The 61,618-nt window shown below is 44.4% G+C and overlaps 1 protein-coding gene across 1 annotated transcript; it reads left to right on the forward strand.

Moving 5' to 3' along the window:
* The first annotated feature begins 3,608 nt into the window (after positions 1-3,608).
* On the forward strand, positions 3,609-40,608 carry tcp1 (t-complex 1). Its single transcript, XM_063056589.1, has 12 exons — positions 3,609-3,757; positions 5,515-5,600; positions 8,016-8,144; positions 13,880-13,977; positions 28,196-28,306; positions 29,093-29,274; positions 30,181-30,307; positions 31,362-31,537; positions 32,510-32,633; positions 36,835-37,027; positions 37,244-37,407; positions 40,112-40,608. The coding sequence occupies exons 1-12, from the start codon at positions 3,685-3,687 to the stop codon at positions 40,326-40,328; spliced, it is 1,680 nt and encodes a 559-aa protein (XP_062912659.1). The 5' UTR covers positions 3,609-3,684; the 3' UTR covers positions 40,329-40,608.
* Positions 40,609-61,618: the final 21,010 nt, after the last annotated feature.

Raw genomic sequence — 61,618 nt, forward strand, 5'->3', positions numbered from 1 at the left:
TCATCATCCAAATTGCACTCGACTTTCCCAGTGTAGAATGGGTCTTCTTCCTCTTCTCTCTCCAATAACCAGGATCCAAACACTCCTTCCAGGTGAAGAGTAATTCAATTGTACAATTTTTCAATTTAGTACACTATGTTCATTGCACACAAAGTAGTCTCTCTACAGTTTCACAACCCTGAATGTTACAGTTCTTAAAATACACATCCAGGTACTACATGAATGTCATAGTCATAGGCAATAAAGCATGGATACCGGCCCTTTGGCCCACCGAGTCCATGCCAACCATGGTGTCCACCCATGAAGTCAATCTATGCCTCTTATCATCTTGTACATATCTATCAAGTCTCCTCTCATCCTCTGCTTCAAAGAGAAAGCCTAACTCATTCAACCTATCTTAGTAAGACATGCTGTCTAATCCAGACAGCATCATGGTAGGTCTCCCCTATAATGAGGCAACCAGAACTGAACGCAATATACCAAATGTGGTTTAACCAAGGTTTTAATAGAGTTGCAACATTACCTCATGGTACTTGTACTCAATCCCCTGACAAATGAAGGTCAACACACCATATGCCTTCTTAATCACCCAAACACTTGCACAGCAATTTTGACGGATCTATGGACGTGGAACCCAAGTTCCTGCTCTTCCTCCACACTGCAAAGAATTTTACCGTTAACCCCGCATTCTGACTTCAAATTCAACCTTCCAAAGTGAATCACTTAACACTTCTCCGAGTTGAACTCTATATGCCGCTTCCCAGCCCAGCTCTGCATCCCGTTAAAGTCCCAGTGTGATGTATGAGAACCTTCTACACTATCCACAACTCCACCAACCTTTGTGTTATCTGCAGATGTATGAACTCGCCCTTCCAGTTCCTCCACTTTCGGAGGTTATCTCTGATGGCAATCTGAGCAGTTGAGGATGTTTTGTCCTCAGTTTTCTTTTGCATTGATAATGTAAGCAAGATCTGATCTCTTCACATTCCTTCAGCAAATCCAAAGTTTACTGTAGTGTGCAGAATATAGCAAACTGTAACAATTCCGGTGTCAGTCTGGAGGATACTGAGGGTAGCTTCAGAACAATCAAGCAATCAATGAGCTTCAGGAGGGGATGACCTTTGTGGGTTTATAAAATTATTAGATGCATTGATAGGGTAATAGTCTTTTTTTTCCCAGGGTAGGAGAGTCCATGATCAGGTTTAAGATGAAAAGAGAAAGGATTCAGAGACGATTGAAAAAACAGAGTTTGACAGGTATGTGAACAGGAAAGGTTCAGAGAGATATGGGTCAAATAAAGCCAAATGGGACTAGCCTTGGTAGGCATGGACGAGTTGGGTTGAAGGGCCTGCTTTCGTGTTGTAGTACTCTGCGACATCAGACCTACTCTCTCAAGAATCAATCTTGTAGAACTTTGTAACACTCCCTCCATGGCAAAAACATTCTTCCTCGGAGAAGGGGACCATAACTGCCCACGTATCTGAGCAGGTCTCAAATCCTTTTGCAATGAAAACAATACAATCTTTGCATCCCTAAACATGGCTTTCTGCTTTATTTAGAGATAAAGCATGGAATAGGCCCTTCAGGCTGTGCTGCTGGCAAACCCCAAGTTAACCCTGGCCTAATCATGGGACATTTTACAATAACCAATTAACTGACTAATCTGTACACCTTTGGACTGTGGAGGGGAAACCAGAGCATCCAAGGAAGCCCACACATTCCACGGGGAATACATACAAACCCCTTACAGAGAACATCAGGATTGATCTCTGAACTCCAACACTCCAAACTGTAATAGCATCAGGGTGTTTATTGTCAATCAACACAATCAATGTCATGTGGTAATTTTGTTTAATAATCCCTTACACTGCACCTTAATAAAGGCCTTTCCTGATGTTCAAATCCATCACATCCACTTAGCTCACTGGATTCATTATAAAAATTATAAATTATAAAGAATTATTTATCTTTCATAAATCTACATTGTATCTAATTCTAGTCATTTGCTATATTAAACCTAACATCATTAATCTATGCAAATAAAGCTTTTTGTTTTAAGAAATTGCTTGGACCAGAATCTGAACTAAGATATTGGCTCCAGACAAGCAAACTTATGTTTGAAATATTACTAAGGGAGTATTACAAACATTCAACTAATAGAGTCATAGAAAAGTACAGCACAGAAACAGACTTTTCAGCCCATCTAGTCTGTACCAAACCATTTAAACTGCCTACTCACATTGACCTGCACTGGGACGACCCTCCATACCCCTACCCTGCACTGGGACTATACCCTCCATACCCCTACCATCTATATACCTATCCAAATCTCTCTCAAACAAACATTGAAATCGAGCTCACATGCACCGTTTGTGCAGGCAGCTCATTCCACACTCTCACAACCCTCATGTTCACCTTAAAATTTTCACCCTGAACCTGTGACCTCCAGTTGCAATCCCACTCAATCTCAGTGGGAAAAAGCCTGCTTGCATTTACCCTATCTATACTGCTCATAATTTTGTATACCTCTATCAAATCTCCTCTTAATCTTCTATGCTCCAAGGAATAAAGCCCTAATCCATTCATTTTTCCCCCATATAACTCAGGTCCTCCAGATCCAGCAACATTCTTGTAAATTTTCTCTGTACTCTTTCAACCTTGACATCTTTCCTGTAGGTGCTGGACCAAAGCTGCACACAATACTCTAAATTAGGCCTCACCAATGTGACATCCCATCTCCTGTACTCAATACAATACATTGATCTATGAAGGCCAATGTACTAAAAGCTTTCTTTACTACCCTGTCAACCTGTGACGCCACTTTCAATTCATCATGGATCTTTGTTCTACCACACTCGTTAGTGCCCTACCGCTTAGTATAAGACCGACTTCATTTTTCATAATTGATTTACAAATAAGGAATTTATTTCACACATTTTGTTAACATATATTCTAAACGAACTACATTGTTGGTTCTGATCATTTTTTTATTCCTTGAATCAACTTGTACAGCTGAGAAACAGACCTTCCACCCACGTGTAAACATCAGCTACCTAACCCGCTAACATTTACCGGGAAATTCTATAACCAAGTCACATCAGATTCAGGTTTATTATCACTGATATCCGTCGTGGTATTTATTTTGCGCAGCAGTAGAATACAATACTGTTAAGAAATAATTGACTTGTGCAGAATAGTGAGGCAGCGTTCGTGGACCGTTCAGAAATCTGATGGCGGTGAAGGAGAAGCTGTTCCTAATATGTTGGATGGGTGTCTTCTGTGCATCCTCCTGATGGTAATGAGGAGAGGAAATGTCCTGAGTAGCGCAGATCCCTCATGAAGGATGCCGCCTCTTTGAGGCATCTCCTGTGAAAGATGTCGTGGGGAGTAGTGGCGCAGTGCTGCTGTTTTGAGGAAGTATTCAGCTGATTTTTTTTATATATATATATATATATATATATAGAGGTCTGGCGTGCTGCCTAGACCCCCCGTCCCGGATTCTGATCGCCGGATGAGCGATCCCTGCGGCGACACGGACCGGACCGGACCGGACCGGACTGGACTCAGGGCCCAGGGGAGCGAGGGAGGCCGGCCGATCGATCGCGCCTGAATTGACGAGCAGAGGCGACGCAGCGGTTACCCAGAGTGCCCCACGCGCTGCCCGCCCTTCCGCCGCGCTCGAAGATGGCTGCCATGGAGGGTGCGCTGAATGTGTTGGGCCAGCGGTCGTCGGGAGACTCGGTCCGGACACAGAACGGTGAGAAGGAGTGGGTCTCCTCGTTGGGGTGGGTGGGCATGATGGCGAGAACGCGGTGGGGAAGGGGCGCGGAGGGGTGAGGGGGAAGCGCGGCCCTACGGCACACACGTGGTTGGGAATGTTCCAGAACCTTCTGTAGACCGGGAGAGGGGAGAGCTGGAGGGGGGAAGGTGGTCGGTGCACCCTGCGCGGCCCCGCTCCCCGTCACGCCCGGTGCTGGGTCTGCTGCAGTCGCTCCCTGCACCTCCCCAGGGCTCAGTGATGTCTGAAAGAACTGCGAGGATATCTAGGCATAGAAACAGCGTTCCTCCTGCACCACCACTTCTGCCTACTGTAGTCAAGGTATCACGCCTTGGATTTGACTGAACCCATATGTACTGTACTTACCGTTTCAAAAAAAACCTCTTAAGTTCTAAGAGAATTTAACCAGCTCAGCTGAAATCTCCCAACTATGTATTTTGGGTGAATATATAATAAAAAAGCCGTCATTTAAGATCTTGCCGATGTATTGTAGATCCAACCCTTTGGTTCCCTTTGAGCCCCACTACTTGTATTTTTAGAATGTCTTGAGACTTCGCTTAACCTGATCTGTCAGTAATATTTGTCCTAGTGTCCCTCTACACTCTCTGTACTACTGCTGTAAGTGTTCTACACCTACCACATAATTTTCTTAACATCTAGGGTCACTTGGACTAGTCCTTACCTTGAACATAGGCTATTCCTTAATCGTGTCATCAAAGCCTGTCACTTCTATGTGCTTTACGTATCTGATGCATCATATTATTCACCTGGTGTGTTAAATTGGCCTTGTTGAGGAGGTTTACTAATAAATTGTACTGATTTTGTCTTATTATTCACAGCATGGAGGGGTGCTGCGTTTGTACAGCCTCAACTGCATTTCACTACCTGGGCTGTGGTTTCCATGTGGGTCCAAGAAAACCAGTCAAATTAAACAGGGATTGTGGAGCAATATTTTTTAAGTTCAAAAATTTATGGACAATTGCACCCTTCATGCAATCACAGAAATTAATGGCACGTTTTCAGAAGACCTATTCTGTCACTTTCCATGTATTATGGCACGTTTAAGTGCACAATGGGGTTTGATTGGGCAACTTACTTTTGAGAGTGGGGGGCCAGAGGTGGGGAGGAACTCAGCAAGTTTAGTAGCATCGATGGGAGGAAAGGAATTGCCATGGTTTTGGGTTCAAGCACTGTATCGGGACTCTCCATAGTGCATTAATCTCTTCAATTTATCCCACTCTTTTTTATTGTGATACTTGGAAATTTTGTGTGCTTGCTTTTAGTGCCATCAGGTTGGAGGCTACTGTCCTCTTCCATCAGACTTCTCGGCTCTTTACCTCATCCCTCCCCCTCCAGGTTTCACCTATCACCTTGTTTTTCTCTCTCCCCTCACCCCAGCTTTTAAATTTACTCATCTTCTTTTTCCTCCTGGCCTGCTGAGTTCCTCCGGCATTTTGTGTGTGCTGAAAGGATACAAGTTAATACTTTGCCATAAATGAGGTGAAAATGAAGCCTGGAAAAACTCAAAAATGACCTTTCAGTACCTGAGAAGTTGTTTCCAACAGATTTTGGCTGATTTTTCAATTTTTAACTTCAGGTTTCCAGCATCTTAGTTTCCTCTTAGTTGTATTGATATAGAACAATTACTGAAGGGTTGGATATTATATTTCAGTAGTTTATCCTAGTTTGCCATCTTGTACTGAAAGTTTTTTCTTGTTTTTTTTTTAAATGTACAGTGATGGCAGCAGCCTCCATTGCCAATATTGTGAAAAGCTCCTTGGGACCAGTTGGTCTGGATAAAATGTTGGTGGATGATATTGGCGTAAGTAGAGTTCATTACATTGTTGATGTACTGTTATCAGAAAAGGGGTGAAACAGGAAAGGGGAGAAGCTAGCAGGTTGGGAGGGATGAATTCAGGCAGGCCAAGTTGTGGTGGTGGTGTGTCGATGTGGTTGGGCCAGATGAGAGAGGATGGGGCAGGATGCAACACCTTTGGCAGCCAGAATTGAGTGTTGAGGGGAATTGTGTTTGGTCCACTTGTTAAACACTGGTTTCCTATTGATGCAGTCTTGTCGTGTTGTTTACTCAAGTTGTTTGAAATATTAAAATATTTAGAAAGTAATCATTTGACTGTGGTTTGTCAGACACAATAAGGATTAGGTTTGGGATTACACGTAGTACAGTGTTTGGGAAAAGGAAGTATGATAGAACAGTAAAGCACAGTGCAGACCCTTCGGCCCGGATATTGTGCCAAGATCTATTTAATCCTTCCCTCCCATGTGCCCCTCCATTTTTCTTTCATACTTGTCTCTAAAATGACTGCAATGTATCTGTCTCTACCACCACTTATGACAGTGCATTTAATGCACCCACCACACCCTGTGTGTTTTTTAAAAAAAAGCTTGGGCATTCTCTTGGTATTTTCTTCCAATCACCTTAAAATTGTGCCTTTTAGCTATTTCCACCTTGGGGAAAGGCACGCTTATGAATGCCTGCCTTGTGGAATTCTGAAAGCAAAAATATCTAGATATTGGCTCTGTGCAGCAAAATGAATCAGCGCGGATGTTTTGGGTGGATGTGCTTTCAACAATTCACACACTTTCTGTTCTCGTTATGGATTAACAATTGAAATGTAAACTGCTTCTCTCTCTACATATGCTGCCTGTGCTAATGAGCATATGAGATTCTTTTTAAATGTTTCTACTGATGTCATGAAGCAGTACAAGGCTGAATTAAACATTCTCTTTTGACTGTGCATTATACATGTCCCTCCATATCCTGCATATCCATGTGTCTGTCTAAACCATCTAATGCCAATGTTGTAGCTGCTTCCACCGCTCCCTCTGGTAGCTTATTCCAGGCACCCACCACTCTCTGTGTAAAAAGAAACTTGGTCTACAGGCCTCCTTTAAGCTCTTTTAAAAACATACTGACTGCGCACCCAATCTATGCCTCTCATAATCCGAAAAAAAACTTTCACTAGGTTTCCTCTCAGTCTGACCCTCCAGAGAAAACAGTCCAAGGTTGTCCAAATTCTCATTACTCTCTAATCCAGACAGCATTCTGGTAAATCTCCTGTGCTCCCCTTCTAAAGCCTCAATGACCTTCCTGTAATGAGGTGACCAGAATACTCCCAACTTTGAGGTAACTAAGATTTTATGTGGCTGCAACATGGCTTTCTGATTCTTATACTTAATGACCTGACCAATGAAGGCAAGCATTTCTTTACATGTGTGACTACTTTCAGAGGGCTATGGACTTGGACCTCAATATCCCTCTAGAGCAGGGGTTCCCAACCTTCTTTATGCCAGTGAGCCCCTTCATTAACCAAGGGATTCGTAGACCCCAGGTTTGGAACCCCTGCCCTAGATCACTTCTGTTAGGGGAACTGCCATTTGGCTCCCTTACATTAAACCTCTCAAAGTGCAGCACCATACACTTGATCAGATAATATTCCAGCTATCATTTCTCCCACCCATATTTGTTTTTTATTCAGAGCTTTGGCATGGTAACAGGCCCTTCCAGCCCATTGTACCCATGGAGCAAATTAACCCACTAACCCATCCATCTGACTAATTGTTGTCTTTTGACAGCCCTCCACACTGTCCACAACTCCACCAATCTCTGTGTCGTTGGCAAATTTGCTAACTCATCCATCTACGTTTTCATCCAAATCACTTATATAACAACTAACCATCTGTAATTACTGTGGAATGCCACTGATCATGGACCTTCAGCGAGAATGACACCTTTCCATCACGATTCTTGTGTTCTTTGGGCAAGCCAGTCCTGTGGGTAAATCCAAACTGCCAGTTTATCATTGTTGAAGACCTGAGACAGAAGAGGCTACAGATACTTGAAATTATCAAAGACTTTCTATCATTACATGATGATGTAGTCACTGAAGCATTAAGTATAGGGGTGGTTGGCACTGATGGACATAATCCAAAGGGGAGAAAATTGTACTTGGTGGAAATGTGTGTTTTATGAATTGTAGGCCAAAATGTGTTCAATGCTACTTTCAGTAGCACATAAAAATTGAGATTTTGCCAGTGGGCATTTAATATTTAATTGTTTTCAGTAGCAGCACTGTATGGAAGTGGTGATTTGGGGCTAAGAGAAAAATATTGTGTTAAGGTTTCAATGAAAGTGTTGATTTTAAACGATCTGGGAGAATAAAATAAATCCCAGTGTTCAGAATACTTCCAAATGGTACATTCTTCTGATCTTGTACAGGATGTCACCATCACTAATGATGGGGCTACAATTCTCAAGATGCTTGAAGTAGAGCATCCAGCTGCCAAGGTATTATGTGAATTAGCAGATCTTCAAGACAACGAAGTAGGAGATGGTACAACATCGGTGGTGAGTACATTTTTATCAGAATTCCCGTTAATAATTCAATAATGGTGTAGTAAATGTTTATTGATTTTCTGCAATATTTTTGATTGGTTTATTTATTTTACCACAAATTGAAGGGTGGTTTGCATGTACAGTAAGCTCCAGGATTCAGGATTCAACTAATCTAAGCCAAACTGATCTGTTGTCTATATGCAGTCCTGTATGTTGATAGCAACGAAATATTTACTGAATAAGTTTACATGTAAACTTGATTAGTTTTAATCTAAAATGGAGTTTAAGCAACAAATATGGTGCCTATTACTCCAGAGGATCAAGGGTGATAAGCTTGGTGACTACGGGTCTGTGTGCCTAAAATCAGCGGTGGGAAAGTTGTCGGGGAATCGGATTGAACTAGAGATGGAAGGATGGGGATTAATTGAAGGCAGCATGGTTTTGTTTTGGGGAAATCATGTCTGATCATTTTGATTATTTGAGAAAGGCGGCAAAATGTGTTCCTATGTAGTTGATATGGTGTACATGAACTTCAGTAAGGTTTTGACAAGGTATCACATGGGAGATTGGTCCAAATGGCCTGTGGTATCCAATGCAAATCTTAGATTGGATTCAAAATTAGTTTGGGAATGAGAGAAAGTGATGGAGGGTTGTTTATCTGATCAGAGAGTCTAACCAGTGGAGTACCACAGGGATGTATGTGGGACCCTTGGTCTTGTCAAATATAGTTAGTTTAATTTCAAGATACACGTGGAGAAGGATAAAACTGGCCCTTGGGTTGAGATTCCAAACTGGGGAAAGGCCAATTCTGATGGCACCAGAAAGTATCTGGCAGGTGTGGGTTGCGATAGATTGTTTTGTAGCAAAGGAATGCTTGTAAGTGGGAGATCTTCAGAAGTGAAATATTGAGAGTACAGAGTTTGCATGATCCTGTTAGAATAAAAGGCAGGGCTATCTGGTTTCAGGAACGTTGGTTTTCGAGCAGCAGCAAGGAACGAGTGGAGTGCGGGAGGACTATGAGATATTCAGAACACTTCCCCACCATGTCTACTTGTGACACCACTTTCAGGAAATGGTGTACTTGTTGAACAGAGGGACCTAGGAGTACAATGCAGCTCATGGCCTGTGAAACTCCTCCCCTCATTTGTCTTGCCAAAATGCAGAACCTTACACTTTTCCAAATTCAACTTCATTTGCCATTCCTCGGCCTTCTTACCCAGCTGATAAAGATCATAGAAACATAGAAGATAGGTGCAGGAGTAGGCCATTCGGCCCTTCGAGCCTGCACCGCCATTTATTATGATCATGGCTGATCATCCAACTCAGAACCCCGCCCCAGCCTTCCCTCCATACCCCCTGACCCCTGTAGCCACAAGGGCCATATCTAACTCCCTCTTAAATATAGCCAATGAACTGGCCTCAACAGTTTCCTGTGGCAGAGAATTCCACAGATTCACCACTCTCTGTGTGAAGAAGGTTTTCCCTAATCTCGGTCCTAAAAGGCTCTATCCTCAAACTGTGGCCCCTCGTTCTGGACTTCCCCAACATCGGGAACAATCTTCCTGCATCTAGCCTGTCCAATCCCTTTAGGATCTTGTACGTTTCAATCAGATCCCCCTTCAATCTTCTAAATTCCAACGAGTACAAGCCAGTTCATCCAGTCTTTCTTCATATGAAAGTCCTGCCATCCCAGGAATCAATCTGGTGAACCTTCTTTGTACTCCCTCTATGGCAAAGATGTCTTTCCTCAGATTAGGGGACCAAAACTGCACACAATACTCCAGGTGTGGTCTCACCAAGGCCTTGTACAACTGCAGTAGTACCTCCCTGCTCCTGTACTCGAATCCTCTCGCTATAAATGCCAGCATACCATTTGCCTTTTTCACCGCCTGCTGTACCTGCATGCCCACTTTCAATGACTGGTGTATAATGACACCCAGGTCTCGTTACACCTCCCCTTTTCCTAATTGGCCACCATTCAGATAATAATCTGTTTTCCTATTTTTGCCACCAAAGTGGATAACTTCACATTTATCCACATTAAATTGCATCTGCCATGAATTTACTCACTCACCCAACCTATCCAAGTCACCCTGCATCCTCTTAGCATCCTCCTCACTGCTAACACTGCCACCCAGCTTTGTGTCATCCGCAAACTTGGAGATGCTGCATTTAATTCCCTCATCCAAGTCATTAATATATATTGTAAACAACTGGGGTCCAGGCACTGAGCCTTGCGGTACCCCACTAGTCACCGCCTGCCATTCTGAAAAGGTCCCGTTTATTCCCACTCTTTGCTTCCTGTCTGCTAACCAATTCTCCACCCACACCAATACCTTACCCCCAATACCGTGTGCTTTTAAGTTTGCACACTAATCTCCTGTGTGGGACCTTGTCAAAAGCCTTTTGAAAATCCAAATATACCACATCCACTGGTTCTCCCCTATCCATTCTACTAGTTACATCCTCAAAAAATTCTATGAGATTCGTCAGACATGATTTTCCTTTCACAAATCCATGCTGACTTTGTCCGATCATTTTACCGCTTTCCAAATGTGCTGTTATCACATCCTTGATAACTGACTCCAGCAGTTTCCCCACCACCGACGTTAGGCTAACCGGTCTATAATTCCCTGGTTTCTCTCTCCCTCCTTTTTTAAAAAGTGGGGTTACATTAGCCACCCTCCAATCCTCAGGAACTAGTCCAGAATCTAACGAGTTTTGAAAAATTATCACTAATGCATCCATTATTTCTTGGGCTACTTCCTTAAGCACTCTAGGATGCAGACCATCTGGCCCTGGGGATTTATCTGCCTTCAATCCCTTCAATTTACCTAACACCACTTCCCTACTAACATGTATTTCGCTCAGTTCCTCCATCTCACTGGACCCTCTGTCCCTTACTATTTCTGGAAGATTATTTATGTCCTCCTTAGTGAAGACAGAACCAAAGTAATTATTCAATTGGTCTGCCATGTCCTTGCTCCCCATAATCAATTCACCTGTTTCTGTCTGCAGGGGACCTACATTTGTCTTTACCAGTCTTTTCCTTTTTACATATCTATAAAAGCTTTTACAGTCCGTTTTTATGTTCCCTGCCAGTTTTCTCTCATAATCTTTTTTCCCCTTCCTAATTAAGCCCTTTGTCCTCCTCTGCTGAGCTCTGAATTTCTCCCAGTCCTCAGGTGAGCCACTTTCTCTGGCTAATTTGTATGCTTCTTCTTTGGAATTGATACTATCCCTAATTTCTCGTCAGCCACGGGTGCACTACCTTCCTTGATTTATTCTTTGCCAAACTGGGATGAACAATTGTTGTAGTTCATCCATGCAACCTTTAAATGCTTGCCATTGCATATCCACCGTCAATCCTTTAAGTGTCATTTGCCAGTCTATCTTAGCTCATTCACGTCTCATACCTTCAAAGTTACCCCTCTTTAAGTTCAGAACCTTTGTTTCTGAATTAACTATGTCACTGTCCATCTTAATGAAGAATTCCACCATATTATGGTCACTCTTACCCAAGGGGCCTCTCACGACAAGATCGCTAATTAACCCTTCCTCATTGCTCAAAACCCAGTCCAGAATAGCCTGCTCTCTAGTTGGTTCCTCGACATGTTCGTTCAAAAAACCAACCCGCATACATTCCAAGAAATCCTCTTCCTCAGCACCTTTACCAACTTGGTTCACCCAATCTACATGTAGATTGAAGTCACCCATTATAACTGCTGTTCCTTTATTGCACACATTTCTAATTTCCTGTTTAGTACCATCTCCGACCTCACTACTACTGTTAGGTGGCCTGTACACAACTCCCACCAGCGTCTTCTGCCCCTTAGTGTTACGCAGCTCTACCCATATCGATTCCACATCTTCCCAGCTTATGTCCTTCCTTTCTATTGCGTTACTCTCTTCTTTAACCAGCAACGCCACCCCACCTCCCCTTCCTTCATGTCTATCCCTCCTGAATATTGAATATCCCTGAACGTAGAGCTCCCATCCCTGGTCACCCTGGAGCCATGTCTCTGTGATCCCAACTATATCATAATCATTAATAACAATCTGCACTTCCAATTCATCCACCTTATTACGAATGCTCCTTGCATTGACACATAAAGCCTTCAGGCGCTCTTTTACAACTCTCTTAGCCCTTATACAATTATGTTGAAAAGTGGCCCTTTTTATTGCTTGCCCTGGATTTGTCGGCCTTCCACTTTTACTTTTCTCCTTTGTACTTTTTGCTTCTACCCTCACTTTACACCCCTCTGTCTCTCTGCACTGGTTCCCATCCCTCTGTTGTGAACTAACCTCCTCTTGCCTAGCCTCTTTAATTTGATTCCCACCCCCCAACCATTCTAGTTTAAAGTCACCTCAGTAGCCCCCGCTAATCTCCCTGCCAGGATATTGGTCCCCCTAGGATTCAAGTGTAACCCGTCCTTTTTGTACAGGTCACGCCTGCGCCAAAAGAGGTCCCAATGATCCAAAAACTTGAATCCCTGCCCCCTGCTCCAATCCCTCAGCCACGCATTTATCCTCCACCTCATCGCATTCCTACTCTCACTGTCGCGTGGCACAGGCAGTAATCCCGAGATTACTACCTTTGCGGTCCTTTTTCTCAACTCCCTTCCTAGCTCCCTATATTCTCCTTTCAGGACCTCATCCCTTTTCCTACCTATGTCATTGGTACCTATATGTACCACGACCTCTGGCTCCTCACCCTCCTTCTGTAAATCCTGATAGCCATCTTCATGGTCAACAGCACCATTTTTTCACTGTCACCGCCTAATTTAGTGTCAGCTACAAGCTTATTAAGCACACCCTATATTCTCATCCAAATTGTTGATATAGATAATAAATACCAGTGGACTAGCGCTGAGTACTGGTAAGCACCATATGTCATCAACCTCCAGTCCAAAAGGCAATCTTCAACCATCATCCTCTGCTTCCTACCATCAGGCTGATTTTGTACCCTGTTAGCAATGGGTCCACTCAGCAGGCTACAATGGAAAGTGGATCCCATTCCAGAACCTTATCAAAGGCCTTACTGAAGTCCATGTAGACCATCTCTCCTGTCCTTCCTTCAGCAACCTTCTTGGTTACTTCAAAAAATCCAATCAAGTTCATGAGACAAAGCACAAAGCCCTAATGAAACCCCGTATTTCCAAATGCTAATAAACTTCCCCCCAGAATCCCTTCTAGTAACTTACCTAATATGGACGTTAGATTTATTAGTCTACACTTAATCTGATTTTTCTTTGCCACCCGTTTTAAATAAAGGCACAACATTAACCACCTTCCAGTCCTTCTGGCACTTCACCTATGACTAACATTGGTGCATATATCTCATGTGGGGCTTCTGCAATTTCTTATATAGCTTCCCACAGTGTCCTTGGGTATACTGGATCTGGCCATGGAGATTAATCAACTTCCTTAAGCTTTATGACATCCAGCAGTTCCTCTGCTACAATATAGACCATTTCCAAGCCCTCCCCATTCTGAAGTCATGTTCTTCTCCACTGTAAAAACAGAGGGAAAAGGCTTGTTGAGGACATCCCCCATCTATGGCTCCTCCCAAAAACGTCCTGCTCGGTCTTTGAGAGGCCCTTTCCAGGATCCATAATATTGTATGTGTGTGAAAGATGCTGTCTGCATATAACTAGCATTTTTTTCCTCTCTTTTGAGCACTAGATCAAGCAAAAATTATGGGCAGCAAGTGTTACCTATGACTTGTTGTATTGTCTTTAATGCAGGTTATTATTGCTGCAGAGCTTTTGAAGGGTGCAGATGAATTGGTCAAACAGAAAATTCATCCAACATCAATCATTGGTGGTTATCGTCTTGCTTGCAAGTAAGTTCTGACTGAAAAATTAATTTAAAAATTCACTCGGGTAAAGACAGTACAATTTCTTGTTTACAGTATGCAGTATTGATTTGAACAAGTTACTAGTTTTTCAAGCAGAAGTCTCCTTGTACAAATACAGAAGTTGAAGTTTGCCGAATGCAAGTGAGTGGGCAAGTGACATTTAAGCAAGCTTTGAGTTTATTAAAATACATTTTTAATTAGAAACATTAACAATGTTATTAATACAGGACAACTAAAGGCTGAAAACATGAGGTAACCAGAAGTGAACCCAGGAAGTAGAAAGAGAAATTCACAACAATTAATGGATATAATACACGTTATATCTTTATAATAATCTTGTAATTATATATTTCTAGCAACCAAAATATACTAAATAGATTTAACCTAGTAACACTGTTTTTAAATAAACTTTTTGGTTGGCAAATTCATGCCATGTGCAGTCTTTTGTGCTTGCCCTTTCCCAGTGTTATAGGCCCTTTAATCCAATTCATCCACATTGATCAAGGTGTCTAACTGAATTATTTACACTTGTCAGTGTTTGGCCAATGGTCCTTTGAATTACTCCTATCCATGTCACTGCCCAAGAGTCTTTAAAAGTTGTAATTATATGTGATCCACCTCCTGCTCTCAGTTCCCCTTTAAAATCTTTCCCTTCTCATTTAAGCCTATATACCCTCTAGCTTTAGACATTTTTAGCTGGAGTAAAAGACTGTAGGGGAATAGACCTTAGCTGTGTCCTTAATGATCTTATAAACGTCTATGAGTTCACCCTTCAGCCTCCTTCCATCCATGGAAAACAGCCAGCCTATTCAATCACTCCTTGTAACTTTGATAATTCAGTACCAGTAATGTCCATGTGAATCTTTTTTGCACCATTTAGCTTAATCACATATTATACATATCCTATAATATGGTAGACAGAACTGCACAAAATAGCGGTGTGCTACACACAGCGCTAGAATAATCACACGGAGTCGGTGAGTTGGAGTTGCGATAAAGAGGTTTATTCAAATTTCGCAGCCTGCTTTAAAGCCTTCCTGTTCCCGCCCTCCCTGGGGCAGGACTGCTGTGGGGAATGCATATTCCCAGACCCTTTCTGCGTGCGGGATTTTCCCCCTGCTGGTGAAGATGGCTTGGCGCCCTTTTTGGGGCCGGCCCTCTGCCTGCGCTCGCTGTTTTGTGAGCCAGTTCGTGTGTGCTAGAAAGCGGGTGGCCACAATCTCACCAACATCTTGTGCAGCTATGTCGTAACATCGCAATTCAATGCCCTGCCTGATGAAGGCAAGTCTGTTGCCAATTTTATGGATACCCTACGTGTACTGTATCGCCAGGATACAGCACTCCCAAGGGCATTGTGTATATCCTGCCCTGGTTTAACTTTCCACCATGAATTATTTTGTACATGTCTTAAGTTAAATTCCAACAGCTCACTTTCCCAGTTATGTGGAAAATTGTTCCCATGCTGTTGTTGTATTTGGTTGTTTTGTCCTTTCTATAAACCATTAGGGCTGACCCTTAACCATCTCTTCCATCATCTAAATATGTATTTCATCATTGATCTGATGTTATATTTCACAGTATTTCAAACACGGAAATTGATCAGTACTATTAATGTTTCCTCATAGGCCTCAGGCACTTAAGAAAACAAAGTGCATGTGATGATTTGTTGTATTAGTGTAGTCATGATTTTAAAGTTAAAGTATACTTGAATTTTAATTTAGAAACTTGCATCGCTGAATAACATCCACTTGTTAAAATTTAAGATTACAAGAACTTTTTAAAAACCCACATCGTTTGGCTGGCTTGGCATGCATTGTCTTGCTAGTTATTATTTGTGGGGAAAAAAATATTGCCATTCATAACATTGTGCTGAATTTGTTTCTGCATGACATTATGTGGCTGTACATATATCTAAGCAATCTAGATGACAATATGTTAACTAGATCAGCAAATTTGCAGAGGACACCAAGATTGGAGGTGTAGTGTACAGCGAGGAAGGCTATCAGAACTTGTAGAATCTGGACCAGCTGAAAAGTGGCAGATGGAATTTAATGCTGAGAACTGTGAGGTGTTGCAGTTCGTAAGGACCAACTACTATAGGTCTTACACAGTGGGTAGTAGGGCACTGTGGAGTGCAATAAAACAAAGGGATCTGGATATGCAGGTCCATAATTCATTGAAAGTGGCGTCACAGGTAGATAGGGTTGTTAGGAAAGCTTGACCTTCATAAATCAAAGAATTGAGTACAGAAGATGGGATGTTATGCTGAAGTTGTATAAGACATTGGTGAGGCCTAATTTAGAGTATTGTCTACATTTTGGTCACGTACCTACAGGAAGGATGAAAATAAAGTTGAAAGTACGAAGAAAATGTATAAGGATGTTGCCAGGTCTGAGCTATAAAGAAAGATTGAATAGATTAGGACTTTATTCCTTGGAATGTAGAAGATTGAGAGGATATTTAATGCAGATATACAAAATTATAAGGGGTATAGGTAGAGCAAATCCAAGTAGACTTTCTGCTGAGGTTGGGTGGGATAGCAGCCAGAGGTCATGGGTTAAGGGTGAAAGGTGAAAAGTTTAAGGGGAACATGTAGGGAAACTTCTTCACTCTGCCATGAGTGTGGAACAAGCTGCCAGCACAAGTGGTGCGTGCGAACTCAATTTCAACGTTTTGGTTAAGAAAAATTTAGATGTGTACATGGATAGAAGGGGTATGAAGGGCTATGGTTCCAGTGCAGGTTAAAGGGAGTGGGCAGTTTACATGGTTCAGCATGTACGAGGTGGGCCAAAGGACCTGTTTTTGTGCTGTACTTTTCTATAACTATGACTCTAAATGATATTTCATGGCCCCTATTGCCCGTTCAGTTACTCCGTTCTAGTACTCAATAGACTCCCTCTATTCCTTACAAAGTTTCAGCTATTTACAGTTGTCAATATCTTTCATATGTTTTCATCAAAACTTTCAACATCCCTTGTTATTCAGGATTCCCTAATCTTACTGTAGTTGCATTCCTCCCTCGTGTTGCCCCTGATCTTTCTCCCTATTAAAAGTTGCCCCCAATCTGCTTTCTCCAGATCCTGTCATATGTTATTGAAATTGACCAACTCCTAATTTAGGACCCGAACTACCTTGAAACTTGAGTCATTGAGTCCCACAGAAGGGAAGCATGTTCTTTGCCCCAACTAGTCCATGCTGACCATGATTCCCGTCTAAGATTTCCCTCTAAAATCATCCCTCAATTTCTTATGCTTCAAAGTATAAAGTCCTAATCTGCTCCACATCTCTCCATAGCATAACAAGAAATTAGGTGCTCCTTTAAAGGACAGGACTCGAGATTTGTAATCTCAGGATTGTTCTTGGGTCTGGTCCTCTGCTTGAGATTCTAAATTGGAGAATGACCAATTTTGGTGATATCAGGAAGAATCTGGTACATGTGGATTGCGTCAGGTTGCTTTCTGGCAAAGGTGTACATGGTAAGTAGGAGGCTTTCAAAGATGAAATCTTGAGCGTACAGAGTTTGTATGTCCCTGTCAGATTAAGAAGCAAAGACAACAAACAGGTTTAGGGAACCTTGGTTTTCAAGGGATATAGAGGCCCTGGTTAAGGATAAAGGAGGAGCTGCATAACCAGTACAGGCAGGTAGGAACAAATGCGGCACTTGAAGTTTAAGAAGTGCAAGAGAACACTTAAAAAAGAAATCAGGAGGGCTTAAAGACATGAGGTTGCTCTACCACACAAGGTGAAAAAGAATCCTAAGGGATTCTACAGATATGTTAAGAGCAAAAGGATTGCAAAGGACAAAATTTGTCTTCTCGAAGATCAGAATGGTAATCTGCGTGGAGCTAAAAGAAATGGGAGGGAGATTTTAAATGGATGTTTTGCATTTGTATTTACTTGTGAGGCAGACACAGAATCTAATGAAGTGAGGCATGGACCATAGACAGGTTATAGAGGAGGAGGTGCTTGCTTTCTTGAGGCAAATTGGGATAAATCCAGGGCCTGACAAGGTGTTCCCTTGAACCTTGTGGGGCGCTAGTTCAGGAGCTGCAGGGCCTTAGCTGAGATAAAGTAATTTAAAACGTCATTAGGCACTGGTGAGATGCCAGATGATCCGTGGATAGCTAATGTTGGTTCATTGTTTAACAGATGTGCTAAGAGTAAGCTGGGAAATTAGGCTGGTGAGCCTGACATCAACCAAGGCCCTAACAATCTAATTAAGGTCTGAGACCTTGGTAAAAGTTATCTAAGAGCTCAAATCTCTTGGGGTACCCAAACTTTTGCATGGTGCTCCTTTCCTTTTTTTCACTCTAAAATTGTACAAAACAAAAATAATACACCAATCTTGTTTAAAATGTTGAAAAGAATGTTTCGTCTTTAACTTTATGACTTTTGGAGATCAGTTCATTTTCTACTCACTTAACTATTCACAGTAACAGAAATTATGACCCGGGTGCCCAAACTTTTGCATGCCACTGTAAGTACAGTGGAATCCGATTAACTGGGACACATCAGGACTGGTATATTATGGCCCAATTAAACTGCTGTCCTAATTAGCTGAAGTTTTATGGAAATAGTTAAACAGTTTTTTTTACAAAACTACCGTTTAACTGATTTGTGTATTTACATTTCGTGTAGAACAAATTTAAATATTACCAATACTATAAAACCATTAGTTTCTATTAGTTACCGACAAAGGAATTCATCCAGTGTATGCTGCCATATTCTTTTGATTGTAAATGAAGTCAGCTCCTGCAGCATGGGCAGATGAGATCTACAGTAAGATACAACAGCCAGAAACGCAGTTCTGCAATGCTCAGTGGAGAGCGAAGGGTATGGCGGGGCACAGAAATAGTCATGGTCATCGATTACAGCCAAGGAAGACCTTAGTTGTAACAACTACTCGTACCACTGGACCAGGACTTCTGAGGACCAGAGAATGGATTTGCCCCAGTGAAATAGCTTTTCCATTTTTTCAAAAAACTCCCGCACAGGTTTTCCTGAAATCCTCAGATGCAACTGACAACCATCACCAAATTAACAAAATTAGTGCAGATGCCTATTACAAATAATGGACTGCCTTCATACAATGCTTTTGATGATTTTTAATCTCAAAATCTTCATTTTCATTTTGTAACATTCAAAATGGTTGTCAATATCTTCAAATTCTTCATAGTTCCTAACTTGTTAAAGTTGTGAAAATGTTTCGTTTTCACTCCAAGCCTAAATGCTTGCTGCAGTGAGCAAGATGATTCTGAATTGTCTTGCTGCTTACTTCTCGCTTATTGAGCACAAATAAATGCACCTATTTGAAAACTGTTTTCTTTAAGCATAGAGTAGCATCTAACAAGCACACAAGTGCATACAACTGAAGTGGTAGCTGCAGGTTAGAATTCAACATTTAAGAGAAATTTTGATAGGGAGATAAGATGGGATAGGTATGGAGGATCATTGTCTGGGTGAAAGTCAATTGGACTATGCAGATAATTGTCTGGCAAGGGCTAGGTGAGCAGAAGGTTATGTTTCTGTGCAATGGTGTTCTATGACTATTTCTCAGTCTCTTGAGCCCCAGCAGCATCTTCATAAATCTCCTCTCTGCTCTTTCTAGTTTAATGGCATCTTTCCTATAGCAGGGTAACTGAAACTGAACACAGTATTCCAAATGTGGCCATACCAATGTCTTAGACAACTCCTAGACTCTGCTCTGACTGATGAAGGCCAGCATGCCAAAATCTGCTTTTACTACCTGTGATGCGACTCTCAGGGAACCATGTACTTGTATTCCTATGTCTGTCTGTTCTAATGCACTCCCAAGGATCCTGCTGTTGATTGAAAGTCCTACCTATATTTGTCTTCTCTAAACTTAAGGAATTATCATTACTTCTGAAGTGCCTACTGACACGTCCACCTGCTTGGCTTCATTTCCCAAGTTAAAATCCAGTAAGAGCCCAGCCCCTTCTCTAATAGGATTCTGTTTTCACTGAAAGTTCAAAGAATATTTATTATTATTAAAGTATGTATACTATGTGCAACCTTGAGATTTGTCTCCTTAAAGGCAGCCACAAAACAAAGAAACCTAATAGAACCCATTTTTTAAAAAAAACTCGGAACACCCAATGTGCAGGGGGAGAAAAAGCAAATTGTGCAAACACAAAAGTTGAGTGAAGGTTGATGAGATTAGTCTCAGGGATGGCAGATTTTCCATATGAGGATCAATTGAGTAGATTCCTAGTCATACAGCATGGGAATAAGACTTTGGGCCCACCATACCTACACCAATCTGTGGACACCCGTTCATTATTAATCCCATCTTCCAGCAGCTGGCTTATGCCTTGACAATTCAGATGCTGATCGAGACGCTTAAATGTTGTCAGTGACACTTTTCCACTCCTCTCTCAAGCACTGTATTTCAGATTCTCACCATTCTGGATGAAAGAGATCTCAGGGAATCAGTCAAAATTCTTAGAGCCAAATGGGTTGGGTGCAAGGAGGGTGTTTCAGCTGCTCAAGAAATCTAGAGGCAAGGACACAATCTCAAATTAAGGGTAAAATTATAATTTCACATAGACTGGTGAATCTCTGGGTGTTCCTGTGGAAGCTCAGTCATTCTGTCTTGAAAGAAAAATGCTCACACAATAGAAATTGAAGGGGAAACATCTGTTATCCGGTTGCCTGTGGTGTGTAGATAACCACCTTTCCTTAATTCCATGTTCTACTCTCTTCTCTTTCCAGATTTCGTCTTCAGCCCTTTGCCATTTACACCCATCGCCACTTAGCTTCTTGCATCATTCCCACCCTTCCCTCCCTCATCTGCCTGTCATCCCCTTCACTTAGTATCCACATTTCACCTTCTAACTCTTGCTCCACCCCTTGTCCCCAGCTTTCTAATGTTAGCTATCTCTCCTCATTCTTTCAAGTCCAGATGAAGGATCTTGACCCAACACATTGACTCTTCATCTCCCTCCATATATGCTGCTTGACATGCTGTGTTCTACTAGCTCCTTTGTGTGTTGCACAAGTTGTGGGCCCTCAACTGGAAATGCCAATATACCCTTTTTATCTCAGAGATGCTGCTTCACATGAGTTCTTCTGGCATTTATTCATTGTGTAGTTGAAGTTAGAATGGGGCTGCTTTAATCTTTCTAATGATGTATTCTGATGTCAACGTTAGATAATAAACTGCTGTTCAATGTAGGTGTGCATCTCTGTTAATTGTGTGCAGTTTGAGTAAGGAAGTTTTTTCTCCCCTCCTGTTCCTGCAGCTTCAATGTGCTAACAGTTTAATGACTAGCTACTTTCTTTTGGCTGTTGTCCTGCGGATCTAATATATTCTTGAGCTACTGCTGGTGACGGTTCTGAGGATTGTACCAATGAAATATGGTTTATATGGATCTTCCTTTCAGATGCATTCCTGGTTGAATTTGTCGGGAAGAATTTTCTTTGTTCCCTTAGCCAGTATTGCCTGGAACCAACTTCATATTTATACTCACTCAGAAATCTGGTATATAGTCAAAAGTATATATTTTCCTTCAACAACTATATCAATTAAGTTTTGTAGTTCTTCCTCCGTATTTGCGATTAGATTAAATTAATCAGAATTAACACAGTGTCATCTGCATATCTGAAATTATTGATGTTTTCACTGCCAACTTTGATTCCCAAGATGTCTCTTATTTTTTGTAATATTGTTTCGCTGTACACATTAAATAAATCAGGGGAGAAAACACACCCTTGTCTAACGCCTCTCTTGATTTTCGTAAACTGACTCACTTCTCCATCTATTCTTACAGCGGCAGTTTGTTCCCAGTACAGATTTCTGATTAGGCGGAGGTCTTTGGAATCTAGATCTAGAGTTTTTTGTAATATTTCAAATAACTTATTGTGCTTCACTTTATCAAATGCTTTTGTGTAGTCGATAAAACAAACAAATTTTTTTGCACTTGAATAGCTCGTTCTGATAGTATCCTTAACATCAATATTGCATATTTTGCACATTTGTCTTTTCACAAAACCACTGTTTTTTACCTATTTACCTACAAAAAATAAGAGACATCTTGGGAATCAAAGTTGGCAGTGAAAATATCAATAATTTCAGATATGCAGATGACACTGATAATTGCAAGTAGGGAGGAAGAACTACAGAACTTAATTGATATAGTTGTTGAAGAAAGTGCAAAAATGGGTCTATCTATCAATTGCAAAAAGACAATGTATGGTGATATCCAAAAAGAAGGAGAATCCTATCTGCAGGCTGAGAATAAACAGGGAAGACATAAAACAAGTACAAAACTTTTGCTACTTAGGAAGCTGGGTGACATCAGATGGCAGGTGCGACATGGACATCAAAAGAAGAATAGGGATGGCAAAAAACACCTTTACAAGAATGAAGAGTATACTGACCAATATTAAACTAGGCATGACAACCCTCCTCAGAGTACTGAAATGTTACATTTATTCAGTTATGTTATATGACTCAGAATGTCGGACAATATCTAGTAACATGAGAAAACGAATTGAAGCAGCAGAGATGTGGTTTTTGAGGAGGATGCAAAGAATATCATGGACGAAGCTAATATCTAACGGGGATGTCATGAACAGAGCAAACACAAAAAGAGAATGTATGAGATTGTGGCGACCCACTTTCTAGCACACACGAACCGGCGCTCGCCGGGAGAGAGGCCGGCCCCAAAAAGGGTGCCAGGCTATCTTCACCAGCGGGTGGGGGGGGGGAAATCCCGCGCACGGGAAGGGTCTGCGAATATGCTTTCCCCACGGCAGTCCTGCCCAGGGAGGGCGGGAACAGGAAGGCTTTAAAGGAGGCCGCGAAGTTTGAATAAATCTCTTTTATCGCAACTCCAACTCACCGACTACGTGTCGTTATTCTAGCACTGTGTGTAGCACACCGCTACAAGATCATGAAAAGGCAACGTAACTTCATTGGACATGTGATTAGGAAAGAGGAGTTAGAATGCACGGTAATTATGGGAAAGATTGAAGGGAAGAAAGCAAGAGGAAGACGAAGACAAATGATGATGGCGACAGCAACCAGAGAACTGGAAATGAATACCAATGAATTGATCCACTTGACCCGAAACAGGAGTGTGTGGGCCATGGCAGTCAAAGCTCAATCTGGGCACGGCACCTGATGATGATATATTTTTAATTTAGAATTCAAGAGCTAAAGAATAGGGGTTAAAATTTCATCTTCAGTTCTCAATCTTAGGTGGGGAAGAAAGAGCCTTTGTGTGCAGAGACAGATAAAACCAGGTCAGAAAGTAGAGGGATTGGGAGAAAGGTATATAGATGTCATGACCAGTATCAACAGGCAGTATTGAACAGAATGGGTCGAAATGTCTGTATTATGGGTATGAATCAGTATGTAAAACTATGATATTGTGGCTATAACAGAGACTTGGTTGAGAGAAGAACAGGGCTGGCTGCTTAATGTTCCAGGGTTTCAGTACTTTAGAAAAAAACAGAGAGGGAGGTAAAGAAGCACGGTGGTAGTGGAGGGGACTTGCACTATTACCCAGGGACAATGCCACAGATGTACTCGGGAGAATGTAATGGACTGAGTCAAAATATAATCTGAGCTCAAAATAAGAAAGGTGCACTTACTCTGACTGAATTATACTATGGACACCCCCACTCCTCCCATAACCACCAGACCATTGAGGAACGGGCGTGCACACAGATCAGGGTAACTTCCAACTTCTTTAATATAGATGGGGCCTCCTTACTGTAAGAGATTTAGACGGACTCCATAACTTCGAAGATGATATAGATCAGGGTAAGTATGGACCTTGTGGAAGTTATTAAATTGGAGCAGGGAAGATTCTGAGAGTATTGGGCAGGAAGTAGGAAGAGTTAATTTGAAATCAACTGTTTTTGAGCAAGTCCATGTGGTTTAAAGACCAACTGCAGAGAGTAGAGAAAATTAGTGTCACAGTGGCATTACAAGTGTATATCTGTGCACTTGTAATGCTACTGTAACACTAATTTACTTTGTGACCAATAAAGTATCTATCTATAGGACAGTAATGTTCCAGTAAGAAGGGATGACAGAATGAGGGAACTTTGTATGTTGAGAGAAGTGGTGAATTTAGTCAAGAAGAAAGCAAAGGAAAAGGAAGCTAAGACCCTAAAGAAGTCAGAAAAGAACTAAAAAAGGGAAAGCTGAGACGGACCATGAAAAGTCCTTGGCAAGTAGGATTAAAGAGAATTCCAAGGAATTCTATACATGCATCAAGAGTAGGAGGAGGATAACTCTGTAAGGGTTAGGACCACTCAAGGATAAAGCAGGGAGCATGTGCTTGGATGCGGAGGATGCAGGTTAGGTCCTGAATGAATATGTTGCATCAGTATTTATCAAGGAGAAGGACATGAAGGGAGAGCAATGTGGAGCGTACTAATTTGCTAGGTCATTTCATAATAAAGAAGGAGGTAGGATTGGATCTGGTAGGATTGTATTGAGAGAGGCAAGAGATGAAATTGCTGTAGTGTTGACCAAGATCTTTGTATCCTCTCCAACCACAGACAACCCAGAGGACTAGTGAGTACCTAATGTTATTCCATTATTCAAGAAAGAACTTGGGGTAATCCTGCAAACCCAAGGAATTCTGCAGATGCTGGAAATTCAAGCAACACACATCAAAGTTGCTGGTGAACGCAGTAGGCTAGGCAGCATCTCTTGGAAGAGGTACAGTCGACGTTTCGTCAGGACTAACTGAAGGAAGAGCTAGTAAGAGATTTGAAAGTGGGAGGGGGAGGGGGAGATCCAAAATGATAGGAGAAGACAGGAGGGGGAGGGATGGAGCCAAGAGCTGGACAGGTGATTGGCAAAAGGGATATGAGAGGATCATGGGACAGGAGGCCCAGGGAGAAGGAAAAGGGGGAGGGGGTGAAAACCCAGAGGATGGGCAAGGGGTATAGTCAGAGGGAGAAAAAGGAGAGTGCGAGAAAGAATGTGTATATAAATAGATGTGGATGGGGTAGGAGGGGAGGTGGGGCATTAGCGGAAGTTAGGGAAGTCAATGTTCATGCCATCAGGTTGGAGGCTACCCAGACGGAATATAAGGTGGTGTTCCTCCAACCTGAGTGTGGCTTCATCTTTACAGTAGAGGAGGCCATGGATAGACTGTGGATCAGAATGGGAATGCGATGTGGAATTAAAATGTGTGGCCACTGAGAGATCCTGCTTTCTCTGGCGGACAGAGCGTAGATGTTCAGCAAAACAATCTCCCAGTCTGCGTCAGGTCTCGCCAATATATAGAAGGCCACATCGGGAGCACCGGGCGCAGTGTAGCACCCCAGCCGACTCACAGGTGAAGTGTCACCTCACCTGAAAGGACTGTCCTGAGGACCTGAATGGTGGTAAGAGAGGAAGTGTAAGGGTTTGTGTAGCACTTGTTCCGCTTACAAGGATAAGTGCCAGGAGGGAGATCAGTAGGGAGGGATGGGGGAGATGAATGGACAAGGGAGTCGTGTAGGGAGCGATCCCTGCGGAAAGCAGAAGGGCGGGGGGAGGGAAAGATGTGCTTAGTGGCGGGATCCCGTTGGAGGTGGCGGAAGTTAAGGAGAATAATATGTTAGACCCGGAAGTTGGTGAGGTGGTAGGTGAGGACCAGGGGAACCCTATTCCTAGTGGGGTGGTGGGAGGATGGAGTGAGAGCAGATGTGCTTGAAATGGGGGAGATGTGTTTGGGAGCAGAGTTGATCGTGGAGGAAGGGCCATCCCCTTCTCGCAATTCCTCCGTCTCTGCTGCATCTGCTCTCAGGATGAGGCTTTTCATTCCAGGATGAGGGAGATGTCCTCCTTTTTTAAAGAAAGGGGCTTCCCTTCCTCCACCATCATATATGTGGCCTCCTCTACTGTAAAGGTAAAGCCACACTCAGGCTGGAGGAATAACACCTTATATTCCTTCTGGGTGGGCTCCAACCTGATGGCATGAACATTGACTTCTCTAACTTCTGCTAATGCCCCACCTCCCCCTCGTACCCCATCCGTTATTTATTTATATACACATGTTCTTTCTCTCTCCTTTTTCTCCCTCATTCCCTCTGACTATACCCCTTGCCCATCCTCTGGGTCCCCACCGCCCCTTCTCCCTGGGCCTCCTGTCCCATGATCCTCTCATATCCCTTTTGCCAATCACCTGTCCAGCTCTTGGCTCCATCCCTCCCCCTCCTGTCTTCTATCATTTTGGATCTCCCCCTCCCCCTCCCACTTTCAAATCTCTTACTAGCTCTTCCTTCAGTCAGTCCTGACGAAACGTCGACTGTACCTCTTCCTAGAGATGCTGCCTGGCCTGCTGCGTTCACCAGCAACTTTGATATGTGTTGCTTGGGGGTAATCTGTTAGCTTGCTTAGAAACAGTAAACGTGGCTTTGTGTGAAACAAGCATTTTTACCAACTTGAATGAGACTTTGGAAGAGGTGAATGTGGTGGATGAAGGTAAAACTGTGGATATTGTCTGCATAGATTTTAATAAGGAGTTTTGACAAGGTCTCTTATGGCTCATCCAATAGATAAAGATGTGATCTGTGTCTTGCCCAATAAAGGTGAAGGTGGTGGTCATTGGAACTTATTCTTGCAGGATATTTATGATTGTGATTAACAGTGTTGTTGCACAGGCATCAGTATTGAGCTATCTGCTTTTCGTCATTACGTATAAGCAACCCTGGGTGCAAACAAGGATGGGTGGGCAAGCAACTTTACAGATGATGCAAAGAGTGGCAGTGTTATGGATCGTGTAGAAGACTGCCAAAAATAACAGTGGGATATAGATCAGATGCCCATATGAGTAGAGGCATGGCAGATGGTGCTTTACTTGGCCAAATGTGAGTGTTATATTTCAGAAAATTAAATATAAAGAGACAATGCACTGTTAATGTAAAGACCCTTGGATGTTGCTATTGGGAGGATTCTTGTGAGATCCAAGTATATAAATTCCTGGAAGTGGTCACACAGGTTCATAACATAGAATAGTACAGCACAGTACAGTAGTACAGCTGCCTTCTTCCACCTGACTAGACTTTCCACCTCACTTGGCATCCATGGTTCCTTCACCCTACCGTTCTTTATCTTCCTCACCGTGGTAAGGTGGTAAAGAAAGGTATATAGCATGCTTGCCTTTATTAGTTGAGGAACTGAGTTCAAGAATTGGGAAGTTATGTTGCAGCTTTATAAAATTCTAGTTTTGTATGTATCTGCAGTATTGGATTCAATTCAGGTTGCCCTTGTAGGAAGGATATGGAGGCTTTGAAGCAATGTAAAAGAGTAATTTGAGAGCATGTGCCAAAAGGAGAGGTTGTACAAACTTGGGTTGTTTTCTCTGGAGTGGCAAAGACTGAGAGGGGATCTGGCAGGTTTATAAGATTATGAGAGGCATAGCTAGACAGCCAGTATCATATCTAATGCCACAGGGCATGCATTTAAGCTGAGTGGGGCTAAGTTCAAAGGAGTGGTGTAGGGCAGGGTTTTTTTACACAGAAGTGGCTGTCTGGGGTGGTGGATGCACATATGGTTCAGTATACTTACTATCAAAGAATGTATAAATTATACATCCTTGAAATTCACTTGCTCTCAGGTGGCCACAAAGCAAGAAATCTGAAATAAACCAATTAAAGAATAAAAATAAAAGACTGACACCTCATGCGCAAGAGAATTTTTTTTAATGCAAATCATGTAAACAATTGAATCCAAACCGGAAATTGAGTTGTCAGATCCGAACCCCGGAACAGCCCGGAGTCGGCCCAAAGCCTGGCTATCGGTACATATGAGTGGGCATGGAGCAAAGCAGCCGTGGCCATCTTCATTGCCTCAATACTGTGGAGATTACCATCGCGGAAAACAAGTGATATCAGCTCATTCAAGAGGTTCATAAACACGTGAATGTACAGAAAGTGGAAGAATATAGATATTGTGAAGGTGGGGGATAAGTTTGGTTGGGTATTTCATTACTAATTTGACACATTGAAGAGGCTGTTCCTGTGCTGCTAAGTTCTTTGTCTTGTGATGTTTGCATTGCAATCTGGCTGACAAACTCCAGTGGGAGTTTAGAGCAACTGAGGGTTACACACAGTGCAGCTTGAGATGCAACAGAGAATATAATGTAAAACATAATTGTTTAACATGTAGCAACTGATTATTGGTGTTTTGTGAATAAAATCGAGACTTAACATTTACTTTACTTTTTTATAGGGAGGCTGTCCGTTATATTCAGGAAAATCTGACTGTTAATACAGATGAGCTGGGCAGAGAGTGTCTCGTCAATGCTGCTAAAACATCAATGTCATCGAAGATAATTGGCGTGTATCTTTCCATTAAGAGTAGCTGGTGTGCCTTGTGTAAAGTTTTATTCCCAACTTTATTTCTGAATATCATTCATATATATTATCATATAATATGATAACCATTCTTGCTGAGCAAAATTATTCACTTGTGGTATATGTGCAATTTACAGTAGTGGTCATTTAAATGTGTCCATCTATAAAAGTGTTTCATCAGGTTGAGCAGCCTGACTACATTAGTCAAGGCTGTTGTAGTTTTGAACTAAACATTCTCTTCAGATGCATAATGGCTTGCTCTATACTTCATTTTCTGTTTATAGCACTTGTACATTTTAAAGTTTCATTTATTATTTCTGCTGTTTTCTTCAAAGAAGCAAATAGTTGAATTTAATAGATGACTTTAAAACAATGAATAATTGAAATACAAGTTCAAAATGAACACTTTTTTTTACAGTGCACTTTGCCACATATCCCTGTTTATAATTCATCTATCAAGAGAGTTAAAAGTACCTCATTTTGAAACTTCATTTTGACTAATTTCTTCTACAATTTGGCTTGTGTTGCTAATTAACCAATACTTTGTTGTATCTCAACACATCTTTATTTTATTTGCAAATACAATTTTGATCTAACAGTTTGCAGCTTACTTTGTGTGTGTAAGAAATGCTGCAGTGCTTTAGCGCATACATTAATTGTGTTATATCTTACTTAGCTCTGATATTTAATGTACTTCAACATTGATGTAAATCTTGAGTTTTCAGATGCCCAATTTTGTGTATTCTTGGATAAGCCTTAACCAGACATGCAGTGATGCAGACTTCTTTGCCAACATGGTGGTAGATGCTGTTCATGCTGTAAAATTCACTGATGCCAAAGGACAGGCCCGATATCCGATCAAAGCTATTAATGTGCTAAAGGCACACGGACGTAGTCAAAGAGAGAGTATTTTGGTGAATGGATATGCACTTAATGCTACAGTTGGTTCACAAGGTAGTACTCCAGATGTTTTGATTATATGTCATTACATTTTAAAACAGTATACTATGTGTCACCCTAGTGTTTTCACCTGAATGTTCCACCTTTTTTCAAATATTAGAGTTGTGATTTCTGATTTTTGCCAATCGAACATTTCTTGAATTAAGTAACATTTTTATGGCATTCCAAGTGTGACTGTTGCTGGAAGTACAGTTGTCTGTTTTTTCCTGTTATCTTCCTTAATAAACTACACTCTAATGAACATGGCAACAAAGTTCAATCCAGCATGAGCTTCCCTTCACGTGTTCATGGAATATATTCAAAAAGTGGTTATTATGTCATTGAATGATGGAGCAGGGATGAGAGGCCTACCCCTGCTTGTAGGTTTTCTGTTACATGGTTAAAGCTGCTTAATAACGGAGGCTAGAAATTGAAATGTCACCTGTATACATGGTAACTATTTTCATCTCTGTTCTGTCAATTACTGAGGGTCTTTACAAGATCTAATTTTTATTTACTGATCACTTTGAAAAGTAATGTTCTTTTCCTAAAGTGCAAAACTGCTCTTCTATTAAAACTGAAGATGTTCAGCATTCTGCTGTTTTACTTTCTGCATACATGTTTTGAAATGCATTTTTTTTTATTAATTGTGATTTTTGGGGGGGGGGTTCGTTTTGATCTGTCTGAAGGTACTTGCTGTAGGGTGTTGATACACTTTCAAGGTACAATTTCCAGAGGAATTTTTAGCAGTATTGTGCTAACTGGGAAGAGTTCATTAGGGAAGATAAAGGGGAACAGTGCCGTTACCTAAGTTGGTGATGCTGACCATTCTGTAAATGAGGTTTCATACAGCCTACTCCTACAAAGGTTCGTCTATTATTTTGAATGAATTAAGATTAATTGAAGCCTTCCTATGTTTAGGAATGACCAAACGAATTGTCAATGCTAAGATTGCATGCTTGGACTTCAGTCTGCAGAAGACAAAAATGAAGCTGGGCGTTCAAGTTGTCATCTCTGACCCTGAAAAACTGGACCAAATCCGACAGAGGTATGACTGGAGATGGACATCCATTGATATTAACTTAATGAATTTTGAATGTTTAAGCCTCTTAAGTTTAAAAAGTTGTAATTTTATCCAGAAGGTTATACAGAGAATTGGAGAAATATTATTTTCTTCAATATTAGGCTGGAGCTAGGGAGAGTACATTGGGAGTAGATATTTAGTAGTCCACATCAGACATGGACATCGTTTAAAGGCCAGCTGGTCAAATTCGGGACCACATGCTGCTGAGGAAGAAAGACAATGGAAAAGGTTGTGGACCTGAAGTGGTAGATGTTGCAAACTTAGTCAAAAAGAAGCATGAATGCTCATGTGCCTGTCTTTTAAACCTCATTGTGTCTGTTTCTACTACCATCCCGGCAGCATGTTTAAAGCATCCAATGTTCTGTTTAAAAGAAACACAACTTGCCCCTCTCAACTTAAATCTATGTCCTCTAGTATTTGATGGGCGAGGTAGTCTTTTTACAGGGTAGAGATATCATGTCTTCCTTCAGTCTCTGGTGCTCAAATGAAAACAACCCAAGTTTGTCCAAACTCCCTTCGTAGCAAATGCTGTCTAATCTAGGTAGCGTCCTGGTGAACCTTGTCTGCACTTATTGCAAAACCTCCACCTTCTTCCTGTAATGGTGTGGTCAGACTCCAGATGTGGCCTGAGCGAAGTTTTATACATCTGCATGGTGACTTCCTTTTATACTAAACACCCTAACCAATGAAGGAGACATGTCATATGCCTTCTTTATCACCTTGTGTTGCCACTTCCATGGAGCTATGAACTTGGGCTCCGAGATCTTTCCATAAGTCATTGCTCCTAAGGATTCTGCCATTTATATTGTATAACATGTCAAAGGATAAACAGGATACAGATCAGTTGGAAATGTGGATGGAGAATTTAATGTAGATACTTTAGAGGATCAAATGTGAGAAGAAGGTACACAGTACCTGGCAAGACCTTTAACAGCATTTGTACGTGGAGGAATCTTGGGGTGCATTTTTCATTTTGGCATACAATATGGGTATTAATAGTTCTGTATTTTACCTACAGAGAGTCTGATATCACAAAAGAACGAATCCAGAAAATCTTGGCCACAGGTGCCAATGTCATTCTGACCACTGGTGGCATAGATGATATGTGTCTAAAATATTTTTTGGATGTTGGGGCTATGGCAGTGCGCCGATGTCTGAAGAGAGATTTAAAGAGAATTGCAAAAGCAAGTGGAGGTAAGAGCATTGAATCTAGTTTAACACTCTAAAAGCTGGAGAAACTCAATGAGTCCTGCATCCTATGTGGAGTGAAATGAACGGAGGGAATTGGACACTCACATAGACTGAAAGATGGAGGAGAGATAGTATTAAAGAAAAGATGAAAGCCAACCCCACATTACTGAAATTCACTCAGAATATACTAATCGCCACCAAAAATATCTCAGATACAAGATATTATGTTTTCGTTCATTTCTTGATGCATACACAGGTTATGGAAAATGGTGATGGGATAATTTTCTACAAAAGCACCCACTCCCTCATGAAACAGGGATTGGCTAGATCTGATCTCACCTTTGTACTCCTTTTCTAAAGAGTCGTTCTGCTGTAGAGTAAATATTTGAAACAGTTTAAATATTGGCAGACACTTAGCATTTGACCTGTAGGCCTCTATGCCGAAGTGTCCCAGGTGCTTATCTTGTTAACTGTTTCTGAGAATCTATTTCCTCCAACCCCTCAGGTAGTGTGTCCCAGATTTCAGCAATCTGCCAAGTAAGAAAAATCTTCCTCGAACCTCCTCTAGACCTTTTGCCTTAAATCTTCTGCCCTCTTGTTTTGGAGATTTTTAGTAAAGAGTGAAGTTTCTCATTCTCCATATGTGCCCCTCATTGCAAGCTTCAGTGAGACCCTGGTACCCCTCTCCACCCTCTTCAAAAATAAATTAACTCAGTCTATCTTGTCTCTCGTAGCTGAAATGCTCCACCATACTTGTGATTCTCCTGTTACCCACTCCAGTGGAATCACCATCCTGTAGTGTGACATTCAGAGCCTGTGACCTGCTTAGAGCAGTGAAGATTTACATGACACGGTGTTCTGCATCACCTTTATAACAGGAATAATTTGTTTCTCCTGCTGGGTTTTTAATGATGCTGTATATTGTTGCATTGATTAAACGAAAAGACAATCTTTAACTGTTCTCCTTGTTTGTAGCTACAATGTGTTCAACACTGACAAACCTGGAAGGAGAGGAGACATTTGAAGCTTCCATGTTAGGCCAGGCTGAAGAAGTGGTTCAAGAAAGAATATGTGATGATGAACTAATTCTTATTAAGAAGTAAGTGACTAGTTGGAAAGAATCTAGCTTTTGGATTTTATACCTTGGATTTTATTTTCTTATTTGAGTAAATGAAGGATTTTATATAGTCAGTTTGCTTTGAATATTGCTTGCATGAAACTCTAGGTGCTGTCTCTAGATCACTGTACAATTACCTTCAGATGGCCTTATTCCTGTATTCAATGTTCACTCACAATAAAGCCCAAATGCCTTCCTAATTGCCTACTGACCTACACACTGGCTTACAATGGCCCCTGTACAACATTCAACATTCTCACGGCAGCTAAAAAATTGTGCTTTTCTGTTTTATGAGAAATTGATAACTTTGCATTTTCTCAAGTCGTATTGAGTCTGCCATGTTGTGGATGCTAGACCATTAGAAGCATTTAAGGTAGAGGTCGATACATTTGTTAACCATGTTAAAATAAGAAATAGAAACGGGGATGGGCCCTTCAGACATAGGGGAGCTTTTGGAGAGAACTCTAAAAGATAGGATTTTTGAACATTTGCAAGGCCGTGGCCTGATGAGACATCCAAATGAATCCCTCCTACCTGCACAATGTTCATATCCCTCCATCTTCCTCACATTCATGTGCCTATCTAAACATCTCAAAAGCCTCTAATGTATTTGCCTCTATTGCCATACAACACAGTGCATTCCATGTATCTACCACTCTTGTGTAAAAAAAATTCTTACTCTTCGCATCCCCTTTGAACCTACCCCCTTCACCTGTAAGCATGCCCTCTGATATTAAACATCTGTACTCTGCGAAACAGATACTCTATCTATGCCTCTCATAATCTTATAAACCTGTTAGATCGTCCCTTAGCCACTGTCACTCAAAAGAAAACAACCCAAGTTTGTCCAGCCTCTCTCTTCTGAAGTTTCACGTACTTTTTTCTTTTTGACTAAATTCATTCCCTCTCTGGACATCAAATGTTCTCTTATTTTTCCATCCCTGTCCATCTAACAGAAATATGCCTTTCCTATACTCTGTGAAATCGATCTTTAAATACTCCCTGCATGTATGACATGGACTTGCCAGTAAACCAAGTTTCAGTGATGGCCACAACATTGTAGTTCCATGCTCTAAGTTCATAATCTTTACCCATAATAGTCATAGCATTAAAATGAAAGTAGGGCTGTGGATGTTGTCCAGAGCATAAAACGTAGCAATTATTTCCCCTATCAAACCCATTCTGCTTTTTTTCCTGTAACCTTTGAAGTTCTTACTAATCAAGAAACTGTCAGTCTCTGCCTTAGATATACCCAATGACTTGGCCTCCATGGCAATCTAGGGCAATGAATTCCAAAGAGATTCACCACCCTCTAGCTAAAGAAATTTTTCATTTCTGTTCTACAGCAACATCTTTTATTCTGAGGTTGTGCCCTGTGGTCCTAGACTCTCCCACTATTGGAAACGTCCTCTCCACGTCTGTTCTAACCAGGCCTTTCAGTGTTACCCCCACATTCTTCTAAATTCCAGTGAGTACAGGCCCAGTCATTAAATGCTGCTTAGATAAGACTTGGTGCAGAATTTGGCCATTCAGCTCATCAAACCTGCTCCATCATTCCATCGTGGCCGATCCATTTTCCCTCTCAACCACATTCTCCTGCCTTCTCCCAGCAACCTCTCACGCTCTGACTAATCAAAATCATATCAAGCTTCACCTTAAGAAACACCTGATAACTTGGTCTCCACAGTTGCCTGTGGCAACAAATTCCACAGATTCACCATCCTCTGGCTAAGTGTCAAGTTAACCTTTTAATTCCTGGGATCATTCCAGTGCCAGCACATCCTTTCTCAGATATGGGGCACAGAATGGTTCACCATATTCCAAGTGAGGTGTGACCGATGCCTTATAAAGCCCCGTCATTACATTCTTGCCTTTATATTCTAGTCCTCTGGAAATGAATGCTGACATTGCATTTGCCTTCCTTACTACCAACTCAACCTGCAAGCTGACCTTTAGGGACTCGCAAGTGCTTTGGATTTCTGAATTTGTTCCCCATTTAGAGAATAGTTTACACCTTTATTCCTCCTACTAAAGTGCATGACCATACACTTCCTTGCACTGTATTTCATCTAACATTTCTTTGTCTATTCTCCTACTCTGTCCAAGTCCTTTATGCTTCCTCAACACTACCTGCCCCTCCACCAAAATCATCTCAGAGGCTTCACACCATCCAGAAAAAAAAGCAGTTTTAGTTGAAAGGCAGAACATCTCACTTCCTCTGCCAAAGGCACATCAAAGCTATAGAAAAGCCTCTCCAAGAACTCTGGTAGCTTCTAGAGACCATGACATCTTCCACCTCGGAGCACTAGGCATTGTTGATTCCTTCTCGAGTCATGTGTTATCCTAACTCAGAAAGAGATTGTGATTCCTCACCATTGGGTCCAGATAGTGGAGTACCTTAACCAGTTCTGCTTTGGCCTGACCACATCCCGTTCTGATTTCCTCAATATCCAGCAATGTATCAATTCCCATTTCAATTATTGAGCTCCACAGCCTTCCTGAGTGGGGAAATTCCAAATATCCATCACCTCCTACATATCCCTTACTCGGAATCAGTTAAAACTGTAGGCGGTGTTTCAATAATGTTATACCAAGGTACGTTCTTTGACCCTTGCTCTTAGTTCCAAGTGCTTTATAGTCATAGAGGTTATTATCCAGGTTATTCCGTTAATTTTAATGTTTGTCTCTCATTTTGCTCTGAGATTATTTGGGATATTTTGTTCAGGAGCTCCCATTTATTTGCTGCCACACTTATATCAATAGTGTGACCAGTTATACGCGTGGGATAAAGGAAATTCAGCCATGTGTAACTTGAGACACTGCTGTTGTGTTAATAGTAATGACATGGTTTGGAACATAGTTTGTGCTTTTGCATGTAGTCAGTAAAGCAAGTTGATAAGGTAGCCAGCTTGTCATTTTGTGTACGACATACGGGAGCCATTTTGCACAGTTTGTGTGCTGGTTGAGAAAACACCTGTGTGTCCTCCCAACTTCCATCACTGGGTATGTAGACTGGCAGCATTCCAGCATTTCCTTATTTCATGAATTGAGAATTGGTTGCCAGGAAATAGAAATAAATCTTCTCTGGGAGGAAACTGGAGAGTGAAGTGTTCCAGGGATCAGTGATTGGGCCCCAACCATTCGCAGTGTATAGACACGATTAGATGAGGGAACTAAATGTCTGTTAGTAACAACACAAAGCCAAGGGTGGGAATCTGAGCGTTAAACCAGACAATCTGGTTTAGATGGGTGAGTGGGATAAATATAAAGTTATCCACATGGAGTTGTACAGCCCTTGACTGTCCATGCTACCCACTGTACCCTTCCACACTAATCACATTGATCTATGGTAGGTCCATGGCCTTCAGTACATTGTCTATTTAAGAATGATTCAATGTTCTGAGAGAGTCTACCTCCACTACCTCTTAAGGCAGCATGTTCCAGAATTCAATACTTTTCCTCTAAGATGCCCTCTAAACCTCCTCCCTCCTGATAGCGGTGGTTGGGGGGATGTTTGGAACACCCTCAAGCTATGGAGGATCAGGAGAAAGTCCTTGCCCAGAGAGTGGTGAACCTACATAATTCTCTGCTGAGAAAAACATGGAGACCATGCTATTAAATTTATGACAAAGGGATTAAAAAATGTGGAGCAAACAGAGGAATGGTAGTTGTGGATTACCTGTGGTGTCAAGTGGTAAAACAAGTCTTGAGGACCTCCTGCTTGTGTTTTCTGTATTTCTGTGCCATGGCCTGTTGACATTTGGGGTCTTGCACCGTAGTGTTTTGTAACTATAAATTTCTCATTGTATTCAGTTCGTCTCATGGATTGATTATCCCCTTCCAGCTATACAATTCTGTCCCTTTGTGTTATCTTTGTGACTAATTTTTAGAATTTTAGTTAATGTTTGTAAGTTCTTCCCCTCTGCCCTGTCCTGAAATATAGTTTCTCTTTTCATTCATCTGCCCTGTTATCTCCTTGCATTTTATCATGTTCGGTTTGATAATTCCTCCTATGAAGTCATTAATGCATAACATCTGTGCTTGTATAAATTAAGTTCTAAAATCCACGTTAGGAGTTGACTTGCATCACTCTTTCTTTGGTACAAGTTTAAAGAGCATTGAATATAATTTTGCTTGTTAAGCGGTCTGCCAAATTGATTGGGCTTTTTATTTTGTTTTTAAGCACAAAGAGTCGTACTTCTGCTTCCATTATCTTGCGTGGAGCAAATGATTTCATGTGTGACGAGATGGAGCGCTCCCTCCATGATGCACTCTGTGTGGTGAAGAGAGTTCTCGAGTCCAAGTCGATAGTACCAGGAGGTGGTGCAGTGGAAGCTGCACTGTCCATCTATTTGGAGAACTATGCAACTAGTTTGGTATGGGTTTTAATTTACACATTTCCATTAAAAAATCAAAATGCAGGCTTTTCTAAGTTTTCTTTCCTGCTGGCTATATAACTGTTGTGTACCCTTTTGATCCCATTCAAATAGTACTTCCAGATGTGCAGTGAATTAATTGTTACTGAGGTACTAAATGACTGAAAGTTGGTGAGAATATTTAATGTATTTGAAGTTTCCTTGTTTTCATTTTAGGGATCACGTGAGCAACTTGCAATTGCTGAATTTGCTCGGGCTTTGTTGGTCATTCCAAAGACGCTGGCAGTAAATGCAGCTCAAGATTCAACGGATTTAGTAGCCAAATTGCGTGCATTCCACAATGAAGCCCAGGTAAATCCTGAGCGCAAGAAATTGAAATGGTAAGTACAGTTTTCTGCTTCAGGTAGTATGTGTCAGTACTTTTATTTATAGCCCACTGAAAGATTCGTGGCCTTGAGTAAAGGTTAAGCAGCACCTTGGAAACATTATTTATTTTTACATTTTGTATAGGGGCTCATTCTATCCACCCAAAAGTTGTATGTTTCCAATATTACATGGTATTAGAAATAATCAGACAAGCTGTCTTTGGAGTTCTCTGGTGCTTTATCCTGTTAACTTTCTTTTGGTGGTGGGGTTTCAAGAACAAGGCAGCTCTTTTGCATTTTTAAACAGTTCTTCAACGCATTGAATGCCAGAACATAATATTCAGAAGACTGTGGAGAAGGAATAGAAACGTACTGAAGAATGGGTAGTCTTCAAGGAGCTTAATAAGTTTAGGATCCTGATCCACTGTATGGGGATCAAGGTTTGAGTGAAGTGGATAGATGGCCAGATTCTGTTACATATCATTACTAATGAAGGTTCGTTTTTTCCTAAAAAGGTTTTATTGGTTAAGATCTGTAGGGGCATTTCCCTAGTTCCAAGCGGGTTATATCGATCGAAAGAGTTGGTAATACCTGAACAAAATATAAGCTTTGTCTGGAGAACTTGAAAATCACTCAAATTCCAAAGCATTAAGGTTGACTTGTGTTGATCTTCAGTGTGACTGATTAATGTACAGGAACAAAGCTGTAATGTTTTGCCAAACTAATTAAGCCAATTATACACCTAATACCTGCACACAGTCCATATCTCTCCATTCTCTAAAAAGGCATGTGCTTCTGTAAGGGCCTCTTGAAAGCCTCTGTCACATCTGCTTCTATCATCACCCCTGGCAGTTCATTCCCGTCACCCACCCTATATAAAAACAAAATCTTGCCCCGCATAGTTGAATTTTAGTCAAATGCATGCCCTCTAGTATTAGAAATTTCAGTCCTGGAAAAAAGATACCAGCTGTCTATCTGTGGCTCCTGTAATCCTAAAAACTTTATCAGGCCTCCCCTCAGACTCTGCTACTCGAGAGAAAACAACCTGAGTATGTCCAACTTGATTTGCAGGGTTCCTCCAGTGCTCTGCATGTTTCTCCTTATAACACACGCAACAGCATCCCGGTAAACCTTTTGATTGTCTCCATATCCTTCCTATAAAGGGGTGACCAGAATTGATAGCAATACTCCAGCCTACTAGATTTTTATAAGGCTACAACATTATTTCCTGACTCTTGAACTCGGTGACCAATAAGTTCAAGCCTTCTTTATTACCCTATCAGCATGTGCAGCTACTTTCAGGGAGCTATGGAGTTGGACCCCAAGATCTCTCTATATATCATTGATGTTAAAGGTCTAGCCATTTACATTTGATTTCCCAAAGTGTACCACCTCAATTACCCACATTAAGCTTCCATTAGTTTGTTTGGGATCAATAGTTAGATTGCGTGGGATATTTATTGATGCACTTGGCACTTTTTCTTATCTCTTAATTAAATTAGTAGCGCTGGCCAGAAATATCTTTGTGGAAAGAGACTTTGTTCAGTCACACATCAGAAGTGAACTGCCATCATTAGCTCTGTCTCTGGTGATAAGACTTAAGTTTGAATAATGAGTGAGGCGGACTGGGCACCTGGAACTTGAGAAAATGGAGCGACCACAGGAATACAGAGAAGGTGAATCCACAGGACAGTGAAACATTCAACCCATTCTTTCAGTATATTATGATGTCTCAGCAGAAATTTAGTGTAAACTTGGACGCAATAAGAAAATAGCAAGAGTGGTGGTAGAGGCAGATGCATTAGAGACATTAAAGGAACTCTTAGTCACATAGATGGTAGAAAATTGGAGAGAAGGGTTAGCTGGATCTTGGAGTAGGTCAGATCAACATCATGGGCTAAAGAGCCTGTATCACACTGAACGGTTCTATGTTGCAAGGGAAAATAGAATGAAAAATAGGTGGAGGGGAAGACATTCTAAAATTATCCAAAAATTCATAGGATTGAGGAATGAAGCAATTTGGCAGTAATTAATTACATTGTTAATGGCATTTTTGTAGGTTTTCAGAAATAAAACAAAGTGAGGTGCCTTATGTCCCGGAAAATACTTCATTGAATTCCAAAACCTGAACACCCCAGCCTGCTAAAAACACTTTACACAATTATATCATCACATCAGACCAGCCTGTTAAAGTGAAACCCCAACACGATATCAGTGGTTGTGAATTATGTGCATTTCCACCAATTACGTTACCCTACACTTATGTGAAGTGATAAGCTCACATCTGTTTAGTTCAGGCAGGGAATAGAGGGCAAGTTCATACTGGGATTATGTGGCACAGAAGCGTTTAATGGAGAGACAGCAAAACAAGCGAACAACTGTTTGAACATTATTAATAAACTCTGGTGTGGCTTTGGTTTTGATTTATAACAGGTTTTTATTCTTCTTTGCTGGGTGAATTACCATTAGCAAAGGAAGCATGTTCATTGCCTGGAATAGCAGAGGATAGAGACCATGGCCTTTACAGGTGATTTTTAAGAAGAAGTTGAGAGGCGAATCAAAGGAAAAATGCTGAAATTTGTGAATGATTATTTTGGCTCTATTAGGCAATTCAGGTACTTGGTACTACAGTCATGCTCCAAGAGGGGTTTCTTGGTCTGATTGGCTAGCTTCATTTTTTATTCCTTATTTGAAAAATGTCTTGTCTCTTCTTACATAGGATTGGCCTTGATTTAGTGAATGGTAAACCAAGAGACAACAAGCAAGCTGGAGTATTTGAGCCAACTCTAGTGAAAACTAAGAGTTTGAAGTTTGCAACAGAAGCCGCTATTACCATCCTTCGCATTGACGATCTTATCAAACTTTATCCAGAGGAGAAGCAGGACAAAGGAAAGAGTTACCATGATGCAGTTCAGAGTGGAGAACTGGAGGGTTAAAGCAACAATAGATGTAGCCGCAGTATTTGTCATACACTATTTGTACTTTAGTATGTTAGCAAAATGCAACGTTAAATATTCCTTTATCTATTGTTCATGTTACTGTGGCGCATATAGTGAATATTCAAGTCCCATCTAGTGTGTAAAAGGAATAAGGTGAAAATCCCCATCCTGTCCAGGCAGTTCCAGACTCCAGCGACTGGCAGGAGGAGTGTCGCGGCTTCTCTGAGCTGTTGAAAACTGTTTGTCTTCAATAAAAGTTTGAAGTGAAAGGATAGAAGTGCTTTCTGTGTTTTATCTGAAAAGTTTGTTGTACTGGGTTCATTTTAGTTTCCTGGCCATCGCACCAATCCACCCTTGATTTTTAATTGTGCTTTAGAATCATTATATCTTAAAATTCAAAGTTAGAAAAACTTGTCTACATTATGTATAAAATAATTAAAAATTACTTGGATTATGAATTAAAAGGTATGTATTCAAAGTATTCTTAAGATTGTATCATTAAGCCATTAGTAGGCACACTTGCATAAGTTGTAATAATTAATGATCGCCTTTAAATAAGTAAAAAAGGTGTAAATTATGATGAGGCTAACACCAGTTTCTGAGACTTGAATGAATCAAGTATATTGATCAAGCATAATGAATAAAGTATATTAGCTGCTTCTTTATGAAAATCGGCTAAATCAGTTATATCTTCAGACTCATTAACCATTTAAGTACAGAACTCCTTGCCTATAACTGCACATGTCCCCTACCCTTTCCTGCCATAGGATTTTGAAGAACCATCTTATGCACGGTGACCATTTCTGTTCTTACAAGCCTTCAGCCGTGTCATTGCTTACTCTTTCTAAGGCTGCAGCAACATTTTTGATCGCTTGTATTCCGTGCAAAACCATAAAATTGGCACAAAATGATCTCCTTCTGAAACGTCTCGTTTACCCTAGACTTTTGAGGTAAATGTAGGATGTGTATGTCTGATGGCAGGAAAAATGTGCCCTAAATAACAAAGATACTAACCAATTACATTGAGAGGTGTGGGCTCCATTTCTGCATATATTGTTCCATGAACTTAGACCATTCTTTATTATTGACAAAAGCACTGTTGAACTGTAACATTTTTCTGATCATCAATAGAAATGAGTCATTACCCTATTTAGGACAATAGAGAGTGTAATTGATAAGCTATGCCTGATTGGAATGGGACCTTCTGAACTCAAGCAAAAGTAGGTTTTATAGTAACACATGAAAAGATCTAATAGCTTTGTTATGAACTTTAGATGTGGATATATTCCAGGGTAGACATGAATAGGGTCAGCTATGATATTTCCTAAGTTATGGTGATCTACTTTAAGATGATATGTGGGGGCCATGATCACTGTATATTTATGTCTCCCTTGAGAATAATGAATCGAGCATAATGTCACGTCATGGCTGGAAAGAAGAGCACGCATTTGTTCTGGATCTGCAGCAGTGCTGAACATTGGTGAATATTTTGAAGTGTGCCATATATATTGCCATGTCCAACTGCTAGAGACTTTAATAGCATCAGCAAATTCATGTGATACAAGAATACATCGAGTCATTTTGACTGGCACATCAGGAGTAGGGAAAAGTGACAAAAATATTACAAATAATACTAGAATAAACTTGCTAATGTCCAGTAGTTATCGACTTGCTTGAAGTCTTCTGGTTGGTTAGTGATTTGCTCACTAGCCCAGTAGTATAGGCACTGACCAAGAGATTTCCAGCACATTAACCACAGTGCTTACTGGCCTTCTGGGTACCACTTTCGCTTGCTTACAGTGGCAGGCATGTATCCACTTACTTTCACTGCTGAATTAGTAATCAACAGCACTTGATAAGGACCTTCCTACTGAACTCCCAGTGGCTTCTTATGTGGTTTCTTAATCAGGACCCATTCACCAGGAATCAGGGCGAGTCTTCCTCCTGTTGGATCACAACAATCACCAGAAACCTGTTGGGAAGCAGACTATAGTTGGGTTAATTTCACACGATGTTTAACGAAACTGTCGGCCATAATGTCTCCATCAGCCTCTGAGATCAAGGGTTCTGGCTGTAACATGGGATGCCCTGTTAACCACCTTGAATAGACTGTATGTAGTTTTCTTGCTTGGTGTTGCTCAGATGCTACATAAGACCATAGGAAAAACTGTGGGCCATGGTACACCTTCTTCATGATACTTAATCATTGTTAAATCATTCATTTGTTTGACTTTTCCTGGTGATTTTGGGTGGTGTGGACAATGAAAAGACCATTCAATGTTCATCAGACAAGCACTCCCTGTGAAATGTGTTCCTTGGTCAGAGTTGATGTGACGTGACATGGCAATTCCCATCTAGGAATATCGTCCTTGATTGGAGTTTTTGCTGTAAGTGTGGCAGTGGCTTTCCTTACTGGAATAACTTCCACCAATCTTGAAAACTTATCCACTATTGCCAGTACTTCTTTGGTAACTGATCTAATCCACTTGTAGATGCAAAAATGAACCAGGCAGGGCAGGAGTACTGAATTGTAGATTTTTCACTGTTCCAAGATTTGTTTTCTGACATGCCATGCATCTTTCAAAAGCTTGTCAAGCTTGTGCCCTGAACTTTGGATTCCACCATCAATGGGAGAATCAGTTGATCAGCGTGCTAAAGGGTGTATTTGCTGTGCCAGATAAGAAAGCATTACAGCAAGAAAAGGTTTTGTGAGCCTTTTGGAATGGCATAGTTTTCTGTATTAATTATTCATTAAATGTGGTCTGATCTTCATCCAAATCACAATAATAGACAAACACAATCTGCCTAAACTAATAACACACAAGCAAGTGTACTTTCCATATCTTTATTGAACACATTGTTTAATCACTCTCAATTCAGGCCGGAAAAAGCATGTGAACCTTGTACTTAATACCTGGAGAACCTTCACTGGCAGCAATAACCTCCAAACGTTTCCTGTAGTTGCTGATCAAACTTGTGAGGAGGAATTTTAGACCATTCCTCCATACAAAACTATTTCAGTTCATCAATATTTCTGGGATCTCTTGCATGAACAGTCCTCTTCAGGTCATACCACAGCATCTCAATTGGGTTAAGGTCTGGCCATTCCAAAACATAAATTTTCTTCTTTTTAAACCATTCAGTTGTTGATTTGTTTGTGTTTCAAATCATTGTCTTGTTGCATCATTCAACTTCTTTTAAGCTTTAGGTGACAGACTGCTACACTCTCCTGTGAATGTCTTGATACAATTTTGAATTCATTGTTCCCTCAACAATTGCAAGCTGTCAAGGACTTAGTCAGTAAGCAGACCCAAACCATGATGCTCCTTCCACTTTGCTTCACAGTTGCGATGTGGTTCTGGTGTTGATGTGCAGTGTCCTTTTTCCTCCAAACATTTTCTGCCAAAAAATTCAACTTTTGTCTCATCTGTCCACAGAACATTGTCCCGGAAGTGTTGTGGAACATCCAGGTGGTCTTTTGCAAACTTGAGACATGTAGCAATGTTTTGTTTTGGAGAACAGTGGTTTCTTCTGTTGTGTCCTCCCATGAACACCATTCTTGTTCAGTGTTTTTCTATAGTGGACATATGAACAGAAACTTTAGCAAGTTCTAGAGATTTCTGCAGTTCATTTGCTGCTACCCTTGGGTTCTTTTCCACCTCCTTCAGCATTGCACATTGTGCTCTTGGTGTGATCTTTGCAGGATGCTCACTCCTAGGGAGATAGCAACAGTACTGAATTTCCTCCATTTGTAGACAATTCCTCTTACTATGGACAGACGAGACAGTGAACATTCAGGTCTTTAGAAATACTTTTGTAGCCTTTTCCAGCTTCATGCATCTCTACAATTCTTCTAAGGTCCTCTGAAAGTTGTTTTGATCTAGGCATGGTGCACATAAAGAGATCTTTCTTGAGAAGGGCAGTGTCTGTCAGTAATCTGACTTTGTGTGTCTTTTTTATAGGGTAGGACATCTCTACAACCCGCCGCTCCAATCTCATCTTATTGATTGGAACACCTGGCTCCAAATAGCTTTTGCAGAAGGTTCAAATACTTCTTTGAACCTAGACCATGATCATTTAAATGGTGTATTCAGTATTCATAAGAAGTAGTACAATGGGTTGTGTGTTATTAGTTAAGGCATATTGTGTTTGTCTATTATTGTGACAGATGGAGATCAGACCACATTTTATGAGTAATTAATACAGAAAAGCAGGTAATTGCAAAGGGTTCATAAATGTTTTCTTGTAACTGCAGTGTTACTATCTACGACTATTGCCATATCTCCCTGCTCCATCGGCCCTTCAAATTCCTCTGTCAGTCACTGAGGAGCTATCAGTGTACAGAATCAGATTTTTGGCAGAGTAATAATGCATTTGGTCTTCATATTATTAAGTTAATACTGCTATCATCTGTTTCTCATTAACATGCAGGGTAAATGGTCTACCTGCATCAGTGATTCTTAATGCAGGTGCAGTACATAATGTCACCTTTAAAGTTTGAACACTTTCAGTTGTTCTTCATTAAGATAAGCAGATTGTTTAGTGGTTGAGCAATAGTTCATGGATCTGCCACTATCTTATCAATATATTGATTATCAATGTATTGACATTAACATCTTCACTCCTGTGTGTCTTTGTTGGAGCAAGCAGTGACATAGCTGTCAAATCTTCAAACAAGAGAAAATCTGCAAATGCTGGAAATGCAAGCAACACACAAAAAATGCTGGAGGAACTCAGCAGGCCAGGCAGCATCCATGGGAAAAAAAAGTACAGTCAACACTTCGGGCTGAGACCCTTTGGCAGGACTGGGGGGAAAAAGATGAGGAGTAGATTTAAAAGGTGGGGGAAGGGAGGTGATAGAAAAAACCAGGAAGGGGGAGGGAAGAAGTAAAGAGCTGGGAAATTGATTGGTGAAAGAGATACAGGACTGGAGAAAGAGGAGTCTGACAGAAGAGGACAGAAGTCTGTGGAAGAAAGAAAAGGGGGAGGAGCACCAGAGGGGGGAAATGGGCAGGAAAGAAGATAGAGGGAAAGAGGGAAAGGGGGTGGAGAATGGTGAAGGTGAGAGGCATTACCAGCATCTCCCAATGGCCACCTATTTTAATTCCACTTCCCATTGCCATTCCTCTACTGTCGCGATGAGGCAACACTCAGGCTGGAGGAGCAACACCTTATCTTCCGTTTGGGTAACTTCCAACCTGATGAAATGAACATCAATTTCTCAAAATTCCGGTAATGCTCCTTCTCTATTCCCTTTTCCCTCTCTCACCTTAACTCCTTGCCTGCCCATCGCCTCCCTCTGGTGCTCCTCTCCCCTTTTCTTTCTTCCGTGGCCTTCTGTTCTCTCCTATCAGACTCCCCACTTCGCCAGCCCTGTATTTCTTTCACCAATCAACTTCCCAGCTCATCCCTCCCCTCCCCTTCCCTGTCTCACCTATCACCTTGTGTTTCTTCCTCCACTCCCCCACCTTTTAAATCTACTCCTCATCTTTTATTCTCCGGTCCTGCTGAAGGGTCTCAGTCTGAAACGTTGACTGTACTTTTTCCATAGAAGCTGCCTGACCTGCTGAGTTCTTCCAGCATTTTGTATGTGTGTAGCTGTCAATCTTATTGTTTCATCACTGTAATCTTCACTTTAGTCGCTAGGGACCGCTGTAGAGTCCATGTCATGATCATCCTGTAATTCCTCGAAGTTCGAATGGTGGCGCTGTCTCGGAGAACTCTCTGATATGGGTTCTAATTCTCTGGAATCCTAATGGTGGTGCCGTACAGGGAGATTGCTCGCTGTGAGCTGTAATTCCATGGGTGGAGCTTCAGAAGTAGGTGTTTCCCAGGGCAAAATGCCAGCACCAGCAGGACCACCCACTCGAAATCGCAGCCGCACTTTCTTACATTATTTCAGTTCGCTAATCCGAGAATCAAACAGTCAGATCCAACAGTATCACACTTAGACATTCGTCAGTATTCTGATAACCTGTGCTGCTTGTTAAATTAATTTATGTTCACCTGCAGTGAGCCAGATTATATGAGTAATAGGCTCCTCCAGTAAAGAGGCATCTTGAACGTTATTGGCTCATAACACAAACATGAGGAAATCTGCAGATGCTAGAAATCCAAGCAACACACACAAAATACTGGAGGAACTCAGCAGGTCGGGCAGCATCTATGGAAAAGAGTAAACAGTCGACGTTTCGGGTCGAGATCCTTCCTCAGGACACAAAGAGTCTTCCTGATGAGGGGTCTCGGCCCGAAACGTCGACTGTGTACTCTTTTCTATAGATGCATTATGGGTTCGTGCTGGCCGCTGAAGTATAGGCTTGCTTTTTTGCAGATCGCAGATTTTGACTGGTTGGGTTCTGATCAAGGTCCTGCTAGGGGGGTGGTGAAGGTGCCCACCAAATGGCTGAGGGGAGTTTTGAAAGCCGGTCTTTCTGAGTGGCCAGACACCACTGATGAAAGGGAATAGGAAGACGGTGTCCTGTAGCTATTCTCTCAATAACAAGTCTACCGCTTCCGTGCTTTTGGTGTGGGGGCTGGGGGGCATGGTGTCATGGAGAACGACCTAACAGCCACAACTACAGCAACCAGGTCTCTATTACTGAGTTTGGCTCTGTGGCTCAGAGAGGAGGTTGGCAAAAGAGCAGTGCACTGGAGCTAGGGGAACAGACAGAAGATTCTGTGGATGCGAATAAGACAACTAGATGGTATGTTGCAGGAATGTATCAGATCAGATCCAGAGTATTCTAAAGGGGGAGGGTGAGCAGCCAGAAGTCGTGGTACAACAACATAGGTACTAAAAGAGATGAGGTCCTGAAGAGAGCATGTAGGGAGTTACGTAGAAAGCTGAAAAGCAGGACCTCAAGGACACTAACCTCCTTAATGTGTAATGTGCCAGTGAGGGTAAGAATAGGATGATTTGGCAGATAAACGCATGGCTGAGGGAGTAGGGTTTCAGATTTCAGGATCTTTGGTGTTAGTGTATTTAATATTTCAGTAATATTGTAAATATATTGTTTGATTAAGCATTCTTTGTTGTTTACATAATTAATTACAGGTTATATGTACAAAGTACTTGAATGGCATCCATCACCACGTTACAAGCCTCACTCTAGTGAAAAACTAAGTCGACACGCATCTCCCAGCTCCCGTTATCTTTCTTTCGATTAGTTACAAAACGAAAGATCTCTTCTGGGGAAGGTATGCTCTGTACAAAAAGGATCGGTTGGTTACACCAGAACTTGACGGGGATCGAAATCCTTGCGGGCAGATTTGCTGGTGTTGTTGGGAAAGGTTTATAGTTTGGCAGAGGGATGGGAACCCAAGAGACAGGTCAGAGGGTTGAGTAGCTGTTTACGGGTAGATGCAACATGTAGAAGGTCTGTGAGGAAGGATATACTGATGAGAGGACAAATTGTAATCGGCGAGATGGGTTGAAGTCTGTTTGTTTTAATGCAAGAAGTATTAGGAACAAGAGTGATGAACTTCGAGCATGGGCCGGTAAGTGGAACTACAATATTATAGCCATTACAGAGATTTTGCTGTCACAAGAGCAGGAATGGCTCCAGGATTTCTATGTTTCAAAAGGGATGGGGTGGGGGGAGTGGCATTACTCATCAGGGATAGTATCACAGCTACAAAGAGGGAGGACATCGACTGACTCAGTATAGGCGGACATCAGAAACAGGAAGAGAATAATCACTCTATTGAGAGTATTCTATAGACTGCCCAGTAGCGACAGAGACACAGGAGACAGATTTTGGAAATGTGCAAAAATAACAGGATTTTTGACATGGGGGACTTCAACTGCTCTAATATTAGTTGGCACCTCCATTGTGCAAAATGTTTAGGTGGGGCAGAATTTGTTAGGTGTGTCCAGGAAGGATTCCGGACACACCACGTAGACAAACTGACCAGAGTATAGGCCATATTGAATTTGGTGCTCAGCGGTGAACTTGGTCAGGTGTCAGATCTCCCAGTGGCCAAGCATTTCAGAGACAGTGGCCACAACTTCCTGGCTTTTACCATTGCCTTGGAGAGGGATAGAAGCAAACTAATGTCCCTAACGTATCTGCCTCCACTACCACCACCCCTGGCAGGGCATGCCACACACCCACTACTCTCTGTCTAAAGAACTTACCAATATACTTTAAAATAATCTCCCTTGTATTAGCCATTTCTACCCTGGGGAAGAATCTCTGGCTAACCACTCGATCCATGCCTCTCATCTTGTATCTAGTCACCTCTCCTTCTCCTTCAGTCCAAAGAGGAAAGCCCTAGCTTGCTCAACTTATCTTCCTAAGGCATAACCTCTAGCCAAGGCAGTTCCTGGTAAATCTCCTCTGCACCCTCTCTAAAGCTTCATTTCTGTAATGAGACGACTGGAACTGAACCCAATATTTCAAGCGTGGTATTCCAAGACGGGACAAATGACCTAATTCTACTTGTATGTCTTACGGTCTAACCAGGATTTTGTAGAGCTGCAACATTACCTCACGGCACTTGAACTCAGTTCCCTGACTAGTGAAGTCCAACATGCTATACACCTTCTTAACAACACTATCAACTTGCACAGCAACTTTGACAGATCTATGGACATTGATCCCTCTGTTCCACCATACTGCCAATAATCCTACCATTAACCCTGTATTCTGCCTTCAAATTCGACCATCTAAAATTAATCACTTCACACTTTCTCAGGTTGATCTCCATTCTCCACTTCTCAGCCCAGCTCTGCATCTTGTCAATGCCCTTTTGCAACCGACAACAACCCTCCACAACTCCATCAACATTCGTAATCTGCAAATTTACCAACCCACCCTTCTACTTCCTGATGCAAGTCATTTAAAAGCAATCACAAAGAGCAGGGGTTCCAGAACAGATCCCTTAGGAATACCACCGGTCACCGATCTCCCGACAGACTTTGCTCCATACAAAATCACCCTCTACCTTCTATATGTAAGGCAATTTGGAATCCACAGAGACAGGTTTCCTTGAATTCCATGACTCCTGACTTTCTGAATAAGTCTATCATGGGGAACCTTAACAAACATTTTATTAAAGTCCATATACTCCACATCTATTGCTCTACTTTCATCAATGTGCTCTGTCACATTCTCAAAGAAGTCAGTCAGGCTGCTGGGACATGAGCTGCCCCACACGAAGCTTTGCTGACTACCCCTAATCAGACTTTGCCCCAAATCAGGAGCTCCCAACCTTTTTGATGCCACGGACCAATACAATTAACCTGTGGACCGCAGGATGGGAACCCCTGCTCCAAAAAGTTGTAAATCCTGTCTTTAAGAGCCCTCTCAAATAACTTTCCCACCACTGAGGTAAGACTCACTGGTCTATGGTTCAATAGTTCCATTTAATATCAGAGAATATACACAAAATACAACTGGAAATTCTTGTTTGCTACAGACATCCACAAAGACAGAAGGGCGCCCCAAAGAATGGGTGACAGTAAGGACATTAGGGCCCCAAAGCGCCCGCCCTATGACCCCCTCCCACACACAAGCATCAGCAAAGCTTCAACCCTCCCCCTCATCTTCTTACTCCATCAAAACCATCAGCACCCTCCTCTCACCAAGCAAGCAATATCAAAGCCCCCAAGAATGACCACGAACTGCAGTACAACAAAAACTAATCATTCACCGGACAATTCAACGTACCACAGGCTCTCTTTCTCTCTCTCTCTCCCCCACCCCCCCGCCCCCCAATTAAGGGCCAGGGAGGTGTCACACAGAAACAGGGGAAACTAACAAGATAAAAAGAAACACTTGCTGATTTACAATGTTAAAGTCTGCCACATATAACTCCCAGCGTTATCCCTACTCTCTTCCTCGAACAAAAGAATAACATTAGCCACTGTCCAATCATCTAGTACAACTCCTGCGGCCAGTGACAAAGCAAAGACCATCACCAAAGGCAAAGCAATTTTATTTTGTATTAGCCTGGGCAAAAATCCCATCTGACCCTGGGGGCTTATCTAACCTGTTTTTCAGAAGATGCAGCACATCCTCTTCCTCATCAACATGTCTACAGCATTTCAGCCTGTTTTGCACTCTCCTCGCAAACATCTCGGTCTCTTTCACTGGTGAATACTGAAGCAAGGTGTTAATAAGGACCACCCCTATCTCCGCTGACTCCAAGCATGTTTCCTCTAACCCCAGTGAAAGTGCTCCTGAAACAATCTCCACATTTACTTTCTGCATTTCTGAGTACATCTGTTCCCAATTTATGCTCCCCAGTTGCTGACTAATAGCATTCTAATTCCCATCCCCTGCTTTCCCATACCATTTGCTCCTATCCTTCTCCAAAACAATGGTAAAAGTCAGGAAGTTGTGACCACTGTCTCTGAAATGCTTAGACTGATTATCGTGGGCCGCAGGACCTGTACTGTACTGTGCTGTAATGACCTGTTTTAAAACTTACAGCTGAGAACTTTGCAGCTGTTTCTGTTGGTAATAAGAAAGAGATGTAACTGATGAAATGGATCCAGAAGCTCTTTGGATATTGAGGGTGTTATAAAGTTGTGTATTTCTTTTCTAAGAAGCAAGGTGCTGTATTGGACAGTTATAACAATTTACCAGTTCGATCCTGGAGCTCTGGGCTGCACACAGTGAGAGTGAGGAGTGAAGCTGTGTTACCTGGAGCGTCTGCAGGACTGGAGAAGCTATGGATGTTCTCAGAGCAGGGAAAGTAAAGGGGGAGATCTCAAGGGGCCGAACATGCTGCATCACTGCTCGATACGGAAACTGCACTGCGACAGACAGGAAGGCTCGACAATGGGTGGTCAAATCTGTCCAACGCATCATTAGACTGACCCTTCCCATCAAGGACACACATACAGAGAGGAGCCGGAAAAAAAGCCAGCAATATCAATGAAGGATCCAACTCTCCCTGCTCATGGACCATCTACCCCATTCCCATCAGACAAGCATCCAAACCCAGATCAGCAGACTCAAAAACAGTCACTCTCCCCAAGCAGTCAGGCTGATCAACACCCCCAACCCCTAACCCACCCCTCAGCACCCCCACCCACTGACCCACCCCTACACAACTCCACCCACTGACCCACCCCTCAACACACCCACCCACTGAACCACCCCTCCGCACACCCACCCACTGACACACCCCTCCGCACCCCCACCCCTACACAACTCCACCCACTGACCCACCGCTCCACACCCCCACCCACTGACCCACCCCTACACAACTCCACCCACTGACCCACCCCTCCGCACACCCACCCACTGACACACCCCTCCGCACCCCCGACCACTGACTCACCCCTCCACAACTCCACCCACTGACCCACCCCTCCGCACCTCCACCCACTGACCCACCCCTCCACACCCCCACCCACTGACCCACCCCTCCGCACACCCACCCACTGACCCACCCCTCCGCACCCCTGACCACTGACCCACCCCTCCGCACACCCACCCACTGACCCACCCCTCCGCACACCCACCCACTGACCCACCCCTCAGCACCCCCGACCACTGACCCATCCCTCCACACACCCACCCACTGATCCACCCCTCCACACACCCACCCACTGACCCACCCCTCCGCACCCCCGACCACTGACGCACCCCTCCACACCCCCACCCACTGACCCACCCCTACACAACTCCACCCACTGACCCACCCCTCCGCACACCCACTCACTGACCCACCCCTCCGCACCTCCACCCACTGACCCACCCCTCCACACCCCCACCCACTGACCCACCCCTCAACACCCCCACCCACTGACCCACCCTTCCGCACCTCCACCCACTGACCCACCCCTCAACACCCCCACCCACTGACCCACCCCTCCGCACCTCCACCCACTGACCCACCCCTCCGCACACCCACCCACTGACCCACCCCTCCGCACCCCCGACCACTGACCCACCCCTCCGCACCCCCACCCACTGACCCACCCCTCCACAACTCCACCCACTGACCCACCCCGCCGCACACCCACCCACTGACCCACCCCTCAACACCCCCACCCACTGACCCAACTCTCCACACCTCCACCCACTGACCCACCTCTCAACACCCCCACCCACTGACCCACCTCTCAACACCCCCACCCACTGACCCAACCCTCCACACCCCCACCCACTGACCCACCCCTCAACACCCCCACCCACTGACCCACCCCTCCGCACCTCCACCCACTGACCAACCCCTCCGCACCTCCACCCACTGACCCACCCCTCCACACCCCCACCCACTGACCCACCCCTCCGCACACCCACCCACTGACCCACCCCTCAACACCCCACCCACTGACCCACCCCTCCGCACCTCCACCCACTGACCCACCTCTCAACACCCCCACCCACTGACCCAAGCCTCCACACCTCCACCGACTGACCCACCCCTCCACAACTCCACCCACTGACCCACCCCTCAACACCCCCACCCACTGACCCACCCCTCAACACCCCCACCCACTGACCCACCCCTCCACAACTCCACCCACTGACCCACCCCTCAACACCCCCACCCACTGACCCACCCCTCCGCAACCCACCCACTGACCCACCCCTCAGAACCCCCGACCACTGACCCACCCCTCCACAACTCCACCCACTGACCCACCCCTCAACACCCCCACCCACTGACACACCCCTCCGCACACCCACCCACTGACCCACCCCTCCACACCCCCACCCACTGACCCACCCCTCCGCACACCCACCCCTCAACACCCCCACCCACTGACCCACCCCTCCGCACCCCCGACCACTGACCCACCCCTCCACCCACTGACCCACCCCTCCACAACTCCACCCACTGACCCACCCCGCCGCACACCCACCCACTGACCCACCCCTCCACAACTCCAGCCACTGACCCACCCCTCAACACCCCCACCCACTGACCCACCCCTCCGCAACCCACCCACTGACCCACCCCTCAGAACCCCCGACCACTGACCCACCCCTCCACAACTCCACCCACTGACCCACCCCTCCGCACACCCACCCCTCAACACCCCCACCCACTGACCCAACCCTCCACACCTCCACCCACTGACCCACCTCTCAACACCCCCACCCACTGACCCACCTCTCAACACCCCCACCCACTGACCCAACCCTCCACACCCCACCCACTGACCCACCCCTCCACACCCCCACCCACTGACCCACACCTCCACACCCCCACCCACTGACCCACCCCTCCACACCTCCACCCACTGACCCACCCCTCCACACCCCCACCCACTGACCCACCCCTCCGCACACCCACCCACTGACCCACCCCTCAACACCCCCACCCACTGACCCACCCCTCAACACCCCACCCACTGACCCACCCCTCCGCACCTCCACCCACTGACCCACCTCTCAACACCCCCACCCACTGACCCAAGCCTCCACACCTCCACCGACTGACCCACCCCTCCACAACTCCACCCACTGACCCACCCCTCCACACCCCCACCCACTGACCCACCCCTCAACACCCCCACCCACTGACCCACCCCTCCGCAACCCACCCACTGACCCACCCCTCAGAACCCCCGACCACTGACCCACCCCTCCACAACTCCACCCACTGACCCTCCCCTCAACACCCCCACCCACTGACCCACCCCTCCGCACACCCACCCACTGACCCACCCCTCCACACCCCCACCCACTGACCCACCCCTCCGCACACCCACCCCTCAACAACCCCACCCACTGACCCACCCCTCCGCACCCCCGCCCACTGACCCAACCCTCCACACCCCCACCCACTGACCCAACCCTCCACACCTCCACCCACTGACCCACCTCTCAACACCCCCACCCACTGACCCAACCCTCCACACCTCCACCCACTGACCCACCCCTCTACAACTCCACCCACTGACCCACCCATCAACACCCCACCCACTGACCAACCCCTCAACAAACACCCCCCACCCACTGACCCTCCCCTCCACACCGACACCCACCCCTCAACACCCCCACCCACTAACCCACCCCCCACACCCCCACCCACTGACCCACCCCTCCACAACTCCACCCACTGACCCAACCCTCCACACCTCCACCCACTGACCCACCCCTCCACACCCCCACCCACTGACCCACCCCTCCGCACACCCACCCACTGACCCACCCCTCCACAACTCCACCCACTGACCCAACCCTCCACACCTCCACCCACTGACCCACCCATCAACACCCCACCCACTGACCCACCCCTCAACAAACACCCCCCACCCACTGACCCTCCCCTCCACACCCACACCTCAACACCCCCACCCATTGACCCAACCCTCCACACCTCCACCCACTGACCCACCCCTCCACCGACTGTCGCACCCCTCCACACTCCCACACGCTGACCCACCTCTCCCTCCACACCCCCACCCGCTGACCCACCCCTCAGCAACCGCACCCACTGACCCACTCCTCCACACCCCCACCCACTAAACTACCCCTCAACACCCCCACCCACTGACCAACCCCTCAGCACCCCCACCCACTAACCCACCCCACCCACTGACCCACCCCGCAACACCCCCACCCACTGACCCACCCTTCCACCGACTGACGCACCCCTCCACACTCCCACCCGCTGACCCACCCCTCCCTCCACACCCCCACCCGCTGACCTACCCCTCAGCAACCCCACCCACTGACCCACTCCTCCACACCCCCACCCACTAAACTACCCCTCAACACCCCCACCCACTGACCCACCCCTCCTTCCGCAACCCACCCACTGACCCACCCCTCAACACCCCCACCCACTGACCCACCTCTCAACACCCCCACCCACTGACCCACCCCTCCCTCCGCACCCCCACCCACTGACCCACCCCTCCCTCCGCACCCCCACCCACTAACCCACCCCTCCCTCTGCACTCCCACCCACTGACCCACCCAACACCCCCACCCACTGACCCACCCCTCCACCGACTGACACACCCCTCCACACTCCCACCCGCTGACCCACCCCTCCCTCCACACCCCCACCCGCTGACCCACCCCTCAGCAACCCCACCCACTGACCCACCCCTCAGCAACCCCACCCACTGACCCACCCCTCCCTCAGCACCCCCACCTACTGACCCTCCCCTCCACACCCCCACCCACTGACCCACCCCTCCCTCAGCACCCCCACCCACTGACCCACCCCTCCCTCAGCACCCCCACCCACTGACCCTCCCCTCCACACCCCCACCCACTGACCCACCCCTCCCTCAGCACCCCCACCCACTGACCCACCCCTCCACACCCCCACCCACTGACCCACCCCTCAACACCCCACCCACTAACCCACCCCTCCACACCCCCACCCACTGACCCACCCCTCCACACCCCCACTGTTGTAGTCTGAGCTGCTGTCCACAGTGACTTCACTGATTCCCCACACCGCAGTGTGTTGTCTTCCTGCCCCTTGTACAGGACACCACGTTGCCTCGATGTTCACACAGCTCCATTTGAATTCTTTAATTCACAGCTTTATTTTGTTGTGCCAGAAAGAGGCCACCTCGACGAACATGCCAGACACCCCAAAAGTGATCCATTCTCTCCAGTTTCAATTACTCAGCATCACAAATAGGCTCACAGCTGCTAACAGACTTTCAGAAGCAATCACAGTAGGTGTCCCACATGTTCACCCACAGCCACCATTTAATACACCAACCCCACCCTCCACGTTCACAGTGACACAGAATCTGCCGGCAGGCCTCTTTCAGGGAGGCTGGGCTGGATTATATTTTCCGGACCCCATGTTTCTGGCTGTCAATAACGATGAGGTGGCAGTGTATCAACAGTACCAATGACTTTCCCCTTCTCTGTTCATATCAGTTCACCCAACAGTTCCCTTCCCACTCTCCTTGCTGACAACTGGTTCTCTGTCCAGCCACCATCTTCAAATCGTCTCCACCTTTTCAAATCTCTCAGTAGCTGCATGCCTTTCCCCAAATTTCCATTCTTGCTCATCCCCAAGTTTTCTGTGGGTGTGTATTTAGCTGTCAAGACTCACAGCTTGGGAAAGCGATGGAACTGATGGCTTTGTGATACAAAGATAGTTGGAGGGCCAGGTAGTGTTGAGGAAGCAGGGAGGTGCAGAAGGACTTAGACAGATTGGGAGAATGGGCAAAGAAGTGACAGATGGAATATAGTGTATGGTCATGCTACAGGACTTGCGAGTCCTCATGCAGGATTCTCGAAAGATTAACTTACCGCTTTAGTTGGTGATGAGGAAGGCAAATGCAATGTTACCATTCACTTTAAGAGGACTAGAATATGTGAGCGATGCAGTGATGAGGACTTGTATGGCATTGGTCTGACCACACCTGCGGAGTATCATGAGCAGTTTTGTGCCTCTTATATAAGAAATGCTGTGTTGGTATTGGAGAAGGTCTACAGGAGGTTCACAAGAATTATTCTGGGAATGAAAGGTTTATGTATGAGCAGCATTTTACAGTTTTGGGCCTGTACTCACTGGAGTTTAGAAGGATGAGGGGAGATCTCATTGAAACATCGAATATTGAAACACCTAGATAGAGTGGACTTGGAGACAATGTTTCCTATGGTGGGGGAGTCTAGGGCCAGAGGGCCTAGAACAGAGATGAGGAGGAATTTCTTTAGCCAGAGGGTTGTGAATCTGTCATTGCCATAGACGGCTGTGGAGACCAAGTCACTGGGTATATTTAAAGTGGATATTGATAGGTTCTTAATTACCAAGGGTGTCAAAGGTTACAGGGAGAAGGCAGGAGAATGGGATTGAGGGGGATAATAAATCAGCCATGATAGAATGGCAGAGCAGACTCGATGGGCCAAATGGCCTAATTCTGCTCCTATGTCTTAGAGTCTTACATCTAAACCTCTCCACAGAAGCCCACCTCTTCCACTGAATCTTGCCGAACGGTTTTAACTATGTAAGTCCAGGACATGATCGCAACCTGTCAGAGGTGAGAGGTGTCACAAAATCAGGACCCAATGGCAGGATGCCGCTTTGGCTGTAGATTACAGGGGGGCAGAGATCACGAAGTATTGAGTCCAAGGTTGGGGCAAGGAAACTCGGGCCTCCTCCTGTGATGTGTTGGAGCTCAGGGAGACGTCCATGTCCCTAGTGACCATGTGTGCAGGAATTACATCCAGTCGTTCCTCCTGGATGTGCACACAGAGCAGCTGTAACCCCGTGGACATGGTGAATGGTGTTTCCAGTGAGCTGCTCACACTGCACGGGTAAAAGAGCAGTGGCTAACCACAATGGCAGAGAAGCAGGTTGTGCTGGAGAACACCATCAGCACCGTCCTCTCAGACAGACATACTGCAGGGGGGACAGCATAACAACAACTGTTACAGAGGAGGAGAGGATAAAGACCAGGAAAGCTCGAAAGGGATGAAGTGTAAGGGGTTAGACGGGTGTTTGTGTGTGTGTGAACGAGTAAATGTTTTCACAAAGGTTGGTCCGAAATATTACGGCCCATGGGACTCGAGGCACGTTGGGAAACTGGACACAGGGATGATGAAGGGCTACTGTTCTGACCAGTGATGTACCACAGAGACTTGTGCTGCGACCCTTCTTTCAAAATATATATTCCACATTAAAGACTTGGTTATCAATGTAGAGAGATGACTAATAAAGTTTGCAGATGACATGTAAATTGGCAGGGGTGGTGATGGTGAGGAGGGTGCTGAGGTTACAGTTGATTAATTGAGCAGTGCAACTGCACGAGGAATTTAATCGTGATAAATGGAGGAGGTACAGTTTAGGGGTCTATTAAGGGTAGGACATATACCATGATTAACAGGGACCCAGGGTGTGCTGAAGGTGAGAGCATAGGTAGGTTGGGTGGGGTAAAGGCATGGAGGGACAGATAGGGTAGATAGGGTGGGGTAAAGGCATGGAGGGACAGATAGGGTAGATAGGGTGAGGTAAAGGCATGGAGGGACAGATAGGGTAGATAGGGTGGAGTAAAGGCATGGAGGGACAGATAGGGTAGATAGGGTGGGGTAAAAGCATGGAGGGACAGATAGGGTAGATAGGGTGGGGTAAAGGCATGGAGGGACAGATAGGGTAGATAGGGTGGGGTAAAGGCATGGAGGGACAGATAGGGTAGATAGGGTAGGGGGGTAAAGGCATGGAGGGACAGATAGGGTAGATAGGGTGGGGTAAAGGCATGGAGGGACAGATAGGGTAGATAGGGTGGGGTAAAGGCATGGAGGGACAGATAGGGTAGATAGGGTGGGGTAAAGGCATGGAGGGACAGATAGGGTAGATAGGGTGGGGTAAAGGCATGGAGGGACAGATAGGGTAGATAGGGTGGGGTAAAGGCATGGAGGGACAGATAGGGTAGATAGGGTGGGGTAAAGGCATGGAGGGACAGATAGGGTAGATAGGGTGGGGTAAAGGCATGGAGGGACAGATAGGGTAGATAGGGTGGGGTAAAGGCATGGAGGGACAGATAGGGTAGATAGGGTGGGTAAAGGCATGGAGGGACAGATAGGGTAGATAGGGTGGGGTAAAGGCATGGAGGGACAGATAGGGTAGATAGGGTGGGGTAAAGGCATGGAGGGACAGATAGGGTAGATAGGGTGGGGTAAAGGCATGGAGGGACAGATAGGGTAGATAGGGTGGGGTAAAGGCATGGAGGGACAGATAGGGTAGATAGGGTGGGTAAAGGCATGGAGGGACAGATAGGGTAGATAGGGTGGGGTAAAGGCATGGAGGGACAGATAGGGTAGATAGGGTGGGGTAAAGGCATGGAGGGACAGATAGGGTAGATAGGGTGGGGTAAAGGCATGGAGGGACAGATAGGGTAGATAGGGTGGGGTAAAGGCATGGAGGGACAGATAGGGTAGATAGGGTGGGGTAAAGGCATGGAGGGACAGATAGGGTAGATAGGGTGGGGTAAAGGCATGGAGGGACAGATAGGGTAGATAGGGTGGGGTAAAGGCATGGAGGGACAGATAGGGTAGATAGGGTGGGGTAAAGGCATGGAGGGACAGATAGGGTAGATAGGGTGGGGTAAAGGCATGGAGGGACAGATAGGGTAGATAGGGTGGGGTAAAGGCATGGAGGGACAGGTAGGGTAGATAGGGTGGGGTAAAGGCATGGAGGGACAGATAGGGTAGATAGGGTGGGGTAAAGGCATGGAGGGACAGATAGGGTAGATAGGGTGGGGTAAAGGCATGGAGGGACAGGTAGGGTAGATAGGGTGGGGTAAAGGCATGGAGGGACAGGTAGGGTAGATAGGGTGGGGTAAAGGCATGGAGGGACAGATAGGGTAGATAGGGTGGGGTAAAGGCATGGAGGGACAGGTAGGGTAGATAGGGTGGGGTAAAGGCATGGAGGGACAGGTAGGGTAGATAGGGTGGGGTAAAGGCATGGAGGGACAGATAGGTTAGATAGGGTGGGGTAAAGGCATGGAGGGACAGATAGGGTAGATAGGGTGGGGTAAAGGCATGGAGGGACAGGTAGGGTAGATAGGGTGGGGTAAAGGCATGGAGGGACAGGTAGGGTAGATAGGGTGGGGTAAAGGCATGGAGGGACAGATAGGGTAGATAGGGTGGGGTAAAGGCATGGAGGGACAGATAGGTAGATAGGGTGGGTAAAGGCATGGAGGGACAGATAGGGTAGATAGGGTGGGGTAAAGGCATGGAGGGACAGATAGGGTAGATAGGGTGGGGTAAAGGCATGGAGGGACAGATAGGGTAGATAGGGTGGGGTAAAGGCATGGAGGGACAGATAGGGTAGATAGGGTGGGGTAAAGGCATGGAGGGACAGATAGGGTAGATAGGGTGGGGTAAAGGCATGGAGGGACAGATAGGGTAGATAGGGTGGGGTAAAGGCATGGAGGGACAGATAGGGTAGATAGGGTGGGGTAAAGGCATGGAGGGACAGATAGGGTAGATAGGGTGGGGTAAAGGCATGGAGGGACAGATAGGGTAGATAGGGTGGGGTAAAGGCATGGAGGGACAGATAGGGTAGATAGGGTGGGGTAAAGGCATGGAGGGACAGATAGGGTAGATAGGGTGGGGTAAAGGCATGGAGGGACAGATAGGGTAGATAGGGTGGGGTAAAGGCATGGAGGGACAGATAGGGTAGATAGGGTGGGGTAAAGGCATGGAGGGACAGATAGGGTAGATAGGGTGGGGTAAAGGCATGGAGGGACAGATAGGGTAGATAGGGTGGGGTAAAGGCATGGAGGGACAGATAGGGTAGATAGGGTGGGGTAAAGGCATGGAGGGACAGATAGGGTAGATAGGGTGGGGTAAAGGCATGGAGGGACAGATAGGGTAGATAGGGTGGGGTAAAGGCATGGAGGGACAGATAGGGTAGATAGGGTGGGGTAAAGGCATGGAGGGACAGATAGGGTAGATAGGGTGGGGTAAAGGCATGGAGGGACAGATAGGGTAGATAGGGTGGGGTAAAGGCATGGAGGGACAGGATAGGGTAGATAGGGTGGGGTAAAGGCATGGAGGGACAGGTAGGGTAGATAGGGTGGGGTAAAGGCATGGAGGGACAGATAGGGTAGATAGGGTGGGGTAAAGGCATGGAGGGACAGATAGGGTAGATAGGGTGGGGTAAAGGCATGGAGGGACAGATAGGGTAGATAGGGTGGGGTAAAGGCATGGAGGGACAGATAGGGTAGATAGGGTGGGGTAAAGGCATGGAGGGACAGATAGGGTAGATAGGGTGGGGTAAAGGCATGGAGGGACAGATAGGGTAGATAGGGTGGGGTAAAGGCATGGAGGGACAGATAGGGTAGATAGGGTGGGGTAAAGGCATGGAGGGACAGATAGGGTAGATAGGGTGGGGTAAAGGCATGGAGGGACAGATAGGGTAGATAGGGTGGGGTAAAGGCATGGAGGGACAGATAGGGTAGATAGGGTGGGGTAAAGGCATGGAGGGACAGATAGGGTAGATAGGGTGGGGTAAAGGCATGGAGGGACAGATAGGGTAGATAGGGTGGGGTAAAGGCATGGAGGGACAGATAGGGTAGATAGGGTGGGGTAAAGGCATGGAGGGACAGATAGGGGATAGGGACAGATAGGGTAGATAGGGTGGGGTAAAGGCATGGAGGGACAGATAGGGTAGATAGGGTGGGGTAAAGGCATGGAGGGACAGATAGGGTAGATAGGGTGGGGTAAAGGCATGGAGGGACAGATAGGGTAGATAGGGTGGGGTAAAGGCATGGAGGGACAGATAGGGTAGATAGGGTGGGGTAAAGGCATGGAGGGACAGATAGGGTAGATAGGGTGGGGTAAAGGCATGGAGGGACAGATAGGGTAGATAGGGTGAGGTAAAGGCATGGAGGG

Source organism: Mobula hypostoma, chromosome 8 (genome assembly GCF_963921235.1).
Source record: "Mobula hypostoma chromosome 8, sMobHyp1.1, whole genome shotgun sequence".
NCBI lineage: Eukaryota > Metazoa > Chordata > Chondrichthyes > Myliobatiformes > Myliobatidae > Mobula > Mobula hypostoma.

Coding starts and splice junctions, on each gene's coding strand:
- tcp1 (XM_063056589.1), top strand. CDS start 3,685: ATGGCTGCCATGGAGGGTGCGCTGAATGTGTTGGGCCAGCGGTCGTCG. Junction 32,634..36,834: donor GAACTAATTCTTATTAAGAA/GTAAGTGACTAG, acceptor TTTGTTTTTAAG/CACAAAGAGTCGTACTTCTG. Junction 37,408..40,111: donor GAGCGCAAGAAATTGAAATG/GTAAGTACAGTT, acceptor CTTCTTACATAG/GATTGGCCTTGATTTAGTGA.